Source organism: Narcine bancroftii, chromosome 8 (assembly GCF_036971445.1).
Source record: "Narcine bancroftii isolate sNarBan1 chromosome 8, sNarBan1.hap1, whole genome shotgun sequence".
NCBI classification, from domain to species: Eukaryota; Metazoa; Chordata; class Chondrichthyes; order Torpediniformes; family Narcinidae; genus Narcine; species Narcine bancroftii.
In genome coordinates this window covers 24,594,014-24,666,102 of record NC_091476.1, presented here as the reverse complement: position 1 = coordinate 24,666,102, position 72,089 = coordinate 24,594,014, and the positions used below count along the sequence as shown (strand labels likewise).

At 40.5% G+C, this 72,089-nt stretch overlaps 3 protein-coding genes across 3 annotated transcripts in view; 2 read left to right on the top strand and 1 right to left on the bottom strand.

Moving 5' to 3' along the window:
* Window positions 1–4,156, top strand: part of LOC138741684 (putative threonylcarbamoyl-AMP synthase) — a 9,769-nt gene extending 5,613 nt beyond the window's left edge. The window contains exon 7 of the mRNA XM_069896021.1: window positions 2,265–4,156. Coding sequence (XP_069752122.1) covers window positions 2,265–2,350 — 86 coding nt within the window. The 3' untranslated portion in view covers window positions 2,351–4,156. The remainder of the gene's footprint in view (window positions 1–2,264) is intronic.
* Window positions 4,157–43,309: 39,153 nt separating this feature from the next.
* LOC138741683 (glutamine amidotransferase-like class 1 domain-containing protein 3, mitochondrial) lies at window positions 43,310–48,840 on the bottom strand. Its single transcript, XM_069896020.1, has 4 exons — window positions 48,670–48,840; window positions 48,201–48,372; window positions 45,540–45,741; window positions 43,310–43,667 (listed from the first exon to the last, which is right to left on the bottom strand). Exons 1-4 carry the CDS (start codon window positions 48,778–48,780, stop codon window positions 43,475–43,477), a joined length of 678 nt encoding a protein of 225 aa, XP_069752121.1. The 5' UTR covers window positions 48,781–48,840; the 3' UTR covers window positions 43,310–43,474.
* A 4,802-nt stretch (window positions 48,841–53,642) lies between these two features.
* LOC138741973 (uncharacterized) lies at window positions 53,643–69,662 on the top strand. The gene is made up of 9 exons (XM_069896169.1): window positions 53,643–53,700; window positions 53,932–54,036; window positions 58,134–59,816; window positions 61,189–61,288; window positions 63,668–63,816; window positions 64,192–64,304; window positions 64,730–64,819; window positions 64,919–65,041; window positions 65,278–69,662. Exons 1-9 carry the CDS (start codon window positions 53,643–53,645, stop codon window positions 65,437–65,439), a joined length of 2,583 nt encoding a protein of 860 aa, XP_069752270.1. The 3' UTR covers window positions 65,440–69,662.
* The last annotated feature ends 2,427 nt before the right edge of the window (window positions 69,663–72,089 follow it).

The window sequence follows — 72,089 nt, the reverse complement described above, 5'->3', positions numbered from 1 at the left end:
AAAACTCTCCGTGCTCCCGCTATCAAGCAAGCAACTCATCATGTGGCTGTTAACCTTGATGTCTATCATAGACTTTGTGAGTTGGTGCGGACTGTCCTGGTCAAGGGTAATGGAGGCTAGAGTCGGGCCACTGCACATCATTGCTGCAGAAGATGGTGGCATCCTAGATGGTGGCCCCCAGGGCCCGCATGCAGTGTTGCCGGATTCAGAAGATGCTGACCTCCGCTGCCCGCTTGTAGCGTAGCCGGGTCCTGAAGATGGTGTCCAAGATAGTGGCCCCACAGATCACACATGGCGCTGCTGGCCCCGGATGATAGCAGTGTTGCGGAAGACGGCCCCCATGATCCATGTGCAGTGCTGCTAAGGAGGGGTTTGGGCTTACACATTTTGGAGTAGTGGCCCTTCTTTCTGCAGCTGGAGTAGACTGAAACCTTCACTGGGCAGCATTTCCTCTGATGCCCAGGCTGCAGAAGTAGCACTTTGGGGGTTCCCGGAACACAGCGGCTGTGGTCAGGTCATTACTGGTTGAGAGCATCAGGAGGCTTTTGCGGAACACTGCTGCTGTAGTCTGGTTGTTGGTGGGGTTGTGGCATGTCCCAGGATGGCTGTGACTGGGGTGACCACAAGGTGGCTGCATTGTTGGTCAAGTAGGCCTCCATGTTCTGGAGAGGCACATCCAGCATTCCTGTCAGCCCGACTGCTCTCTGCAGACTGAGTTCCCCTTGCTCCAAAAGTCTCTGTCGTATGTAATTCCACCTGATCCCCACGATGTAGGCATCCTAGATCAGGTCCTTTGTATACCCTGCGGCGGACACGGCTTTACATTTGCAGGCCTTGCCGAGTGCTCACAGTGCCTGAAAATATTCGGCATTTGACTCACCATGTTGTTGTTTTTGAGTCACTAGAAGGTGTCTAGCATAGACAACATTCATTTTACGCAGGTATTGCCCTTTGAGGAATTCCATGGCCTCCTAGTGCATTGTGGCATCCCTGATCATTGTGTACAGCAGGGTGCCGACCTGGGAGTGAAGTTCTTGCAGTTTGTTGGTCTTTGATCGCACAATGGTAGAGGAGGCCTGCAAGAACGCTTCAAAACAATGCAGCCAGAGCTCGAAGCTGGGAGATGCCTCAGGTGATTGAAGGTCGATTTCCAGCTTTTCTGGTTCGAGGATCTACTCCATTGTAGAAAATTTCAAATGAATTAAATTGATGCCCCATCAATCACTCAGGAGACTATTGCGGAGAAACCAATAGGCTTTAATTCACTTGAGAATATAACTTGTGGAACAGTCATCTTTAAACAGGCGCCTGTGGGGAGTGGGCCACAGGTACAACTGGCCAATAAGTATGCTCGAACAGATAATTGTATATTTCAGTGGTTTACCACAGTTCACTATGTTGATAAATTGTAGCTTAGTTTAAACCCTGATTTTTATGTACATATGTCTTAAACTTATCAATCAGATTTAATATTTTAATGTAGTAATCATTGAGTAAATAGACCAAATTTCCATCGGCTTGACTACAAAGGCAAACCCTTTATTTAATGCTGAGCTTTTTTCTGTCATTGGAATTTTTACATCAATTAATGTACCATTAATATTTTGTGCAAATCAGCCAGATATAAATCATGTTGGCCCCTGTGAGATCATGAGAAGTAGAGAAACTACAACTTGTCTTCAGCCCAGCAGCTGATAAAGGTGGTTATTTGCTTTCAGAGAGACTGGCTTTAATGTTAGTAACCTTTTTTAAACTGCTGCCCTCCTGGGACCCAGGTGCGATTGCTGGGGCAAAGGTGCTGGAAGCACCTTTTAAACTGCAGGGGAATCTACCCGTTAAATCACCAACCTGGCGATTTAAGGGAGATCCCAGCCTTCCCGTAATGATGCATCACCTGCTCCTGGGAAGTATTGCCGGATGTTCGGATGCTGGATGCCTGGTGATGCACGCATGCAAGCGCTGATGTTACCAGAAAAAGTGGGTCGGCCGTTTTCATTTTCAAATTGCTTGTGGACGCGACCTAGGTAAGTGTAACTAGGTTCCTTGACTACCTCTGAGGTAGGTCAGGGAGCCAGTTGGATTCCGACGGAGTTGACTGGGTCAGACCCTTTCTAACTTTCGTGTAACTGGGGCACTAACCAGGCAATTAGCGCAGTTAACTCCATTTTACACGGCAGATTGAAAGGGCCTACAAATGCTCTCTAAGGTTACCAGCAATGATGGGTTTCAGCTGTTCTCAACAGATATCTTCTTATGTTTTTCAGAAGGAATCACTATTTTAAGAGAAGGCTGTGTCCCAGTGGTGAGAGTCTTGGAGGTTTTCAAGCAAGTGAAGAGCAAATTTGTTTAGTGGCAAACTTTAGCTGACATAAATGATCAGGACAGACTCCAAATGAAGATATGCAAGCGGAGAGCTACGTTTCGTTACAGAATGCAAACACAGTCATAACATAGAAGATTAATTTTCCATTTCACTGTGTCAGAAAATGTAATGCAATAACCTGTTATGGTTTCCTTTCTGCACACAGTATATGGAAATTCATGATTTGTTGTATTTCATCAATTATTGGGTACCACATAAAAGAAGCATTTTCTTTTGCAGAGATAGAAATTTGAGCAGAAGCTTGCATTCAATAGCTGATAACTCTGAATACTGAACAAAATAACATTATTTCAATAATTCAACAATTATCAATAATACATCAGGCTTTAAGAGTGAAAACACTGAATTAATAAGATTTGAAACTGTGTTTTTAATTGGGATATATAGATATTGAAAAAAATGGAATATTTTCTGCATAACTCAATATGATCAGCTAAACATAAATATCAAAAGAAAACTTCAGATGCTCAAATTCTGATATAACAGCAGAAAATGGTTCTCTGTGTGCTTATCCCCTCACTTTTGACAAAAGCAGTCTACGAAAATCTCTTTTTTGTTTTTCCATTTATATGCCAGGTGATAAATGTACTTATAAATTAATCCCAATCAAGCATACAATCATGGTTTCAACTCCTTCAGTGATTACGCTGTCTTTTGCTTACTTACATAAATTTCAATAGAAAGGAAAAAAAATCTGTAATATAAATAGCAAAATTCACACTTCAGATCCCAGATGGGAAGTAATTCAAATTTATTTCTTTAATAGAGTTAAATTAAAATGATGTTTTACTGTAGCCAGGAATGCAGACAATTATCGTCTTTTACAATTTGTAATATTCAGATTATAATAATGTTTAACATGGAATAGCAAAGGTAGCTTTCTGTAATAAAAGCTCAGAAATTGCAATGCATTATTCTGAGTTACATTCGTGAAAGTATTTTGAAATTTTAACACTGGCTTCAGTTTGCATATTTCAAATGTGCTAAAATATATTTTAAAAGGACAGAAATTAAATGTTTTTGGAATGACATTGTGAAGCAGCGTGCAGTGGTCTGCTGCCTCACAGCACCAATGACCCGGTATCAATGCTGATCTCTGACGCTGTCAGGGTGGATGTTGCATGCTCCCTCTGTGAATGCATGGTTTTCCCCTGGGTGCTCTGGTTTCCCCATTCTGTACAAAGGTGAGCTAGTTGGCAAGTTCATTGGTACTGTAAATCACACAGAGTACAGGCCAGTGCCAGGAGAATTATTGGAGATTAGTGGGCATCTGCAAGAGAATATATTACAGGAAATGGGATTGGTGAATTGCTCTGTGAGTCAGCGTAAACTTAATACTCTCCTTCTTTGTCCTTACGATATATTTGAAAATAAAATTTTGGAAAAGGGAAATGCACGATACTAACATTTTGCAATAATTTCAAGAATATCATATTTTGCATCTGATTTGGCATCACAACTACCTTTTAATTATAATATTTGGTAATTGAGATTTAATGGTAATATTTGAAACAGAGCAAATTGAACAGTAGCTACTTGGAGGAAATTACAGATGTACTTGAAAAGGAGAAATCTACAGGTCAGGACTGGGAGTGAGACTAAGAGATGGCACCTCTTCCGTGCTGATGAGGGCATGGCCTGCTATGCACCAAGAATCAGTGATTCTGCATATAGAGAGATAATTATGAAAATTAAATTATTTAAATTATAACTATTTTACATATGATTAAAACTTTCTGTGTTTTGTTGTGAAATTGTTATTAAAAATGAATAACTGAGAATCAACTTTTGTTAGTTATTGTCTCACACCTATTATACTATTTGTTCGGATGTGCCTTTTTCTTTTTAAAATATTTTTATTGAGTTTAACATATAAGCATGAATGCAGAATTGAAAATTAAAAATAATTCATTTACACCAAAAAAGTCAATGGAAAAAAAAGTAGATAAAACTACGTCAATAATTGCTTATAAAACCTCAAAAAACATTCAATGGAAATTATCTATGAGACCATGTTAAACCTGTTTGTGGTATAAAATAAAAAAAACTGAAAACTAAAACTAATTCTAATATATCCCCACCCACTAATCAGTTACTTAATAAATTAATTTTAAAAAATCAATAATGTGGAATCACTGACGACCCCTGGAAAACAAACAATGAACCACCAGAACATACAATAATTGTTAATTCTTCCAATTATATAAAAAAACTAAGAACAGACCCCATAATTTCATAAATTGAAATTTTTTATCTTTAATATTATATCTAATTTTCTCTATACTTAAATAAGACATTACATCAAATAACCACTGTGTACGAGTAGAGATTGAATCATCGTTCCATTTCTATAAAATTGTTCGTCTGCTATCAACATAGTAAAAGCTAAAACTTTTTCCTGAGATGCCAATATAAGTTTATTTGAATCACGAGAAAAACCAATCAGCAATTAATGGGCAAAGTTCTAAATTAATCTTAAGAATCATTGATAAAGTTTGGAAAATGTCTTTCCAGAATCTCTAAATTTGGGCATTTTCTAAACATATAGATCAGTGAAGTTTCAAAAATTTTACACTTCTCACATAGTGAATGAATATCTGCATAAAAATGGGATAATTTAAGTTTGGACATATGGGTTCTATGTACCACCTTAAATTGTAATAAGCACAAAATGAAGAATCATTAATCAAGCTGTGAGTAACATACAAATCTTCACCTGAAAATGTTAAGTTAAAATCTTGTTCCAAATCACTCTTGACCCCAGCCATGGGAACTGAATTTAAATCCAATATATTATTATAAATGCATTATGTTAATGCACCATGTAAATAAAACTGTAAATTAAAAAAGGTTATTTTTAATGAAAGTAATTGCCTAAAAATTCATCCTGGACTACAAAATAATAATACTGAACTCAGATCTGTTTGTTTACTGAAATTTGGTTTCATTGACTTCACTGGAGGTGAAACTTTTAAATGGAGTGGGGTGTGATGCCATTACCCGTTGCTATTGATCAGAATGGATTTCTGGACAAATATTCCAATTTCTTCAACACCACTTGAATGCCAAATACTATAAACTTGACAAAAATGCTAACAGAGGTTGTTGAATCGAAGGATTTAATGCATAATATAGCATCCATAAAATCACCCAGGGTGTAAATGAAAACAATCTTGATAAGCAATGATTTAAGATGGAGAACAAATATTGACTTCCAATAAGCATCAAAAAAGCTGTTCTGCTCAGTAATCATATGTGACCAAAGATAAAGCACAACTGGATGAACCTCTGTAAAAAGCCTCCAACTCAAGCTCAAGGAGGTAAAGTGGATAAGATGGCAATGAGAACATTAAGATTGCTTACAATATAAAGAAAATAAGCCAACCAACCAGAAGATTAGGATATGAATTTAATATTTGCTTTAGGCCTCATAATAACTTGCTACTTATGTTCTGGCCATGTTATCAATTCACAGGATGCAAGCATGCTGGTGTCAGTACACTCCCATCACTTGTTACCTTTGAGAGGTGTTGATCAGCCATCTTCTTGAACTGCTTGCAGACCTTCTCCCGCTGCTTGCATAGTGCAGTTAAATCAAGATGTAAATGTAGCAGCATCTATATGGCGATATATTTCCAAAAGAGAATGCTGTGTGGCTTGGATAGAAACCCATATGTGGTGGGGTTCCAGTACACATCCTGCCCTAACCTCTTTCACGGGAGGAATGGCAGGGAAATGAAATAAATGCTTTATCAAAGGTGACATGAAAAAATCTCATGGAGATGCTCCGAGTTTAGCGCGAACAAGGAACTTAAGGGAATTAGCATTTTTGTTATAAAATACAATGATGGAAAAATAATGGTTTTGAAAGGAAATAAATCCTTAGGATTGAATGTCGTAATCTTGAATAAGTCATACTGTCTCGAGCTGTGGAGGCAAAAGTTCATGATTCAGCCATTCTAGACAATCTCAAAAGAATCTCTGTACACAAAATAAATCAAGGTTTTATATTCTTCAAGAAAAAGGATAACAGCAGGTGATTAACAACAGATTCATTAGGTACAATTATATAGTTTACTTAAACACTTTGGCTGCAGACCTGTGGCTCTTTAAAATTACAAAATAGGAGCACATCTCAATGGACAAGCCCATCACCATTAGTTGCCCAATATTCTTCTGAGGATAAAAGCTCCAGACACTCAAAATAAGTGTTGTAAGGGCTGATTCTCTGGGAACTTAAATATGCCTATGGCATATGACCCATGTTTGAAATGTGACAAAATAATGAGTCTGATCTCAAAACTTCTGAGATCTCTACCAGAATGGTGCAAAATAACTATTGAATATTTCTGATACCTGTTTTAATGTAGGCCAATTAACATGATCATGTAAGTATACAAGTCACATTATTGAGAAGCCTCTGTCCATGCGCCAATGGCCAGTTCTCTTCAGGCAGCAGTTTATTCATGCAGCTGTGCTTTTAATTTAAAAAATAACTTGTGGTTGTTGTTATATGTGAACATTTTGTTTGTTTGGTTCTCATTTGTAATATTCACTGCTTTCCACGTCACTCCTAATTAAAATTGCCATTCGTGGTGCCCACTGGTGCCAACTATAAAACTTTGTAGATTCCAGAACTGTTCTCAAAATTGTGGGTTAATAATTGAAAGTACACTAAGAAATGGGAGAACGAAAGCAAGAACTATGTACCAGTTAGCCTGACATTGATAGTTGTGAGTATCCATTAGAAAGTAACATATTTTGAAAAGAGTATTTACCTTTCTTAAAGTCTTTGTTCCAGTACCATGCAAGAAATTATTAAACCAAGTCAGAGTGTATTATGCTGGGGTAATATTGGCAGTCCACAGGTAATGTAAATGTTCCATTCTTGAGAATCCTCCATAAGATTATTTCTCCATCGGTCAGAAACAACTGTTTTCTATAACTACCCATGTAGCTATCCACTTCCCACAGGCATGAGACGACTGAATAATTGAGGAACAGGATGAGCCTACCATGGGGAACCTTGTCAAACTCCAAACTAAAATCCATATACACCACATCCACTGCTCTCCTTTCATCAGTTTGTTTTGTCACCCCTTTTAAAAACTCAATTAGTCTCATGAGACACAAGTTTCCCTTCACAATTCTATGCTGATTATCCTTTATAAAATACCACGCTTCTCCCAGTGCTTGTAAATCATGTCCCCAAGAATCGTCTTCATTAGTTTGCCCACCACAGACATAAAACTCACTAGTCTCTAATCACCAGGAAGATTAATTCCTATTATAGTTCTTGAACAAGAAAACAACATTTCATATCCTCCAATCCTCTAATACCAAAATTTATTGTCAATGCCCCAGCATTCTCTTCCCTTGCTCCCCATAGCAACCTGGGAAATACCCTGTTTAGAGGCAGTGCTAGAAGTTTTGAAAAACAAATATAATGTTTTTCATAAGCTCCAGCTCCGCCTCTTCTTTAACTTTGACAAGCTCCAGCACATTAGCCCGTTCTACCCTGTCCTTATGTTCGTCAAGGTCTCCCTCACTGGTGAGCACAGAAGCAAAGAATTTATTAAGGACCTCCTCCATCTCCAAGCGCATGGTTCCCCTTTATCCCTGAGCAGCCACACCTCACTCTAATCATTCCCCTTTACTCCACTTCCACGTAGAACACTTTGGGGTGTTCCTTCATTATACTTGCCAAGGCTTTCTCATTCCCGTTGTAGCTCCCCCAGAGCCCTGTCTGATTTTTGCTTCCTAAACCTTAAGTTTACTTGTCCCTTTACTTTACCATCAAACTGATCCAGAACCCCATGCAAATGATTGCTGAATATCCTTTGCATTTTGCTGTGCATTTTTCCTGAGAACATCTGCCCTCAGCGTTGCAGGTTAGTGTAATGGTTGGCATAATGCTCTTACAGTGCCAGTGGCCCGGGTTCGAATCCGGTACTAACCGTACGGAGTAAAAACACAATGGGTATTTTTACACAGGAACACACACACACACTCACACACACACACACACACACACACACACACACACACACACACACACACACACACACACACACACACACAAACACGCGCGCACACACACACATAAACACGCGCGCGCACACACACATGCACACATAATATACACACACAGACATACACACAATACACAGCACACAACAATTAGACATATACAAAAAATAAATAAAGTAAAAATGCAGAGCTACCAACTGCCTACCTGTCTACCATGAACTATTTCCATGCACCAACCCCCCGTCCCCAAAAGGTGGCCAGAAGGAAGTCAGCGCAGTGGAACAGCTTCCATCAGCGAGGAGACCGAGGCCAATTCGACAGGCCCTCAAGATCTCAAGCTGGACGCACAGACCCTTCCCACCCCATGCTTCTCACCCCGGCCCCCAGAGATTTCTCTTGCTTTGATTTGTCAACCTTGCCGTGACCCATTACGGGCAACATGCATGCACGTTTCCCTGGTGCTGGCACTGGCAGAGTGGTTCCAGCTGCGTGGGGGATTATGGGTAATGAAGACAGCCATTGATCCTGCTACGATGCTTGGCTGCAGGTCACAATACCTCATATAGGAGGACAATTTACCCTCGTTTTGAGGGGCAATGACTGCAAATGAAACCCCCCCCCTCCCCCCATCCTTGGCACCAACCCTGAGTGGTATTGCTTCATTTGAAAGGCCTCTTTCGGGCTGCAGTGAGGGAGGAAGTATGGTCACATGTGGCACCTCCTATGACCACAGGGGAAGATGCCTGGAATGGTGGGGGAGGGGGAGGTGGGGACACTTAGTGGACCCTGCTGTCACTGAGAATGAGGATATTGATGGAGCTCCCTCATACCATTGGACCTGTCAACTGTGTCTCCAGGTTGGTTGAAAACAGAATTAAAATAAAGTGAGCTAACCTGCAGAATTATTCATAGACATGTGCATTTTATGATCTACTTTGTCAATACTTCCTAGAATTTATTTAGTCTCCATAAGATTGATGCCTTTTTCTAAACTTATTTCCTCTTTAGATAATTTAATTAACCCAGTTTTCAATCCAATGACTCGATAGTGCATCAGCTTCAATAAAGTTGCTCTTTCCATGAGAACAAGAACAAAAACTCTACTGTTTTCCTGAGACTCCCCTGAATGCTCTGTGGCTGGCTCCGAGGCACCGATCCAAACCATTCTTGGGGAAGGATAATCGGCGGAGGGCTGTACTTTGCCTTCTGACCTGAATGTACATCTGCTGAAAGTGACTGGTTAGGGGCGGGCTGACACCATCAGCCCATGACCCATCTTCCCTCATATCCCTCTCCCTCCAAGGCAGGAGTGGTGGGGCAGCTGGAGCCCTCGGGACTGTTGGGGCAGCAGGGACTGGTGGGACAGCAGGGACAGTTGAGGCAGTGGGAGCCAACAGGGCAGCGGGGGCCCTCGGACCGTCGGGGCAGCAGAAGTCGGTGGGGCAGCAAGGACCTTCAGGGCAGTGGGGGCCATCGGGGACTATCGGAGCAGCAGGGTTGGTAGGGCAGCGGGGATCGGCGGGGCAGCAGGATCCACTGCATTTGGCGTGAGCCATCAGGGGGTGGCCAGTGCTGGCTGTGACAGCCACACTGGGCCGCTTCGACCTTTGGGGCCGCTCTCTGTGGCTCAAAACGCAGGTGAGCAATGGCCGTCTTCCCTACCCAAAATCCCCCATGCAGTTTGAACTGTTCTGGGAACCACAGGAATGTCCGTAAACTAACAGTAAATGTTTTCTCCTAAATTTAGCTGCCCAGTCACATTTTCATTAGATGCCTTCAGCAGATTCAAAATACTGATCTTCCCCATGTAAAGGGTTTAGTAACATGTTATTGTCATTATCACATAGCCTTTGATCTGATTGGCAACAGACACCTCCTTTTCTACTTATGATGCTCTTGGCAAAAGGGCTATTTTGGGTAGGTGCAACTATTTTGTTTTGTTACATAGGATGTCTGCAAAAGCTTCCTGTATTACTCCCTTGGAACACCATTATTGCTTAAAAGGTGGTAGAAAGAACTGAATTAATGAGCATATCTGGCAGAAATAACCCTCTGCTCATGAGTTAGCTTTTGCCTCATTTTCCCATTAGGAAACAATGAACTCACAGGTCTTGCCTCCTGTATACATGGATTTAACTGTATGATGTTTTAATGTAGTCATGAATGCAGATAATTATTATCTTTTACAGTTTGTGATATTCAGATTATTATAATGTTTAACATGGAATAGCAAAGATAACTTTCTGTAATAAAAGCTCAGAAGTTACTTTGTATTATTTTGAGTTACATTCATGAAAGTATTTTGAAATTTTAACACTGGCCGCCATTTGCATATTTCAAATGTACTACTGTGGTGGTGTGAGCAGTGGAAGAAACACAGCCACCACGTTGAGGGTTGTTAATGACAGTTTTTATTCAAATTCAGCGAGGCCCTTTAAGGGCAGCATGAGCTCAGTCACCTGGTAACATCATAATCGCTGCCCAGGGTGCGTACTGGAAGGGATGCTGGAGTCAGAGAGAAACCTCTGACAACGCCATTTCCCCATGGCTGCCCCACCACGTGCCAATACAAGCGGAGCTGGTTTGTCATGAAGATGTGCGCTGCCACAATACAATATTTTTGTAAAAGGACAGAAATTAAATGGTTTTGGAATGGCACTGTGAGGCAGTGTGCAGTGGTCTGCTGCCTCAATGCTGATCCCTGATGCTGTCAGGGTGGATTTTGCATCTTCCCTCTATAATTGCATGATTTTTCCCCTGGTGATCTTGTTTCCTCATTCTGTCGAAAGGTGAGCTAATTGGCAGGTTAATTGGTACTGTAAATCACAGAGTACAGGCCAGTGCCAGGAGAATTATAGTAGAATTGGTGGGGACGTGAGAGAGAATATGTTACAAGAAATAAGATTGTTGGGTTGCTCTGTGAGTCATCTTAAACTCAATAACCGATTTTGTCAATACTCTCTGTGGTGGAGGTGTGGGCGCAAGTGTGGCACCTCCTGCGGCCACAGGGGAAGGTGCCAGGGAGGGAGTGCGGGGATGATTGGTGGGCCCTGCTGTCACTGAGAATGAGGATATTGATGGAGTTCCCTCCTAGCAATGGACCTGTCAACAGCGTTTCCAGGTTGGTTGAAGGCAGAATTAACATAAAATGAGCTAACCTGCAGAATTATTCATAGACTCATGCATGCTATGATCTACTTTGTCAATACTTCCTAGAATTTATTTATTTAGTCTCGATAAGATTACAGCTTTTTTCTAAACTAATTTCCTCTTTAAATAATTTAATTAATCCATTTGACAATCCAATGAGTAATCAGTTTCAAGGTGAGTTGTTCTTTCCTGAGAACAGGAACAAAAATGCTACTGTTTTCCTGAGACTCCCCTGTACAATTGCAAAATAATATAAGGAAATGAAGTTATTCCAAAATCCCCTGTACAATCCCACTGAACTCAAAAACTTTTGTCATGAATATGATATGTAAAGAGTCATTACAGAAAATAATTTTCTTGATCGTCATAACTTTAATACATATCTAAGAGGGTCATTTCCAGAAGATATAACCTCCAACAGTACAATCTTTTATGGATGCTCAACTAACAACGCTAAACACTGTTGCTAAATGAGTAAGAATTTTGTAAACTTATTTATATTGATCTGCCTGGCTTTCAAGTTTGTGGGACTTGGTGACTTTTGCTCTAAGGGATCCTTTCCCATCTATGTTCCCAGTGCTTTTCTATTACCCACTGAATGTCTAACTCTCAGAACCAGCCTTTGTTACAATATGAAATCACTGTCACATTTTAGCACTTTGAACATGGTTTGCTGCCATGCCCACTCCAAGTCTTCAATATATTTGTGGCCTGCTTCCACAGGGAGAAGTCAGAGAAGGAAACAGGTGTTCATTATTAGGTCGTCCTGCAATGACATTTTCTGTAGACTGTCTCCCACTTAGTCTACCTTCCATCTCTGTTTTCCTAAGGTGCACATTTGCATTTCAAGTTCAGGTTTCTTTGCTTGGCTTCGCGGACGAAGATATATGGAGGGGTTAAGTCCACGTCAGCTGCAAGCTCGTTTGTGGCTGACAAGTCCAATGCGGGACAGGCAGACACGGTTGCAGCGGTTGCAGGGGAAAATTGGTGGGTTGGGGTTGGGTGTTGGGTTTTTCCTCCCTTGTCTTTTCACAGTGAGGTGGGCTCTGCGGTCTTCTTTTTTTTAATCACATTATTCCTGGCACAGAGAAAGTTCTTCTGGGAGGAGTCTAGCAAGTCAAAAGTAGAGGGTCAAAAGCACAATTAGTGACTGTAGAGTTACAATTAAAAAGATCCATAAGTACCAAGCAAGGGCAGCATCAAAATACTGTTCTTGGGTTCATTCTGGAGCCTGATGACTGCGGGGAAGAAATAGTTCCCCAATACACTATACAGAGCAGTTGGATCCCACATAATCACAATATCCAAATCTTCCTGGAGGGGCTAGGTCATCCCAACCAAATTTATCTGCTCCTGGCTATTCCTTATTTGTCCGATACTTACACTATGTACAAACCATGGTGAGTTTTCCAGATCAATCCCCAACAACTCTCACCTGCCCCCAATCACTGCCACATGTCCCCCTTAAAGTTGGGATTCCTCTTCTCATTTCTGACTCTCCCATTAGTCATTAGGTACCAACCCACACCAACTTGGCTATTCTGTCCCACTTATTTCTTAGGCATTTAGCTTTAACTAACGTGGGTATCTTTGGGGTTCATGTGAACATTTTTTTCTAACATGCTAAAAGTCTGCATGTTATTTGCCAGTCTAAGTGAGGGCAGCTCAGAGAGAATGAAGGGTTTAGGGATTGTGGTAAACAAGACTATGGCAGATGCCATCTCGCTGGCTTTCCACAAAGCCCTGGAGCACCTGGATAGCAAAGGTGCACACATCAGGATGCTCTTTATTGACTGCACTTCGGCATTCAACTGATATGTAGGAAAATTACAGTAGGCGAAACAACATAAAAATAGTGGGCCTGAAGGAGGGAGAGGAAGGCACAGACATGAAGGAATTTATAAAAGGATGGATCCCGAAGGTCCTGGGAATGATAGAAATGCAGGAAGAAATGGAAATAGAAAGGGCACATAGAGCACTAGCTCTGAAACCGCAGACACATCAAAAACCAAGATCCATCTCAGTAAAATTTTTGAGATATACAACAAGAGAAAATATACTGGAATGGGCAAGATATTGTGTGAAGATATTGTTTTATAGTTTTATTGTATTGTATATGTTGAATATTTATGGGTTTTGGAGGGGGTGGGGAGAGGGGAGGAAGGGAAAGGGGGAAAAAAGGGAGAAAATGCCACTGTGTATATTTAATGAGAAACGTTTGTACATATTTTGGTTGATATGGTTCACAGTGTGAAAAATAAAAAACTATAATTAAAAAAAAGATGTAGAGGGGGTGAGCAACTATCTCAAAGGACCTTTGGTGGGCCCATCATATCAATGACACCGTGAAGAAAGCATGTTAATGCCTCTACTTCTTCAGGAGTTTGTGGAGGTTCAGAATGTCATCAGAAACCTTGACATCCCACAGATATGTCGGGGAAAGTGTGCTAACTGACTACATCACAGCCTGGTATGGGGGCACCAATACCTCTCAGTGGAAAGCCCTGCAAAAGAAAGCTGTGTACATCACAGGCAAAACTCTCTCCACCATCAAGAACATCTACATGGAACATTGCCATCAGAGAGCAGCAGCAATCACCAAGGATTCACACCACCCAGAACATGTCCTGTTTCCACTGCTGCCATCTGGAAAGAGGTCCAGGTTTAGAATTTGCTGTTACCCTTCAACCATTAGACTCCTGAACAACAAGCTCATTCAGAGACTCATTTCAGAAATCTTACTTTGCACGTTATTTATTACTGAATATTTATTTTTCTTTATTTGCACAGTCAGTTTGTTTACATTTCTTTTATTTGTATACTTTCTTTTCTTCTTGAGTAAATTTTATAGTTATTAGTAATTTAGAAATTCTGCTCGGCCCACAGAAAAAGAATCTCAGGGTTGTAAGAGATATCGAATCTTGAACTTTGAACCATGAATGAGTGTCAAGGACTTAATGTGATCATCAGGATCCACTCCACCCAGGACACGCTCTGTTCTCGCTGCTACCATCAGGGAAGAGGTACAGGTACCACAAGATTCGCACTACCAGGTTCAGGAACAGCTGCTCCCCCTCCACCCTCAAATTCCTCAACAACAAACTCAATCAGGGACTCATTTAAGGACTCTTACTTTTGCACTTTGATTTTTTTTCTCTCTGTATTGCACAGTCAGTTTGTTTACATTTATTTATTTATTTACATGTGTACATTGAATACAATTTTAAGTGGTAATATTGCCTTGTCTGCAGTGTTGTATATGATGTAATGTATATACTCTGACAATAAATCTAAAATCTGACGATTCTGGGTCTGCAGTTGTCTGGTCTCTATAGGTATCCTCTCAACAGGCATGTCTGGGTATAATTGCTCCTGCTTTCTGGCACATTCCCACTTCTCTTGCCAATACATCCCATTCGACATCATCACTTTCTATTTTGACCATTCCCAGCAAGGACCCGCTTCTGGCCTCTACCCATTTATCTCTGAAATTGTCCAGCTGTTGGAGTATTGGCCCTTATGTTCTAATTTCTGATGCATATGAGAACGTCAACAGTTTGCCCGACACAGCTCTTCAGTGGTCCCTTCTTTGTGCCGATAGCCTATGCTCTTTAGAGAGTATTGTTTGTTACAAAGCTGCCTTTTTAATATCTAAAATTAATTACTCGTTGAAACATACATTGGAACAAATTTTATGAGGCCTGGTTCTTGTCTTTATTAATCCCTCGTGTATCCATTTAATTCTACATCCATAGCTCCTGAATAATCATTCACAGCAGATTTTTGCATTTAATTTATAAACCCCATCGAGATCTCATCTTTCTACACTCCAATGAACATATTCTGGCACAATAGTTCCCTGTGATGAGACAATCTCTTTCAAGAAAGTGGTCGAGTTAGTATATATCTATTGCACTGCATCCAAAATCAATATATTCTTTCTTAAGCCTCTCCAGTTTCCTGTACAATTATAACAATACTTCCTTATTTCCAAAGTGCAATTCTTTTGTAATAACAGACATTGTGTTATTAATCATATGAGCTATTTGCTGTACCTGCTTGCTAATATCTCATGATTCTTGCTCAGGAACACATGGATCTCTCTGTACTTACTCATTTTCAATCTTTCTTTATTTGGATAAGAGTCCAGAGTCCTCATTTTGAAGTGCATGGCCACATACGTTACTGCACTGAACTCCATTTTCCAGGTTTTCACCCATTTACTCGGCCTATCTGTAACCTACAGCAGAGTTCGCGTGTCATTATTGCAGAGATACCAAGAAATTATCACCAGTGGTGAATACTGCCAGAGAGGAATTCATTTCTATCGCTATCAGCAGATAAATCGAATTAGGCAAACTAATCAGGTTAAAAGCTAATGCTCACCCTGAGTCTGATGGTTTGTCTCATATGATTCTGAAAAGAGTGCATTCAGAGATAGTGGATGCATTGGTGTGACCTTCCGAAAATCATTAATTTCTGGAAAAGTACAAGAGGCTGCAAAACTGCCAATGTGAAATGCTTATACAAAAAAATGAGAAAGCTTAAAAGGTGTTTATAAAGAGGAAAGCATGCATGCAAAAAAAATTTTCATATAATTTTTTTATTTTTCCATATCAACCAAAATAGGCACAAACATATCTCATTAAATTTACACAGTGGTCTTTTCTCCCCTTCCCCCACCTCTTTCCCTCCCTCCCCTCTATCCACCCCCTCCAAAACCCACAAAACCCATAAATATTCAACATCTACAATACAATAAAACCATGAAACAATATTTTCACAGAAAGAAAAATAAACAAGAAAAATGCATCATCTATTTATTACACACTGCATCTCGTGGTTTTGTCTTCTTATCATTTTCATTCTCATTTTAGGGGATGGAGGTCGTAGGCAAGCTCTCTCTCTCAAAGTTCAAACATTGTGACTTTATTTTTTAAATTATATATTATGTTTCCAACGGAATACATTTATTCATTTCCATGTACCATTGCTGTATACTCATTCTCGCTTCCATTTTCCAAGTTGACATTATACATTTTTTTGCTATCGCTGAGGCTATCAAAAAAATTTTTTTTTGCACTTTATCCAATTTGAGGCCTAATTCTCTATTTTTTATGTTACTTAAAACAAATATCTCTGGTTTTTTTTGGTATGTTATTTTTTGTAATTTTATTTAGTATCTGATTTAATTCTTCCCAAAACATATTTACTTTCGTACATGCCCAAGTTGCATGTAATGTTGTTCCCATTTCCTTCTTACGGGGAAAAAAATCTATCCAATAATGTTGAATCCCATTTTTTTAATTTTTGAGGAGTAATATGTACCCTATGTAACCAATTATACTGTATCATGCGTAACCTTGTGTTTATTGTATTCTTCATAGTTCCAGAACATAACTTTTCCCATACTTCTTTTTTTTATCTTTATGTTTAGATCCTTTTCCCACTTCTGCTTAGGTTTATAGTTTATTTCATTTCCTTATCTTGCAGCTTAATGTACATGTTGGTTATAAATCTTTTGATTATCATTGTGTCTGTAATCACGTATTCAAAGCTGCTTCCTTCAGGTAATCTCGAGCTGTTTCCCAATTTATCCTTTAAATGAGATTTCAATTGATAATATACAAACATTGTACCATGAGTTATTCCATATTTGTACATCAACTGTTTAAATGTTAATAAATTATTTCCCAAAAGAATGTTTTCTATTCTTTTGATTCATTTTCTCTCCCATTCTCTAAAATAAAGATTGTCTATTGTAAAAGGGATTAGCAGATTTTGCATCATTTGTAATTTTGGTATTTGATCATTTGTTTTTTTCCTTTCTAAGTGGATCTTCTTCCATGTATTAAGTAAATGATGCAATACTGGTGAGTTTTTATATTGCACCAACTTTTCATCCCACTTATAAAGTATATGTTCTGGTACCTTCTCCCCTATTTTATCTAGTTCTATCTTAGTCCAGTCTGGTTTTTCCCTTGTCTGGTAAAAATCTGATAAATACCTCAATTGTGTGGCTGTATAATAATTTCTAAAATTTGGTAACTGTAAACCACCTTGATTATACCTCTCTGTTAATTTATCTAACGCTACCCTTGGGTTCCTCCCTTTCCACAAGAATTTCCTTATTATTCTCTTTAGTTCCTTAATGAATTTTTCTGTTAAGGGAATTGGTAACGATTGAAATAAGTATTGTATCCTTGGGAACACATTCATTTTAATGCAATTTACCCTCCCTATCAACGTTAGCGGTAATTCTTTCTTTCCAATGTTCTAAGTCTTCCTGCAATTTCTTTATTAGTGGCTGATAATTTAATCTGTACAAGTGGCTTAAGTTATTATCTAACCTGATCCCTAGGTATCGGATTGCCTGTGCTTGCCATTTAAATGGTGATTCTTTTTTAAATTCTGTATAGTCTGTGTTACTCATTGGCATCACTTCACTTTTATTTGCATTGATCTTGTACCCCGATACTTCTCCATATTCCTTCAATTTTTAATGTAATTCTTTTACTGATACCTCTGGTTCTGTTAGGTATACTATGATGTCATCTGTAAATAAGCTGATTTTATACTCCTTCTCCTTTATTTTTATCCCTTTTATTTTATTTTCTATTCTTATCAGTTCTGCCAGAGGTTCTATTGCTAAGGCAAACAATGAGGGGGATAGTGGGCATCCCTGTCTAGTTGACCTACTTAATTTAAAGTGATTCGATACATATCCATTTACTGTTACCTTCACCAATTGCCCAATAAACAATGCTTTAATAAATGTTTTATAAAATTCTATTGTAAATCCATCCTCTCCTGGTGTTTTATAGTTTGGCAGATTTTTAATATATCCTGTACTTCCTCTATTTCAAATGGTTTTATTAGTTTGTTTTGTTCCTCTTCTTGCAATTTCGGCAGTTCAATTATAGCTAAAAATTTCTCTATTTTATCATCTTTCCCCTTGTTCTCAATTTGGTATAATTGTTCATAATATTCCTTAAAGTTTTCATTAATCTCTATTGAGTTATATGTAATTTGTTTGTCCTTTTTCCTTGATGCCACTACAGTTCTTTTAGCTTGTTCTGTTTTAAGTTCCCAGGCTAATATTTTGTGTTTTTTCTCCCGATTTCTAATAGTTTTGCTTTGTTTTCATTATGTTCTTCTCCACCTTATACATTTGTAATGTTTCGTATTTTTTTTTGTCTGCCGATTCTCTATTTTTCGTTATTTTTACTAGTTCCTTTTCTGTACTTACTATCTCTCTTTCCCACTGCTCTATTTCCGATTGTAATCCTTTGTCATCTTAGTTACATAACTTATTATCTCTCCTCTAATGAAGGCTTTCATTGCGTCCCATAATATAAATTTGTCTTTCACTGATTCTGTGTTTATTTCAAAATATGTTTTAATTTGGCATTCAATAAACTCTCTAAATTCCTGCCTTTTAAGTAGCATGGAGTTTAACCTCCATCTATATGTTCTTGGTGGGATGTCCTCCAGTTCTATTGCTAATAACAGGGGAGAATGATCTGATAGTAGTCTAGCTTTATACTCAGTTTTCCTAACTCTCCCTTGAATATGCAAAACCTTGAATCCTGATTGCCAGATTAGCAGACAAAACAAAATTAGGTGAGAAGGTAAATTGCAATGAAGTTTTTTTTCTTTAGTTTTTAAGTTTGCTTTTCTTTTTTTCTTTGGTAGGAATATTTAAGTTGGCAAAACATTGAGGGCTGAAGGGCCTGTACTTTGTTGCAGTGTTCTATGGTACAAACAGCTTACATAAAGGTATTGGTACCTTTAAGGAGTGGGCAAATGGTTGGAAAGAAATAATAATGTGGAAAAAGGTGAAGTCGTTTGACACAGTTATGCTAATACAAATTCTTTGTTCATTAACCTATTCTTTTAAATAAATAATTAAATATGCAGACAAATTAGCACCTAAATCATCTATCCCTCGCAAGCAAGCAAGGGGACTGCATTGGTCACATCCATTGATAGGAGGGAATATGGCATGTTAACTTTGAACTATTTGCTCAGAACCAAGATTCCAATATCCTGCCACATCTTGGATTGGCTGAACATCAGTAATGGTTAAATATCATGAGTGCCTAGTTCTAGTTAAAACTAACTTCTACAAGTTGTGAGGTGCAGTGCAGGTGAAGTAAGAGAATTTAACCTAGAAAGACACAAAGTATGGCTTAATATGAAGGAGGGCATGCACCAGGCGTGATGCTTGAGGTTTTGGTTTGGAACTTAAAAAACTGGAGAGAGGGTAGTGGGTCTTTGGAATTCTCTGTAAGGGCAGTGCCCACTAGATCATTAGATTTATTTAAGATGAAGAGAAATAAATACTTGAAAGGAATCTTGCACGGAAAAGGAGTTCAGCCAAGCATAGATCAGCCATGATCATATCGAATGGCAAGCAAGCTTTCAGGGGTAGCCTACACCTACTCCTCGTGTTTTCACCAGACAGATGTTCATAAAGTAGTGGAAGCAAACATTCTAAGATCTCAACAACAGAATCAAGCATTTAAATGCAAAGTTGTGAGAAGTTCAATGGCCTTTGAAATTCTGTTATTTTTTTTCTTGTACTGTTCAAGTTCAGCACTTCAATTACAGTTGTCTCTACTAACACTATCTCCTAACTGCAAATTGGCTGTATATTTCCCAAAGTTTTTACTGATCTGATTCGACCATCCCAAAAAAAGAAAAGATATCTGTGGTGGTACACCACCAGCCTACTGCAGGGGGAAACCTCTGTACCTGCAGGAGAGTAAGGGGACAGGACAACACCTGCCGGCTGTCAATCAGTTGACCTAATGGATCAAGCCCCATCCGGTCGGGTGTCAATCACCATCCGGAATATAAGCCTGCGCCGGCCTCTGAAGTCTCTCTCAGAATTACTGCAGCTACAGCCAGCCTGGCTCTGTGGAAGTCTTTGTGGATTAAAGCCTTTACCTTGTGTATGTCTGATTCTGTCTAACAGTACACCACAATTTAATCCACAAAAGGACTTTTTTCCATGGCTGCCATGGAAAAATTCCTGAGTGCAGGGAGCCTCGAAGTCAACCCACGCCACCCAGAAGCCCAGACACGCTTCAAGATCGAAGCACGCGGTCGAAGCAATCATCGAGGCGCATGCAAACAGCATCCTGGACTCAGATCAGAAGAAGCTGGTCCTACTCTAGTCAAAGCTGGGTCCCCACGCTTTCCAGACAACTAAAGGCTGCTTTAAGTACAAGGAAGCAATGGACAGTCTTGAGACCTTGTACAAGCCCCCCATAAATGCAAGGTACCTCCTCAATACATGAGCCCAGCAACCCGGGGAGATGGTTGAGTCTTACCTGGGACACCTGTGCCCGACCAGGTGTCCCGGCTGAACCCAGGGTAGGGGCAGAGGAAGTCGAGAAGGTGATCCGGGACGTCTTCGTCCGAGGACTACACTTGAGGGCCATTCGGCAGAAGCTACTGGAAGATAGTATCTATGCCCTGACCAAGATTGTGGAAGTGGACTGAACCCTGGAAGCTGCAACCCTGCACACCGAAGCCTTCGATTCCAGGCTCCCCCCAGGATCCCTAATGGCCACTTTACAATGCAGCCCTAGACCGAGCTGGGGAGGAGAACATCACTGCGGCAGGTGCCCGGAACCCCTATAAGTACTGTGGGTCCTGGTGTGAGTCAGACCGACGATCACACCAAAACTGGCTGGCTAGGAACCAGTACTGTTCCCGATGTGTCAAGAAAAGCCACTTTGCTAAAGTGTGCCTCTCAAAACCAGCTCAGTGGCCCTCTATGACCTTCCCACCTCCCCCGCGGACCCCTCGATGTGCGCGTGCCAGGTGGCGCCATTGTCCCCGCTGCGACTTCCACCTTCCCCAACCCCAACAGTGCAGCATCCGGCTCCACCAGCAATAATCGCAGCGCATGCCCTGTGCATCTGGACCAGCCCCCGCTCTTGCCAGCATCGCTCGCCAACTTACAGCTTACTGAGTGACGTCACTTCTGGCTGATGCGATGACATAACTTCCGCCAGCCGCAACGAAGTCACTTCCCCTGGCGCAACGAACACGGCTGTGGAAGGAGGCCAGCCATGCTGAAGGCCCCCATGTGGTGCCGCCATCTTTGGCCGGGCAAAGGCCAAACAACAACGGGGATGACATGGGCGATGACCAGGCCGCCCTACTGATGCTCCCCATGTCACCGGATGCCGTAAATCACCACATACAGCCGTAGAGCAACAACTCTGACCCTGAGATGGTCCTGGCTGCCACCACTCTGACCAGGAACATCCCTCACAACCTCGGGCGCTCTATAATGGATGTGCAAGTCAATGGGCAGGTAAAAAAATGCCTGTTCGACAGTGGCAGCACTGAGAGTTTCATTCACCCGAGTGTGGCCTACTCTCTGAAATTAAAAGTCCACCCCACCACCTTCTCGATTGCCCTTGCCGCCAAGGATAAGACTGTTGGTACCCTCAGGCACTGCTCGGCTGATATAACTGTGGGAGGGGAGACATACCCAGGGTTTAGGCTCCTGGTCATGCCCAAACTCTGTGCCCCAGTCCTCCTGGGCCTGGATTTCCAGTGCCACCTGCAGAGTGTCACTCTTGCCTTTGGGGGGCCCCAACCTTCACTCACGTTACACAGTGCGCCGACCTTCCAGCCCCGGCCAACCTGCAGCCTCTCCGCACTCTGCATCCCCCCCCCCCCCGTCTCTTTGCACACCTTACGCTAGGCAGCAAGCTGATCGCCACCAGAAGTAGTCACTATTGCGCCACAGACAGAGACTTTATCAAGGTGGAGGTGCAGCGACTCCTGGCAAAAGGTGTCATAGAGCCCAGTAACAGCCCTTGGAGAGCCAAAGTCCTGGTGGTCAAAGGGGGAAGTAAGCCGAGGATGGTCATGGATTACACTCAGACCATAAACCGGTACACCCAACTGGACGACTACTCCTTGCCAAGGATAGTCAACATGGTCAACGAGATAGCTTGCTATCGGGTTTTCTCCATGATTGATCTGAAGTCGGCTTATCACTAAATCCCCATCCACTCGAAGGACAAGCCTTACACCGTCTTTGAGGCGGACGGGTGCCTGTACCAGTTCCGCTGAGTTCCCTTTGGGGTCACGAACGGGGTCTCTGTCTTCCAGCAGGAGATGAATCACATGGTAGACCGGCAAAAGCTGAAGACGATGTTCCCGTATCTGGATAACATCACTATCTGCAACCATGACCAGCAGAACCACGATGCCAACCTGGAGAAATTCCTCCAGATGGCCAGGGAGCTGAACCTCACTTACAACAAGGAGAAGTGTGTGTTCAGCACCACCCGCTTCACCATCCTGGGGTACATCGTGGCCCATGGGGTCATCGGCCCAGATCCAGAAAAGATGCACCCATTAACAGAGCTACCTCTTCCTCCCCCACCCCATGCTAAAGGCCCTCCGCAGGTGCCTTGGCCTATTCTCCTATAACTCGCAGTGGGTCCCTCGCTTCTTGGACAAGGTCCGCCCACTGACCCAAGCTATAACACTTCCCCTCCCACCCGAGACACAGGCAGCCTTCATGCGCATCAGACAGGACATCGCAGACCCCACGATGCAGGCTGTAGATGAGAACTCCCCCTTCCAGGTGGAGAGTGATGCCTCCGAGGTAGCCCTCACCGCTACCCTCAACCAAAGGGGGCGCCCCATTGCCTTCTTTTCAAGGACCCTCCATGGCTCCAAGCTAGGGAATTCTGCCATTGAAAAGGAGGCCCAGAAGATTGTGGAAGCCGTCTGCCACTGGCACCACTACCTGGCCGGCAGGAGATTCGCCCTCCTCACCGACTAGTGGGCTGTGGTGTTCATGTTCAACACCTCCCACAAGAGCAAGATCAAGAATGACAAGATCATTTTGAAACATTTATTAGAAATTTGGACTAAAAGCAATTTATTAATAGGATCAGTTTATCAGTTCAAACCCCAATATATCAAAATTAATTGATTCCTTTTTCATTGAATAATAGAGTTTTAGAAAATTGGTGGATTAAAGGAATAAAAAGATGGTAGGATTGTTTTAAAGAAGGTAAATTTTTATCATTTAATCATCTTAAAGAGAAATTTGGGATTTTAGAGAATTCTCTGTTTATTATCAGATTAGGGCATTAGTGAAAGATAATTTTGGAAGAGAAATGAAAATTTCTAAGTAAACTAAATTTTAATTTATGGTTTCATATTTTTCAGATAAATGTTTTATATACAAAATACACTAGTTATCAGAATGCATGCATTCTGATATAAATGGTTAATACAAGGGTTAAAAAAATTTAGATACATCTAGGATTAAATGGGAGCATGATTTAAGTTATGAGATTAGCCAGGTGGATTGGGAAAATAGGTGTTATGATGGGTTAACTAAATTAATTAATGAGAGAATGTATTAATGCATGGTTAATTATAATTTTTTGCATCCGTTATATTTAACCCCTGAAAAATTGAAAAAATATGGATTTAGTCATTCAGGTTTATGTTTTAGGTGTGGATTATGTGTTGGAACATTTATACATTCTGTTTGGTTTTGTGATAAAGTTCATCCTTTCTGGTTTAAAATTAGGAATTTTCATCAAAATTTGTTTAAAATTCAATTTCCTTTAGATCAAAAAATTTTTTTGTTGGGTTATTTTACTCTGTTAGTGGACTTGGGGTTGGATAAGTTTCAGACAGCGTTTATTTGTCTAACATTGACAATTGCTCGTAATGTATTGCCATGTCTTGGAAAGATGAAGCAGAGTTAGATGTAGTCCATTGGCATAATGAGTTGAAGTCGTGTATCGATATGGAAAAAATAGCATAATTTACATAATAATTATGATTTTTTTTAAATTAAGATGTGGACACCGTATATGAAGAATATGAATTTAGTAATATTGTAAATTACTGAATGTTTTTGTTTATTTTTAATGCTTCCCTTTAGGGATCTGTTGTGGGAGGGGGGAGGGGATGGCTTTGTTTTACTGTTTTATTATTAGACTACTTATTCTGTAAAAGTCTTTATTTTTATTGAAAAAATACTAAATAAAGTTTTTTAAAAATTTTTAAATAAAAAAAAGAACGACAAGATCTTGCACTGGAGAGTTGAGCTGGCAACCTACAGCTACGACATCTAGTACCGCTGGGAAGTTTAACGACTCCCCCGATGCCCTCTCTCAAACCTGCACATCTATGCACGACAACAGGCTGCAGGCACTGCATGAGTCCCTCTGTCATCTAGGTGTCACCAGGTAGTACCACTTCATTAAGTCCTGGAACCTGCCGTATACCATCAGGGAAGTCAAGAACATGACCGAGGCCTACTGGGACTGCACGGTGTGCAAACTCCACTTCTTCTGCCCGCCCCTGGCCCATGTCGTAAAGACCACTTGGCTCTTCGAGCATCTCAGCATGGATCTTATTTCCTCGCGGTAGTGGACGAGTACTCACGCTTCCCTTTCGCTATCCCTTGCCCGAACACCTCCATGGCCACCGTCATCAGGGCCCTGGAGCAGATCTTCACCATGTTTGGCTACCCCGCTTTCATCCACAGTGTCCGAGGGTCTAGTTTTATGAGTGACGAGCTGCACCAGGACCTGACGGCGAGGGGCATCGCGACTAGCCACATGTCGAGTTATAACCCGAGAAGCAATGGGCAAGTGGAATGTGAAAACAGGGAGGTCTGGAAGGCAGTTCCCCTGGCCCTCAAGTCAAGGGCTGTTGAATACTGACAGGATGCCCTGCCCGAGGCTCTCCATGCCATTAGGTCACTTCTGTGCACAGCTACCAATGGGACCCCTCATGAATGTCTGTTCTCATTCACCAGAAAGTCAGCGACTGGAATGTCCCTCCCAGCATGGCTCGCGTCCCTGGGACCAATGCTCCTGCATAAGCACATATGGGCACGCAAGGCTGAACCCCCTGGTCGAGCAGGTTTTCCTCTTACACGCAAAACACAACTACACCTACGTTAGGTTCGGCAGTGGCAGGGAGGACACCATCTCAACCAGGGACCTGGCACCAGCAGGAGCACCCACCATTGCACAGCATCCTTCAACCCAGGACAATACCCACCGGGCATACATCCCTGTCCCCGCAGGACCTCCTTGACCACCAGGGGCCCAATTCAGCCCTGGGGGACGAACCTGCCCCCCCCACCCATCCAATAAGACTTTCGCAAGTCAACCCTGGCCCCCTCGGACACCCCTCCATGTGGCACCACACCAGTCACTCAGACCCCTGCCATCAGCCCCCCTACTTCCCTTCTGACCAGTGACCAGGAGCCAGTCCTACGACGGTCACAGAGACTCCGGCGGCCACTGGATCATCTCAATCTGTAAATAGTGTATTTTGTATAGTGGGTACAATTCGTTGTTACTGCCACCCCCTCCCCCCCGGGACAATTTTAAAGAAGGGGGTGAATGTGGTGGTACAGGGGCCAACCTCTGTACCTGCAGGAGAGTAAGGGGGACAGGACTACACCTGGCCGGCTGTCAATCAGTCAAACTGAATGGATCAAGCCCCACCCGGTCGGGTGTCAATCCCTCCAGGATATAAGCCTCTGAAGTCTCTCTCAGAGTTACTGCAGCTACAGCCAGCCTGGCTCTGTGGAAGTCTTTGTGGGTTAAAGCCTGTTGTACAGTCTTTACCTTGTGTGTGTCTGATTCTGGCTAACAGCGGACCACACATCATCCAAAGCTATATTTTAATGTATGCTGTTGTGTAGATCTTTGTATCTGTTTATGTATCACCTTTAATCTGTGTATCACTGAATGTTTCAATTTATTCTATTTTACCAAATATTCTGCCCCTCTTTTACTTCATGACTTAGTCTTCATTCACTGTAAACGTAGAATAAATAATTGACTCATTCTTGAACTGTGGATCATATTGTTTGAATGGTCATACAGGAAGGTAATTGATATTTGTGTGATTAATTATTTTTAGCATCTGTGTAAATGGTTTGAGGCAAGTTGTCCAAAAGCAACAGTTCAGAAAGGAAAACAGTGAACCACATTGTCCTTAGATGCCACCTGTATAAATGTTTACAGAAATAAAACTGTGCAGTGCATTCTGGTAACATGTTTCCCTCAAAAATACCCAGCTAATTAACTTCACAAAAAAACAAAAAATATTCTTGTCTTGCCTCACCAGACCTATTCAGGTTTTTTGGATATAAATACACTATGGGAATTATATTGGTCTGTGTGTGTGTTATACTGAGCACAAAGGATGTAAACAGAGTATAAAAAGTGAGGGCAAACAGTTTATACATCCTGCTGAACCTGAGTTCCTTTTAGTTAATCTATTGAAATAAGAAGTTTTAAAAAATCAATTTGAGATCAGTCTTTCAGTTGAAATGTTAATCCATCACCCTGTTTGCCATCTGAGCGAAAAAAAATTCCATGATGCCATTTTGAAGAACTCTTTAAACCACTAGTTAAAAGTCAGCTCGGTCATGGGGAACTTGCACAGAAGAAGTTGCTAAGAGTGAAGACAACCTGACTCCTAAAACACAAGGCAAAGCAGTTAATAAAAATCAGTCATTCCATAATTCATTTGTATTTTGTTATGCTTGGCTTCTCCAGTTTTATCTCCACCAAATAAGTTGACGAGCACAAAATTAATTTCTTATGAACCAAAACAGTTTCTTTCAAGGATAGCTAATTAGATACAGTAGATTCAAAAGAACAAATGGTAATCAGAAGGTGTAATGTGAAAGAAAGGAAGAAAGCTTTCCCACTCAAAAATAACTCATCATAAGACAAAAACATGGTGATCATTAAGTACCTATCTGGCATTTACTGCCACTTGGTCCATATGCTTTGAGGATTCAAACCCTGGTCTAGAAACATCAGAAATACTGTATGAATATCTGCCTTCATCACCCACTCAGAAAGTGCATTTGAGATTCTGAACACTATCTGGGCAAAATATTTATTCCTCCGATCTGCTCTAAATCTTTTGTCCCTTACCTTAATCTCAATGCACATTAAGTTGGGGTTGGATTGTGGAATGGAGTGGAGTATGATGGGAACAGTTGCAAGCAGGGCCACTTAACTAAATAAAATAAACAATTATCTTAAAAATACTCTACATAATGTCCAAGAATTGTGCCTGTGCCCCTCCAAAAGGTTTCCTGCATCTGAGTAGAGTCAGAGAGTTGTATAGTTGAAACACGGCCTTCAGCCCACCGCCTCTATGCCATCCATCTATTCACTTACATTATTCCAATTCCCGTTTATGACCTACTCATTCAAGTATCTGTCCAGGTGCCTCTTAAAATTTGTTATGGTTCCTGCCTACACCACCTCTGGCAGCTCACTTCAAAAATCAACTACTCTTTGTATGAAAAATGTATCCCTTAGATCAGTGGTCCTCAACCTCTTTCCCCCACTCACCACCTTAAGTAATCGCTTACTAACCACAGTGCACCGATGGCATCCAATACCACAAGTGCTCTGTGGTTAGTAAGGGATTACTTAAGGTGGTATGTGAGTGAAAAGAAAAGTTGAGAACCACTGCCTTGGATCCTCTTTAAACCTCCTCTCTAAACTTATGGCTTCCAGCTTAAGACAACCCTAACCCTATGAGTGAAACATGCTAAGCTGCAAATTGTGTGATTGTAGTAAAACACAAATGTGTGAGTGGGAAATTGAAAGATTTTATATTTACCTTTGGTGGGGCCTCAGAGGGAATTTACAACATAAAAGTTGAATGCTTGATCAACGTCATAACCATAGGCAAATTAAGCCCAGCAAGTCCAAAATAGTGGGTGTATTATAAGGGGAGGTGTATCACTAGCTGGCCTTGAGAGGAGCCATTTCACAGAGGAGAGATTGCCATATTAGGATAAGGGCAAATATACATTATCTTTAGACAAAGTTCTGAGATCTGGGCATTTATTGCTCATTTCTAATTGTGCTTGAGAATGTAATAGTAAGTCACCTTCCTGATAAGCTGCTGTAGGGGATTTTAGATTTGAGATGTAATGATAATGAAGGAAAGGTGATATATTTCCTTCAGAATGGGACATGCATTGCAAAGGAACCTGCAAGTGGTGATTTTTCCATGCACTTGTTTAGTATGGTTGTTGGATTACCAATCAAATGGGCTGCTCTCTGGCCATCTTATTGAGAGTTGTAGGCAGTAGACTTACCCAGAAAAGTGATCTCATCACCCATACTCCTGATTTGTGCTTTGTTCTGGAAAGGATTTTGAGAGTTTGAAGTGAGTCACATGCCAGAGGATTTCAGTCACTGACCTGCTCACTCTTGTAATCATGCTATTTCTGTGCCTGGTCCTGTGAATAGTGACCCCCCCCCCCCCGAATTCTGATGATGGGAGACTCATTGATAACAATGGCATTGAATGTCAAGATAACTGTTTAGAATTGTTTTTGTTGGAGATGGTCACCATCTGTTTTGGAGGTCTGAGTGCTTCTTACCACTTCTCAGTCCATGATGTTGCCTAGGTTTTGCTGCACGCAAACATGCGCTTCATTTTTTTTTAGGGTTTGAAATCTTAATAAAACATTAAAACAAAAGAGATGGTTGTTGATTTCAGGAGGGGCCAGGGGGAACCATGCTCCAGAAACCATTGACAGCTTGACTGTTGAGGTCATCAGGAGTATGAAGTTCCTTGGAGTACACTTGGTGGAGAATCTCACCTGGTCCCTTAACACCAGCTTCATAGCCAAGAAAGCCCAGCAGCGTCTCTACTTCCTGCAAAAGCTGAGGAAAGTTAATCTTTCACCCTCCATCCTCACTACATTCTACAGAAGATGTATTGAGAGCATCCTGTGCAACTGCATCGCCACCTGGTTTGGAAGCTGTACAACCTCAGACCGCAAGACCCTGCAGAGGATAGTGAAGTCAGCGGAAAAGATCATTGGGGGCTCTCTTCTTACCATGAAGGGCATCAACAACATTCGATGCAGATGAAAGGCAATAAGCATTGTAAAGGACTCCACACTCCCCTCACGTAAACTGTTCCCCCTTCTGCCATCTGGTAAGAAGTACCATAGCACTCAGGCCCTTGTGTCCAGATTGGGCAACAATTTTTCCCCCCAAGACATCAGGCTCCCGAATTCACAGAACAGATGTGGATAGTGTACTGTGGACATTTACTATATATGTCTTGATATTTTAATATTTTAATGTATTTAACTTATATTTGTGTGCCTCTGTGGTCCTGGAGAAATGCTATCTCATCTTTACTGTGCACGCATGGTATCAACAATAGATAAAGGTGACTTGACTAGAATTGAACATTATGCAATCCTCAGCAAACATCCAAGTTTTGACCTTATGATGGAAGAGAAATCATTAATGAAGCAGCTGAAGTTGGTTGGATGGAGGACATTGTCCCAGTGGATGCCTACAGCAATGCATTGGGACTGGGTTGCTTGATCTTTGTCAACTGCAGCCACGTTCAAGATATAACATCAGCTATTGGAGTGTTTTCCCCTTTAATGCTCATTGAATTCAGTTTTACCAATATGCCTTGAAGCCACACTTAGCCAGATTCTTCCTTCTTAATGCTATGAAGGACAGTTACTCTCACCCCAACTCTGGAAGTCAGCTCTTAGTTCCACTTTTGTTCAGGCTTCTTGTGGTCCTGACAAAAGCCAGTCTAGATATTAACAACACAATGCTGGAGAAACTCAGCAGGTCAAACAGTGTATTTAGCAAATATAAAGATGTATTACCAACGTTTCAGGCTTAAGCCCTTCTTCATGTATGAACATAATATAGGCAGGCACCAAAACAAAATGGTGGGGGAGAGGGGAACAGTCCCACAGGTGGGAGGTAATATGTTGATAAGGGAGGGAGGGCACACCAGCAAAAAAGAGGAGGGTTGATGACGCTATGAATGGAGAGGGAAACAGATGGAAAACTGGAGGAAAGAAGACAGAGGGAAGGGGAAGAGGGAGAATAGGGAGTAGAGTAGCCTCCACCACCACCCCCCCCCCGCATTTTGTTCAGGCACCTGCCTACATTTTGTTCATACCTTGATGAAGGCCTCAAGCCCAAAATGTTGGATATGCATCTTTATCTTTTCTATATAAAATACACCGCGAGCTTCTCCAGCATTGTGTTTTGACTTTAAATCGTGCTTTATTCCAGACTAAATATTAGTAGGAAGGCTATTGGTAAGTGTCAACAATGAAGCTTCCATCAACGTGTTAATAATGGAGAGTAGGCTAAGTAAATGGTTATTAGCTCGATTAGTTTTGTGACTGACATATCTAGGTAATTTAACAAATTGTTAGATCAATGCCTGTGTTGTAAATGGAATGGAAAAGTTAAAATAGTGGCACAAATGGAGCATCAGCCTTCAGTATTACAGATGGGTGTAATCATACTCTGTAATCTTTGCTGCATTCAGTTCTCTCAAGTATTTCTTGAAATCATGAGGGGTAGAATCAAATTAGCTGGAGACACTTCTGTGATGGTGAAGTTCTTGGGAGGGAACTGAAATGGACCATCTATTTCACTTTTCTAGTTAAATATGTTTCCGCATTTTTATCACTAACATATTGAGCCCCTATTATCAATGAGGGTAGGGATGTGCTTATTTATAATTTGTGTACTCAAGATAACACACCTGAAATGGATAAATTTAGATTCATATACACATCACAACATGTCCAACAACCTGTTGGACTCTCAAACCAATCTGAGTTCTGGGAAAGGAAAAGAAAAAATATAGGACTGAGAAAAGACAAGAACGTTAGTATATGAGCTTTGACAATAATAATCTGTGAACTGTATCCACATGGTCAGAACAAACAGTCATTGTTAAACAGATTCCAGACACAAACACTTGCAGGTGTATAACTGCCGAAAATGTTATCATTGGAAATTTTATTTTCAAGAAATTCCTTGGAGGATGTTGACTATTTGACTTCGGGCATTCCTGTTCAGTCTGTCTAGATTCTATGGAATATTTTGAGGCGTCCTGGAGTTCTAAAAAGAATTACACATTTCATTGGTTGCCAGTTACTTCATAAAATAGGTTTCATGTGGACTGAAGCCCATTCAGAAAAACAGCAAAATTGTGCAAGACATCAAAGGGCAAAAACAACGGTTGATTTCCTGCACTGTTTTACAAAACATCCACTTGCTCAAAATCTTTCTGGATTTCCTTATTTTGCCACTAAACTTGGAAAAGTATCAAGCTCGTGGAGAAAGAAAATTGGGCAACATAAAATATCAAAAGCTGTCTTCTAATGCAATGAAACCAAGTATTGTCTTGTATCTGTGGGTTTTCTTTGTGCTTCTTGCAATACAATCAAGGCATCATTAACATCACTTAAAATAATGATACATTAAAACCAAACTTACACTTCCCATTTCTACCATGTAGCCAAGATCCACAAAAGCAATTGTCCCGCTAGATTGATCATTTTCACGTGCTCCTGCCCCACCGAACTGGTCTCCTCAATTCAGGGTCAATTCAGGGTCGGCGTCAAGGGGGGACATTCACAGGCATGCCCCAAATCTATGAGGTGCTGTTCCTCCCATACACTCGCGGTCATTGCTTGCTGTCAGACCCACCCCCGCGCACATCACTAGCATTCGTCAAGCATCAATAGAATCTAGCTTGACGCACACTAGTGACTCTCCACGCAGTGACTCTTCACACAATAAAAGCAGTGCTTTCGACTGCTACGTAAGAGGATGGAGAAGGTTTACGTCTATTCAGCAGGTAGGCCCATCTGCACTCCCCCCTACCACCCCCCTCCCCTGCTGAGAGAGTTTATGACTGTTGGGCTGTGCCCCACCTGGTTACCCTAATGACCCCACTCACACTCATTCTGGCATCAACACTGCCTCAAAACTGTTTTGTCCCCCTGATCCAGTCCCTCCCCACCTACATCCATGATACTTCACCTACATCTGCGATATTTCACATGCCCTCCATCACTTCAACACATCCAGATCCCTGAACTTGACTGTCTCATCTTCACCAAGGACATCTGAACTTCCATCTCTCATACAGAAGGCCTCAAGGCCCTTTATTTCTTTCTTGAAAATTGACTCAACCAGTCTCCCTCCACCATCTCCCTCCTCCAGCTGGCAGAAGTTGTCCCCACCCTCAATAATGACTCATCTCACTTTCTTTAAGTCATAGGGATAGCCATAGCAAGACCCCACAACTGTTCATCCACTACATTGATTGACTACTTTGGTGTTGCCTTATGCACCCATCATGAGCTCATTGACTTCCACCCTGACTTCATATTCACGGTCCAGTAACACTCCAGTAATATCCAGTAACACTCTCCCTTTTCTCGTTCTCTCCGTTTCCATATTGGGAGACAAACTCTCGACAGACATCTTCTGCAGTCCCACCAATTCCCAGAGTTACCTTGACTACACCTCTTCACAACTTGTCCCCTCTAAGGATTTCTCAATTCATCCGTCTCCATCACATCTACATTTAGGATGAGTACTTCCAAGCCAGATCATCAAAGATGCCATCCTTCTTCAAACACCATGGCTTTCCCTCTACCACTGTCAACTTAGCCCTCACCCACATATCCTCCTTTACCCACACATCTGCCCTGGCCCCCTCCACCCTAACCGTGCAGCAAGGATAGGATTCCCCTGGTCCTCACTTACCAACCCACTAGTCTCCGTGTCCAACATATCTTCCCCCACCATTTCTGCCACTACCACATGATCCCACACATTTCCCTCTCCTGCTCTCAGGGACTGCTCCTTCTGTGACTACCTCATCCACTCCTCCCTCCCCACCAATTGCCCTTTTGGCACCTGTCCCTGTGACCATAGGAGATACTACACTTGCACTCACACCTCCTCCCTCACAAATCTTCACTTGTGAATCTGCAGGAATCATCTACTGCTTCCGGTCCTACACATCAGAAAGATGGTGTGCAGACAGGGAGATAGTTTTGCTAGCACCTAAGCTCTGTCTGCCACAATAGCATTGATCTCCAATGGCCACTCACTGCAATTCTCCATCCCATTTCTTTGCTGACATGTCTGCCATATTGAGACCACCTGAAAATTGGAGAAAGAACACCTCATCTTCCATCTGTGCACCCTTCAATGGGATGGCATTACCATCAGCTTCTCCATTGTCAGTTAGACACTTCCCCACCCCACCCCCCATTTTCTTCATCTTTGTCTTCTTTCCTGTAGCTCTAGCTCTATCTGTCTCTGTTTGTCTGTCTCTCTCTTTCTCTTCCCTTTTCCCTCTGTCTCCTTTCACAGAGCCAAAGTCAATTCTCAGCTTTCCTCTTATCATATCCAACTAACAGCTTTTGACTGACCTTTGTACTTCTCCTTTCTCTCCCTGGTCTTTAATTCAGATGTCCACCTGTTTTTTGCTTATAACTTAGGCCCTAAAGGCCGGAAATATTTCTTTACCTTCTATAGAGACCAGCTAAATTCCTCCCACATTTCTGTGTTTTTACTACATTCATGTCATCTCTAGATGTTTGTGATTTTTCACCCCAGCAATTTTTGACTTGCTGCAATGCTATTCCTTGCACTTTGTTTGATTATCTATGTTTCTATGTTTATTGCATTTCTTATGAGTTCACCTCCCTGGAAAACACATAAAACAAAGCTTTTAGTACATGTGACAATAATCAAGTCAAATCCAAATGACCTTGTAATACTAACCATTTCTTGAAGTCATTTCATATATTATATACACACAAACACATTGCTTCCTTTTTAAAAAGAAAATAAATGTCATTGAACTATTTACTATATATGTATATGAAATTACATAGCTTGTTATTTACTATGATATACAGCTGTAAGTTCACTTGATTTCTTGACTAACCTCTTCATTAACATCTCTTCTGTGCCTCTAATTCTATTGATCACAGACTCACAATTGGCTAATATGCTCTAATACCATTTTTTAAATGTTTTTCCATCCCAGCTCCCTGAGAATAGTGTAGTAAAGAATGTGTTCAGTATTCTTGCTTTCAGAGTGTCGGTGCTGGGATGTTATGTTTCAGCTGTATGAAACATTGGTCAGGCTGGGGTTGAGGTTTCATGTATAACTGATGTTATTAATTTTACAACAGCATAGATAACGGGTAATATTAAAGAAGCATACTGCTTGCTTGCAAGAAAGAAGATTAAATATCAGGTGATTTTTCAAGCCCTAATTCTGAGAACTGGGCATATTCATTGTAGCCCTCAGAGGTAATTTTCAGTCCCTGATCATGGACATAAGTTTCCAGGAATTCCACATTTTTATTGTCAATTTTCATGTTTATGAAGCCTCCTCAGGAGAAGTTATTTGTTAATGGACTGTTAATTATTCAACTAGAGTGATAGTGGGTTTTATACCTTAATTTTGGATCCATGATTCTCATGAGTTTTCTAGAATTTATAAGTACAAATGTGTGAATACAATAATTGAAAAAGCTGACTACATTCTTCTTTTTTCTTCTTTGGCTTGGCTTCGCGGACAAAGATTTATGGAGGGGGTAAATGTCCACGTCAGCTGCAGGCTCGTTTGTGGCTGACAAGTCCAATGCGGGACAGGCAGACACGGTTGCAGCGGTTGCAGGGGAAAATTGGTTGGTTGGGGTTGGGTGTTGGGTTTTTCCTCCTTTGCCTTTTGTCAGTGAGGTTGTCTCTGCGGTCTTCTTCAAAGGAGGTTGCTGCCCGCCAAACTGTGAGGCGCCAAGATGCACGGTTTGAGGCAATATCAGCCCACTGGCGGTGGTCAATGCGGCAGGCACCAAGAGATTTCTTTAGGCAGTCCTTGAACCTTTTCTTTGGTGCACCTCTGTCACGGTGGCCAGTGGAGAGCTCGCCATATAACACGATCTTGGGAAGGCGATGGTCCTCCATTCTGGAGACGTGACCCACCCAGCGCAGCTGGATCTTCAGCAGCGTGGACTCAATGCTGTCGACCTCTGCCATCTCGAGTACTTCGACGTTAGGGATGAAAGCGCTCCAATGAATGTTGAGGATGGAGCGGAGACAATAAACCAGTCGTTTTTGTTTTAATTTGCTTCATTTGTGAAAGATTATTTTCTGCATCTTGGAAGTAACTTTTCACAGACATAAGGCTAATTTTGGAAGCCTAATAAATGATAATTATCTGCACTCTGGAACTGATCTATTCAAGCATGGGCACTATTTATGGTACTCTGTAGTAGAATGGATCTCAGATAACAATGAACCATGAAGATTTGCTTCTTGAACACCTTTGGGTTCAGGAAGCAAACACATTTTATGGTTTTGAGGGGCTGATCACAAACAAAATCACTTTAAAATGTTCCTACCACGTACTGATTTTTTTAGATATAACTTATTTTTGTGATGTCCTGCCCTATTTTAACTCGTGTACAAAACCACAAAATGCAACATCATTGAAAAATCATTTTCTGCATTCGCACTCGGAATTCTTCCCTGCTGAACTTGGTGCAGTCAGTGATGAACATGGTGAAAGGTTTCATCAGGACATGGCAACCATAGAAAAGCAGTATCAGGACGACTGGAATGCTGGCCAACTATTTTTGGACACTGACATGAGAGGCCTCAGATGCTGAGTATAAATAAAAAAACAGAAGCAAAACATTCTTAGGTTAGTTGAACTCACGCAATGTGTCAATATTGTTATGCCATTATATATGCACAATTCAATAAAAGTCCATGTAAAGTTTCTCAAACATCCTGCAGGATCTGAAATGATCTTTTTGTTCATCTTGAAGTTGTCTATCATAATCCCTGATTTTTTTTCAGGAAGAAAACCTTTTGAAAAAAATTGGTGTTCAGTGTAATGTGCAAGGTAACTAATAGTAGAGTAGCAGCGGTAATAACAGCAACAGCTGTGGCACCAGTAACACAAATGTCAACAGAATCAGAAATTTCTTTACATCTGGGATGGGGTTTAGCGTAAATAGAGGGCAATGAGCCACTTTTTTCCTGATTAAATTGGATCATTTTCTGATTTAGGTGCAGGTGTCTAGCAATGTATTCATATTCTTGATATCTTCTGGTACACAGGCTTTTACTTCCTGTCTATAGTATGTTTTTTACATTGAATTTAACATTTTTTTTCCATCCAATTTTTTTTTCCCTACCTTTCAGAGTGGCCGTTCACACACGAATGGCCAAATCTCAAAATCTCTGTTCCCTTAAGGGATTTTACACTGAATACCAAAAGTGTAGTTAAATAAAGAGGCGGAACTTGCAAATACATCCTATTCATTGTTGAATATTGTTGCAGACTGACTGCAGTTCAGTTTAGGGGTATCTCAAGACATTTATGTCTAGGGGTACCGCGGGATATATTTCGGAACAGGAATGAGTCACACATTTCCGTTCCAAACTTTTACGTTGCGGGAATTTTGCGAAAATTTACCGTAACACAGTGGCTGTGTAAAAACCAGTATCTTCTTTGAAACCATTACTAACCCAGCACTTCATCTGTGGGGCCCTCATATTCCACTGATTACCATAGAAGAGACCGGCCATCCAGGCATTTTGTATTCAGCTAGGAAACTCAGGGAGCTAATTTTAATAAATGGTTTTAGGTGCTAACCAGTATGGTGTATTTTTAACATCATTTTGGCTAATTAAATGTTTTTGTGAGGTCTCCTACTGAATGGGCAATACAAAACAAGTTTGGTACCACACAACACACAAGTTTATCATACGAAAAAGTTGTAAAATCCATTTTTAGGCTATTGACAATCTAATTAAAATCCAGTCAACTCTAGCTGTTTTTTCCTGAAGCATTAATCTTAGGTTTTAAAGAGCAACTATGAACTGGCATCAATTATTGAAGTTCATCCAGCATACCAGTGACTGGACATTTTAAATCTCCAACTCAACCAACATAATCATGAAGGAACAAGTACAGAGAGCTGGCCTCTAAGAGGGAACATTGAGACTGAATTATAGCTGTGCACTAAACTTGAACAGAATGTTCCCAAGTTTGAAGTAATTTTTAGACCCTATGAGTATCTGTGGAACACAGATTGTGTTCATAAAGATCACATGTCGTGTACTATAAACCAATATGTTACATAAGCCATGTTATAAATGCCATGTTATGATCAACAAATCATCATCAAGACTTTCTGAATGATTATGTTTTTATTGGACAGGTTGGCCAGAGGGAAGGTTCATTCAAACTTATGCCATGCTGTATGTCTATTTAAAGATTTAAATATTTTTGCATTTAATCACTTTGGGGTTTTTGCAACGTGCTTTGTCTTTTAAATGGAAATGATCTTATTTTAATTTTTTTTAATTTTTAAATGATCAAAGAAAATTTACAGATAGAGTACAGTGACAAGCTGTTTCACAGTCCATGACCCTGTGCCACACGGATACACAAATTAACCTACAAACCCATTATTCTTTCCATAGTATTTGCAATGCTAGTACTTACCTCAGACTATGGTTTAATTGCCCTGACTGTAGTGTATTAGATGATATGACCTGCAACAGCAATAGATTATTTTGGTTCTACACGAGGTATGTAGAGTATATTTGAATGAAAATAAGTAAATAACTCTTGTCTGCATGTGATGTAATGATGTCATCACTCATGTAATTATAGCATGCTGTTGTTTTTTTTTCAATACAGTTGGCACATTCTGAAACTTTTAATGTTATAATAGAATATTACAGCACAGTGCAGACCCTTTGGCCCACAATGTTGTGTTGACCTTATATTTTTAAACTTACTCAAACATCGAAAACTTCCTTATCTAACACCCATAATGTTCTTTTTCTTGCATCTATGTGCCTGTCGAAGTCTTGTAAATATCCCTATTGTAACAGCCTCCATCATCAACCCGACAATGCACTCCAGGCACCCAATACCCTCTGTGTAAAAATAACTTGTTCCTGACGTCTCCCCTGAACATTCCTCCCCTCAACTTAAATATATTCTCTGGTATTTGCTACTGTCACCACAGGAAAAAAAATGTTGGCTGTCCTCCCTATTTGTGCCTCTCATAATCTTGTAGACCTCTATTTAGTCATCTCTTATCCTCTTCTCTCCAGAGCCATTGCTCTGTTATCTTTGCTTTATAAGACATGTTCATCAATCCAGGCAACATGCTAGTAAATCTCCTCTGTATCCTCTTCAAAGCTTCTTCACCCTCCCTGTTAAGAGGCGACAAGAACTGAACAAAATATTCCAAGTGTGGTCTAATCAGAGTATTGTAGAGCTGCAACATTATCTAATGGCTCATGAACTCAATCCCCCGACTAATGAAGGCCAGCATACCATAAACCTTCTTAACGACCCTATCAACCTGCACGGCAGCCTTGAGAGATCTGTGGATTTGAAACCCAAGGCCCCTCTGTTCTTCCACACTGTTGAATCCTTGTTGAAAATTTATTTATTGCAGTATTTGGCATCTCCCAACATACTACAAAGTGGAAAAGATTTACCCACATTTCCTGCTCTTGATTACCATCAGCTGAAACATGTGCCTGCATCGGATGTGGCCAGAATAGGAATTGGCTGTGGACTCTCTACAATCAAATAGCCTGCCAATACTTACAAAGGGGAAAAAAAAGTTCTAACCTAGTACAAATATTTTTGACCTGGTTAGTTGGAATTTCCATGCAGCTAAAATAGAGAGAGCAGAACATTTTATTTGCAAAAATATTTACAACCTGGCCTTGATGACACAAAGGCAATGGAGACTCCATAAAATAACAAGCCATTTGAATGGAAGTAAACCTGGAAACATTAGGAAATAAAAATGAATATGATGAAGTGTAATGGAGAAACTCAGGAGGTCACACAGCAACTATAGGAAGTAAACAATGATTAACATTTGGGCATGAGTTCAGGAATCTGGAAAAACAAATTAGCACCTGAATAAAAGAGTGGGGGGAGGGGAGGAGAGAAGGGAGGGGAGCACAAGCTAACAAGTAAGAGGTAATAGGGTGGGGGGATAGAAAAGAAGTGGAAAAATGATTGGGGGAGAGGGCAGAGGGCTAAGAAGGATTATATAAAGTTACTCCAACTTTTTGTGAAATTGTGGTGTCTTTTATTACCTATTCTATCATTCGAATGGAACCCAAAATAACTGAGACCTGTTTTAATAAACTGCTGACCCAAAGCCAAATTTGTCAATCAAGGTCAAGAATACCTTGAATTGTAATTGGCCTTTTCAAAAGATCACACATGTTGCCATTGGCTCTGTTAATCACCCGGGCCGACCCGGGTAGAAAGCCCAAGACGTGGAGCAGCTGGGCCTCTTTTTCCCCAAGGAACAATCTCGAGCTCCAGTCCAGGAAATAAGCCAGAGACAACACAGGAGGATCGACATCAAGGTGAGTGCCAGTAGACATCAAGGTGAGTGCAGTAACCGGTGTGGGGCTTTGTGCTGCACACAGACTAATATCATTGTACTGTGCTTCTTTTCCTTATTTAGCTAGTTCGAGGGTGGTGGGTAATGTTGTTGCATCTTCCTCTACTTTATATCCATATCTAGTGTCATTCATAGTTATTGCTTGTTTAGTTGTTTAGTTGCATCTGATGCGCTTATTGTATGTACTCTGTGTGAGAGAGTGAGTGAGTGATTGTGATTCCCTGTGATGAATTTTCCTCGCGGACAAATGAGACCATTGTTACAATCGATCGGTGTCCAGACTCCATGCTTCTCGGACCTGTTGAACTTATTCCTCACACAATATTTGGTGCTGCAAGCAGGGTTCAAGGAGTTTCGACTGGACCCAAGCGGTCATGTTTTCACACAATACTAACCATCATATGTGTGGGTTTCATGTTTTGTCTGTGTGTGTGTGTGTGTGTGTGTGTGTGTGTGTGTGTGTGTGTGTGTGTGTGTGTGTGTGTGTGTTTGTGTGTGTGTGTGTGTGTGTGTGTCCTGTGGCCAACCTTCATAGTCCGGGGACCAGGAGATATGCAATGGGTAGCATAGCGTACCGAGGGAATGAAAATGACAACCATTTGCTGATGCTCTTGGTGGTTAGTCTCTTCATACCTTTCACAAGTCAACTTGCTTAGCTCATGTGATTTCAAAATCTCTTCACACTTTTAAAAGAGTCACATCAGAGAGAAATTATTAGGTTGACTTATTACTATAATTTAATTTAGAAATTAAAACATAAAACACAACAGAGCTGAACAGTCCCTTTGGTCCATGGTGTTGTGCCAACCTATACATCCTACTCAACAAACCTTCCCTACCTCACACCCATAATCCTCTACGTTTTCTTGCATTCATGTACCTGTATAAGAGTCTTTTAAATGTCTCTATTGTACCACAATCCACCACTACCCATGGCTATGCATTCCAGTCTCCTACTACTCACTGTGTAAAAAAAAAATCCCAGACATCTTGCCTAAACTTTCCTCCACTCACTTTGTGCAGATGTGCTCTGGTGTTTGCTAGTCTCACCCCAGGAACAAAAAAAAAGCTGGCTGTTCACCCTATCTATGCCCCTTATAATCTTGTAGATTTCTATTAAATCACACCCTCTACCCCCCCCCCACTATTCTTCTTCTTGAACTCAAACCCCCAACTAATAAGGGCCGCCAACACACTATAAATCTTAATTAACCTATCAACCTGTGTGATAGGTTGAACCCCAAGGGCCCCAAGGACTCTCTTTTCTTCCTCACTGTTAAAAATCCTGCCATTAACCATGTACTCTGCCTTGAGGTTTGACCTTCCAAAATTCATCACTTCATTTAACTCTATCTGCCACTTTTCTGCCCATCTTTGCATCTTGTCTATTCTGTATCTAATTGTAAACTATGACAACACTATCCCCACACCTCAAACCTTTGTATAATCTCCAAGTTTATTGAGCCACCCCTCTATTTATTTGTCCAGGTCATTTATAGAAATCGCAAAGATCATGGGTTGGATCCCTGTGGAACTCCACTAGTCACTAACAACCAGGAAGATTAGGATTCATCTACTTATACCCTCTGCAGACAAACCAATTCTTGAACTCACACAGCCAAGATTCCATTGATCGCATGCCTTCATGACTTTCTGAATGAGAAAACCATGGGCCTAACCTTCATAAATTTCTTTTGTAACTTCCTCAAAAACTCAAATAGGATTTTGAGGTACAATCTATGCCCCACAAAACCAAGCTATCTCTAAATGCTCATAAATTCTGTCACTAAGAATTCTCTCCAATATTTTGCCCATCACTGATGCAAGACTTAGTGGTCTATAATTTCCAGGTTTTTCCCTATTAATTTTTTTAAACAAGGGGACCACATTAGCAATACTCCAATCCTTTGGGACCTCCCCTGTGGCCAGGGAGTATGCAAAGATCATTGCCAATGCCCAAGCAATCTCTTCCTTTGCTTCCTGTAGTAACATGGGCTATAATGCATTTGGTCCCGGGGACTTACCAATCTTAATTTTTTTAAGAAGATCCAGTTCTTCCTCATTCTTATCTTCAACATGATCCAGCACATAGTCTGTAGTGACCTCACATTGATCAAGGTCACTCTCTCTGGTGAACACTGAATTAAAGTATTTATTTAGGACCTCCCCTACCTCCAGGTACTTGTTGCCTCCTATATCCTAAATGACCATATCTTCACTCTCACCATCATGTATGCATAGAACACCTTGTTTTCCTTAATCCTCCTTCTTGTGCCCCCTTCTAACTCCCCTAAGTCATTTCTTTAAGTTCCTTCCTGGATACCATCTAATTCTCATGAGCCCTTCCTGTCTTTTCCTTTCTAAACTTTGTGCATGCTTTCTTCTTTATCTTGACTAGCTCTCTCCCCTCCTTTGTCATTCATGGATCCCTTATCTTACCATCTTTTCCCTGTCTCAGTGGGATAAACTTATCCAGAATCCCACGCAAGTGGTCCCTAAATATCTTCCACATTTACTTCTGTGCTTTTCTCCGATACCACCTGTCCCTGATTTACTCTCCCCAATTCCTGCCTAATCCCATCATAATTCTCCCTTCCTCAATTTTATTGATTGATAACACTTTTATTGTTTTGCCTACTTCTATCCTTCTCCATAACTATGCTAAATATCAAGGAGTTGCAGGCACTACCGCTGAAATACTCTCTCACTGAGAGGTCTGCTACCTGACCAGGTTCATTACCCAATACTAGATCTAGTATGGTCCCCTTCTAGTCAGCTTGTCAACGTACTGTGTCATGAATTTGTGATACTAATCATTAGAACATTAAATTGAGCCTCATTTTATTTCAGTTACTCAGTCCATCCACTGAAAGGCTGGTGTAGGTGAGTGGCACAGACTGTAATGTTATGTGGATCTATGGTCATCTTCGCAGCCAGTTAAAAAAAAATCAGGATGACATAGTGGCTGGAAGGAGACCATGTTACAATGTGTTTATAGAGTTAGGCAGAAAAAAATTGACTCAAGGAATGTCAGGTATAATGTAAAAGAACAGATGTGGAATATATGACTAAACATGAGTGAATTAAATGGAACCCTTGAGGAAAAGGACCTGAGAAGCACGGTGTGCTGTCTTGTGCAATGGGAAAGTTCCATTCATTGAAGCTTCTTAAGCATTTGAACAACTCTTCAGCACGTGTTAATTTTGACTCGCCTTCCTGCTGGAATGTATCTCAACTTTTAAAGGCTGGCTAATGGATTACAGGGGAACATGAGATCTTATCTCTAGTGCAATAAATATTGGAAAAGCTTACACTTATTGAATAATATAATAAATAATTTTTGAAAACAAATTTTGTGCTTTGTATCCAGAAAATGAAGTACAAATCAATACTTAATATCACAGATATTCTTTTAATATGTGGCATGTTTTCAGTTTTATTTCACAACAGTGATATACTGTACATCTTAATCAGTTGATCCAATAAATATTTCTGACATGCATTATTTTTAAATGTAAGGAGAAACATTTTTTAATTATATCAATTTAGTTCCCACTTTATGCAAGTTTTAAGACTTCTTTCACCATTTCCCCAATTCCATCATAAATCTCATGGATGGGGGCATTGCACATGAAGGCACTGGTTGTCACCAATTTATTGTCCTTATCGATGTGTGTTTCCGTGACGTGCTTGTTGACGTGTTTGCAGCCAAGATCTTTCAATGTCTGTGCTGTTTTGGCGAAGGGCCACCTAGAAAAAAAAGGTGTCAAAACATCAACTGAGAAACAGTAAGAAAACCATTAGAGTGTCAGGAAAAAATAAATTCATGCAGCCACATACACATAGGACCTCCCCTACCTCCAGCTATATTTATGTGGTATCAGATTTCACCAATTCCACATGGAGCAGTTACTTTCATGTACTGCATTCTTAATTCTTAGATTGAAGAATTACTATATTTTTCTTTCCCACTGCCATTAATATATCAAATATTTGCAAATATGGATACATGTTAAAAGTAACATTATTCTTGTGGATATTAAACACAATGTTAGCCTGGTGATGAGCAAATGACCGATGTGAAGTTTAATATGCTTCATTTCACCCAATTTTGTAACCGAATCATGCACGTTCTTTGTAATTTTCCTTTGAAAAGAAAACATCATGGAATATGATGTCATCAAGACTAAATTTAATCAGAAAGATTTCAACAAGGAATGTAGCAATAATAATACCACTGTCTTGGAAAGAAAGGGGAGCATCAAAGTGCTTAAATTTACATAGTATTTGATAAGCATGGCGATGGGGAGCATCACCAATATCTAAGGGTTTGAATGAAACATCCAACTAAGAACATCAAAAGCCACAGAGTCATAGAACATGGAACAGGCCATTCAGTACAACTGGGCCATGTTAGCCAGTGGATACCCTTTCGTGTTAATACCCTCTCCCAGCACTTGGTCACTAGCCTTGTATGCTCTTCCATACACTTAAATACTGTAACAACTCAGTTTCGACTATTCTCCTCAGTGTATTCCAGATACTTGCCACCTCTGGATGAAGAAGGTCACCTCCTATCCCTTCTGAATCTATTCCCCCTTACCTGAAATCTTTATCTTTTGGCTTTATCTACTATTGATATGGGTATAGGTTCTGCGGTGCACCCTATCTATACCTTTTAATTTTATATACATCTCAATCATGTCCCCGTTTAACCTCATAAATACATCTCATAAATACATCTCCTCATAACTGATACATTCCACGCAACATCTTGGTCAATCTCCTCTGCACCCTCTCTAGCACTATCACATCCTTCCACTACCATGGTGACCAGAACTATGTGCAATACTCCACCCAAGATCTGACCAATGCTTTACAAAGTAAGTGGTAATACTCAAGTAATGTCTCAATTAATGAAGGCCAGTACCTCATATGCCTTCATAAGACCCTTATCTACCTGTATTCCAAGATTCCACTGATCCTCAATACTCTCTGACCCTTCCATTTATTGTGAATGTCCTAGCATCATTGGTACTCCCAAAATGCATCACCTTGCATTTGTCTGTATTAAATTCCATTTGCCTTTTTGCAGTCCAATTCCCCACACACCAATATGGTAGCTTAACACTGCCATACTTTCACCAATTTTTGAGTCATCTTACTAAACTTGCTGATGTCTCCCACATCTACATCCAAGTTGTTCACACAGTTATGTTTGAAGTAAAAGGCCATTTATTTATTTATTTTATTTACACATAGTAGAAGTTGATTCCAGTCATTGATTCCATGCTGCCCAATTACACCTACAGCCCCAGTGGTAAAACAAAGCAAGTAAAATAGTAAACCTACAACCCCATACATTTTTGTACCATAGAATCTATTCTAGCTGTGAACCACGTACTATCTGCCTCTACAAACTCTCACCTAGCTAATCTGACTCCATAGTTAGACCATACGTTGTAAGTAATCTTCAGAAAGTAAAATGTAGATCTGCACCCTAACTCACAAAGCATAATGAAGCAAATGCACAAGTTTTTAAAAATTATATTTTAGTCTAGACACCAATTCTTATAATTGGTCACATCAATATTATATCTAAATTAAATATTCTATACTTACTTTTCACATTCTATGTCAAAACCAACAGTTAATTCACATCCAGGGATGAGCTTAGCCGCCAACACTGGAGAGATGCAGCAGAGACCAATGGGCTTCTTTGTAGCATGGAATTTCTTTATTGCTGATTCCACTGATCCTTCCACACTACAGTCCTTTCCTTTAACTGCCCAACTGCTCAGATTCTTCGCAACCCCAAACCCACCTGTAAATAGTAAACACAAGGAGATTTGATTGAGATAGTGTTATGCCTGCAATAATCGAGAAAATCCATAGGGAAATCGGCTATTCATTTAATTGGTGAACATATTTTATAGTATTTGGAACCCTACAAGTAAATAAAGTAGACTGAAGAGTTCAGGTATTCGAAAAGTACATATTACCATGACTTAAGCTTGAAATAATGGAAGCAATACCTAATCTTTTCAAAATCCAATATTATATCTTCCGACCTGTGCCTGTTTGGTTGAAATAAAGTAATTACATTGTTTATGGATTGATGCTTAACATTTTTTAAGAGATTTAAGGTTTTTCTGGTCCTTCTTATTTTAATTCATACAACCTTGGTTAAAGGCAACTATAAGAAACCATGAGGAAAGCCATTTCTGCTAATTTTCCAAAACTGATATCAGTTTTCTTAAGTTTCAGTGGATTGGAACTCACAGAAAATATTTCCCTTTGTAGTGGCAGCCAAGGAATAGGATTCAAGGATATACCCTCCTTAATCAGTGATCCCATCTGAATTGAAACTTCAGCCTGAATTGTTAACTGTTACTCTCTCCTCAGCTACTGTCTAATCTGCTGAGCAGTTCTAACATTTCTTGTTCCTGCTTCCACCATCCCCAATACTTTGCCTTTGGATGCAATGCATCATGTTGCGGGTTCCCTGAAGCAAAGTCAAGAAACAAAGTAAAGCAGAAATCTGTTTCCTGTCATGGTGTAGTTGTGTTCTCCTATATTTATTGTCCCTAGAACATGGAAACTTAGTGATGTATTTAAAATTAATTGTAAACTTCATTTCTCATGACATTTTTGGCATGTGGTTTATTGCCAATATATTGCTATTAAACAAGACAGCAACATGGGAAATATTGTAACACTTAATCTAGAATGATTTGAACACTTGATTAATATTACCTATTCATTATTATTTTAACATTTCTCAGCATCTATGCCTTCAGTGGTGACTAATGTAGCAAGAATTCACCTTTCTATCATAGATTCCTTGAAATCAGCTTGCTATCTAGTGCCAGACAAGTCCTCAATGACAGTACCTTACCCTACTAAGTAAGCTCCTTAGTTCATTTTCTATCAATTTATTTTAGGATTTATTTTGAATAGTTTTTGAATATTTCCTACATTCCAATGCAAGAATATTAAACCAACAAAGATTTTAAAACATTATAAAATAACCAAAATCTAAGAAGAAAGCAATTAATTTTAATGAATTTTAAAATGTAGATGATCTATTTGACCTCATTGCGATTCTTTTCTTGATAGTAGGAGGCTTTACTAAAAGAATTCCTGGCATGCATTGGGAACATTAATTGAATTTTGTGCTTCATCCATCAGTGAACTAGACAGAGTATTAAACATCAGAGGGCAGTTAAGTGCAAACTGACAAAGGATGTCCAGCAAGTTTAGGATTTCCAAGTTTGAGTATCCCATGAGGGCAATGCTGGCATTTTATCTCCCCAAAACAAACACTATTTTACTCTCAAAGCGAAATTTATATTTATTGTCAATTATATTATCCAAGAGGATACATTTCTGGGCCTGACTTCACTGCTTCAGACATTCGTCTGTAAAGTTATGATTATTATTTGAAATGGCCCACGTGAAATGGTCTAAATGCAACTAATTTCTGCACCCATACACAATGACGTGACTTGCAGATGCCATCCAATAGGCAGATTTAAGAAGGAAAAGACGTAACATTTAACAGAATGTTCAACTTTAGTAACTTAGATGCAATATTTGAGTGCATGCACACATGCTTATGGAGGTAAACTTTTTTTCTCGAGGGTCACAGGTCTTCTATTTTTTTTCTTGTTGAGGGATAGGAGTATTTTACAGACAAAGGTAAATAGATTCTGGAGAAACACTAGGGGATGCTTAACATTTTTAAGAGATTTGAGGTTTTTCTGGCCCGGGTAGAAAGGAATGCATAGTTGAGATGACAGTCAAACCAACTTATTAAATGGCAGAGCAAAGAGAAGTGTGGCCCTCTCCTGTTCCTTATTCGTACCTTTTGGGCGATTTGACAACAAAATAAATGACTTGGAACTAGTGCCATCAAGTGGCTCTCGGCCTCACATCCCCAGTGCAGCATCTACCATGGTGCCATCCAAAAAGGTGAATTTCAGCCTGAAAGAACTACAATAACCAGGCGAGAGAGGAATTAACAGTCAGCAGTAAACGCCACTTGAGCATAAATAGAAAGGAAAGGCGCCTCTCACAGCCACAAGGAGGTTGCAGCAGAATGGGCTGTGGACCATTGACTCCCAACTTCTTCCACCAATGTGTCAGCCCTAGTTTTACAGATCCACATCAATGCACCATGTTTCAGCCGCATTTGTCTGAAAGTTGCTGGAACCTTTCCGAGTTTTAAGTCCGGGCTCCTCTAAAAAAGAGCCCTTTACCTGAAGGATCAGGCTCCTTTACCTGGGATGATCAGTGCATCCACGTCATTGATCTTGAGCTCGGCAAGGGTTCTGATGTTGCCCCTGGCAATCCGGCTGCTCTCCACCAGGACACTGCGCTCCTCCTCGGTGGGTTGGCCCGTCATGTGGTTCACGACATGCATCTGCTTCACGTTCGGGGCGTAGAGTTGCACCTGAAACCAAATGGGGCCGAGCGTTTGGGAGCAAGAGTTAAAATGTGGAAGCAGAAAGGGAAAGAAGACGGCGAGTGATGGGCGGGTGGAACTTAAATAGAGGAGGGAAAAAGACAAGGGCAATGAAATATTTCGTTTCAGACCCGAAAGGTGTGGGATCTGTCACCGACCCGGAGAAATATCGGGACTGCAGAGACTGCGCCAAAGGCGAGGAGGTGGAGGGACAAAGCGGGGGAGCCACGTCCCCAGCCGAAAGGGTCTCTCCCTGACCCGCTGCAGCGAGAGGGAAGGGTGTACCTCGGCCCCAGCTCTGCTCAGGTGCACCATCACTGCCGAGGATTCGTGCACCTCGGATCCGTCAAAGACTCCGCAGCCAGACAGGATGACAGCCACCCGCTTCTGTGCCATGATCGAACGGAGCGGATACTCCCGACACGGCGACAGCCCCGCGTTTTATAGTCTCGGCGAAGGCGGTACCGCCTGGCCATGGGGGTTGAAACGAGGACGTTCATTATTGACTTGGCTCCCAACTTTCTGATCAGCTCAAACAGGGAAATTCTTAGGAAGGAAGTTAAAATCTTTTTTTTTTCCGGGTTAACCTTATTGCACATTGCCTGTTTGTCCTTGCCTCAATTTTCTTTTTTTATAGAAAATCGCTTTGTCATGTTGAGGTTGATTTGTGTTGGTTGGCTACCATCCCCTGTTACCAGTGTTACAAACTAACAGCCTTTTGTTTGGGACTAAAGGGACTAACAAAGGAACCGCAAAGGAAAATTCACCGATGGTAAATTCAAAATATTATTTTTATTAAACTATTAATGACATAACATCTCTAAATTTAGCCCCACTATGCTCAAATGAGAACCTCACCTGGCCCTTTAACACCAGCTCCATAGCCAAGAAAGCTCAGCAGTGCCTCTAACTTCCTGCAAAGGCGGAGGAAAGTCCATCTCCCACCCTCCATCCTCACTACATTCTACAGAGGATGTATTGAGAGCATCCTGTGCAACTGCATCACCACCTGGTTTGGAAGCTGAACCACCTTGTGGAGCAAGGACGTGCAGAGGATAGGGAAGTCAGCGGAAAAGCCCATGGGGGAAACTTTTTCCTGGCAACCCGATGCAGGCGGAAAGCAACAAACATTGTAAAAGACTCCACACATCCCTTCTGGCAGGAGGTACCGAAGCCCTCAAGCCCGTACGTCCAGAGTGGGAAAGTTTTTTCCATCAGGCTCCTGAACTCCCAGTATAGATTTGGATAGTGCAGCATAGATTTTCAGTGTATACATCTCAATATCTTAATATTTTAATGTCATAACTGCCTTCCTAACTTATATGTATGTAAATATGCTGGAGAAACACTATCTCACCTTACCATGAAAGCATCATATGGACAATAAATAAAGTTGACTTGATTTGACTTGACTTGAAATATGTGTGTAAAGTCCTAAACTCTGAAAAGTCCATTTTAAAACTTCAGCATCATTTTAGTCTTGCTTGAAGGTCTTAAATTTTCAGTTCAGAAATAATTATAAAGCACCTTTAAACATCATACCTTCAGGCATCTTTAAACTCACAAAATTCTTTCATTAGGTTGTCCTTCAGAGATATTCTTCAAACAGAAGTGACCATCTTCTGGGCCCCGAATGTATCTCCTGTAAATAGGATAATATAAGTCCTGTCTTTCCAGGATGTTAATTTTTCTTGAATGAAGACTTTGGAATCTGTTTTCCCAAATAATGAAACTGCCCTCTTTATCTTAAAGAGAGAGTCAGAAGTAAGCTTCTCTTTTGAAATGTCCCCCTTTTATTATGAGTAAAACACAGGCAGTTTTTCCCCCTCTGCAGGAAATATTACTGCTGGTCAGTCATGTCTGAGCAGGATGATGAATTTCCTTAAACTGATCTCTTTGTCTTGGATTTCAATAATATATTTCTTGAAAAATCTCTCATGTCACATGGTATGTGACATAATTTCTCGCTTTGAAGTTTATAAGGTCTTTTCACACTAATGTTCTAAAAGCATTCAAGTCCACTTATGCCTGCATAAAGTCTGTCCTCATGAGGGCAAAATGGCTATGTGTTTAAAGATGCTTCTGAAATAACATCTATTTTCAGTATCTCAAAAACCATCATAAACCCTTTCATCATTTGGTTTCAACTGCAAACAACAGCTTCAGTCTTCCATCTCAAAAGGAGCAAATGTGTTTAAAATGCTAATGTGTTTCCCGGTGCTGAAGCCAGCTAACAGCTGCAAAGAATCGTGTGTCTGTAAAATGAAAATGTGCCCTGCCCACCCAAACTATCTTATTTAACCTTATCTAGATAAAATATAGTTTTCACATTAAACTTAGGATTAACTCAGATCTATAACACCAGTCAAAGAGCAAGCCCCAGAGACATCTGTCACTTCCTGTTAGTTCATGTAACAGGCTTGTTGTATCCATCAAACAAAAATCATTGCTGTTAGTAGCATGTTCGATTAAAAAGTTAATAGTTTTTATCTTTTTCCCCCAATCACTTTCTATTACCATTGAAAATCTCTCTTTAATTCTATTTTCCTGATCCTCTGGTTCTCACCAAAGTAACAGTTCTTTATATGTGTAAAAAGCACAGAGCGTCACCAAACCAGGTAGCGCACTTGGAGCTCTGTTTCATTCTCCTGTGCATTCTGTATAGGTGTTACATGTTTGACTAATACACAATTGCTCAGAAGCTCAAAAATACCCAAGATAAATATCATTACAGCTATTGCCAATATGTTCAGAAGAACCATGGTTCTTTTATTTGCTATCAAACCCAAGTTTCCTGAAATTTAATAAAGAGTTATGTTGTGTTGTGAGTATGTATAGTTGCTGCTCAGGCTCAACGCAGATATCTATTTACAAATGAATGGCACAACCACTCAAATATATGAGCATGAAGAAACTGATGGGGGAGGACAGGCTCTCTTGAGCTACCTCTCAATAGCAAGGTAGTCACGATCGCTCATTCCCACATGATGGCCATGTATTGTGGCCGCCATAAGAAGAGTGGGGAAATAATTTTTTGTGTGGCCACCACAAGAAGATACATACAGTAAATTTGGAACATAAGCTGGTTTCAGTTATTTGCATTTATTTATCTATATTTTATCTGTATTACTATTTTATGAACTTTCTTTAAAATATTAATATTTTGAGCTAAAGGATCCCTCCTTGACACTTTTTACAATATCGTTATTCAAAATCATAGGCCCAGGCCAACTCACCCTTCTGGCCTAGCACATTGGGAGAACTCAGACACGCTACACATGCAATGAAAGGAGCAAAACACTCACAAACTACCTACCCACCTGCCCCTTTCATAGATCTCAAGCCACTCACATTGATCCTATTTTTCATGTCATTGCTGCAGCTGGTCTCTTCGAAAATATTTCATTGGTCTTCAAGTGCCTTGATATGTTCTGATGGGGAAGTGACATCCTATGTAAATCCAAGCCTTCCTTTCTTGCACAATTGTTAGTGGCCCCTCACTTGAAGCACGAATTTTTGGGTGGAGGATAGCAATCAGGCTTTGTATTTCGTGGGCTGAGTTGGGAGGCCCCGAGGAACCAAAGCATACTGTATATTCATCGCCATTCTCTGTATAAAAACAATATGCCTCCAGCTAATGAGAGTCTAACCCCTTTAACCTTTAAGAAGGAAACTATAAATAATTGAAATGATTTTTGGTTCTTTGGCTGGAACGAAAGGAAAGTATTAGATTATAAGGTACAAGACTAAAAATAAATTATTTGAAGCGTGAACTTCAAATGAATCAAACCGTTTAGGGGTGGGTGATGTTCAGTATGGAGTTCTAGCTTTATACGTGACTCTTTCCCCGAGTCGTTGACGCCTTATCTGGGATGAATGTGAGACAGTTTAGGGAACGGTCCTCCAAACAAGATAATGCAACAGCTTGTAGGCAGGGTTAGTGTGGCGGTAATTTATCTTCATAATTAATACATTGTCAGGCGAAAATTTGGGGAGACGTTGATGTATTTTCTGAACTCATCTCAATTTTCGAACACGTACTTTTCCAGTTTTGTTCAAAATTTCTTTTTCGCAGTCGACCCGTGATGATATACTCGCTCTCACCCACCCCTCGAGGAAATTAATTCGTCCTTTCTGAAATAGTGCGAGCGATGCTTTCCAGACCTTGTTGGTGCGTCCTGCAAACATTTGATGCCACCTTCCACTCAATTATTGACGAGTGGAGCTACAGTCGGGAAGCGTAGAGGTGCGATTGATTGACCTCCAGAGAGCTGTCACTGTGTGTGAGCTTGTGGTGATCAGGCAATCTCTGGAAAGTATGGTTTTCACACGAAACCTATATAATGGGAATTCTGTGAGAGGTGGTTGGGTATCTAGTAAAAGAGTGTTCTTTCTCCACACTCAGGAGTGAACCTTCCTAACAGCACGGGTTCACTCTCTTTCTGTTTGCATTTCATTCGACTCTTCTCTCTAGAATGTATTAAATGTTAACCCCCCCCCCCCCCCCCACACACATGCCTCTCCGCAGATAAACTGCAGGTTTATCGCTCCAACAAGGGCAAATGTTGGAACGAAAATTTTCAATCCATCAAATGCAGAATCTCAAGAAACAAGGGCTGAGGTTCTCGCATTATGGTTTTAAATTTCAAAATAAACTCCCTTCACCACAAGGTATTTTAATGTTCAGAGTGTTGTGCTCGTATAAACTCGGAGAATAGGGGCAGGTGGTTCTGTATCCAGTTAAAAGAGTGGACTTTCTCCTCGGCCACGGTAACCCGGGACAGGGTCACATTCCTGGACACTTCAGCGTAAACCATTTCCAGCAAAATCGCCAGTGATGTGATTGACCCCCGTACTACTGTGGCATCTTCAACGGTGGCTTTGTGTCTTTACCTTGGCTACACGGTTTGTGTTTCTACCTAACGTGACCCACCCCGGGTGACTCCCCTTGTGTTCAAGGGACCACCTCGCCAATCTCAGCCCCTCGATTTCTTGCATTGGCAGCGCGTGTCTCCTATGGGAAGGGGGGGGGGGGGCATCATCTGTCGAGGTCAGACAGAGCGCGATCCCCCTTGGCGTTTGTTGCAATGGTCTTTTTGAACCATCGATGTCGCCGCGTTTAACCACGAGGCGAAAACCTCGGAAATACCCTGCGGATTTACATATGGAAGGGTGTGGAAAATTGATATAAGGGAGCAGCAGGTTTCATCGGGGGATCGAGGAGAAATTAGCGCACGTCGACTGGAACTCAGCTCGGCATGGAACGGGACCCCGAGTCTCTCCACTACTCCGTGGGGATCCTCAGTATAAGCGCAGGTAATCGCTGGACGTTATTTGATTCGGGGGGTTGGTGGGGGGGGGGGGTTGGTGGGGGGGGGGGGTTGGTGGGGGGGGGGGTTGGTGGGGGGGGGGGTTGGTGGGGGGGGGGCTTGGTGGGGGGGAGGCTTGGTGGGGGGGAGGCTTGGTGGGGGGGAGGCTTGGTGGGGGGGGGATTCCCCTCGTTGTTGACCTCTTTACAGACGGTCACCCTTCTTTCTGGTGTGCTAGGTGCCCTGCTGCTGGTTGTGAATGACTACTCCACTGTACCGCTGATCTCCAGTGCGGCTCTCGGCATTTTGCTCCTCATCGCGGCGGCTCTCTTGGGCTACACTGGTAAGTAACACACGGACTCAACGAGAGGCTTTTTTCTACCAACTCTCTCTCTCTCTCGCACACACACACACACACACACACACACACACACACACTGCGGGTCGAAGTTGCATTTCCATCAGTCCTCTCAAAGGAGAACTCCGGGAAAATCAAACGAATCTCTCACCAAAAAAACACATGCAGCTCTGTTCACCATTATTTAACAGGGCGCGTGTTGTTTTCGTCCTGATCAACCTCGGGGTTTAATTTAGTGCCCCAGTTTGATGTATTGGAGATCAGGATTAGAGCCGACCCTCCTCTTGATCTGTGATAGCCACTCCGAGGGTGAAGCAATTTCGAAACGAGTTTGCAATTCGTGGGCATTTGTGAAATGAGTGATGTTCCTGCAAATGACATGCTTAAAACAAAATGAGGCCACCAAACTACCAAAACCAACTTCCCCTGTGAGAATACTTACAGTACCTGCAGGGTTTCAGAATCGCTTGAACATTTTCACCACCGCATTTGTGATTTTAAAAAAATGCTCATATTCCATGAATGATGTTAAAACAAACGTATTTTCACTGTCCTGATACAGAAGTTATTAGTAGAATTTCAGAATCATTGCCAAAAGCTCTCTTGATAACCAGAGTTGAGATTTATTGTCAGAGTACATCCATGGCATCATATAAAACTCTGAGATTCTTTCTCCTGAGGGCATAGGTGTATCTAAGGTATGGCAGCCAGGGCACTTGGCATGGGCGTCACTTGGAGGGGGGGGGGGGGTCTCATTGTCTTTGCCTCGCCCGTCCAACATCTAACACCCGAACTCACTCCTAGCCCGGTCCGTCGCAAACCCATCTAACTCCCGAGCCCAACCGTGACCACCTCACTCCTGAGCCCAACGACCTCACTCAATTCTTGTTCATCGCTCCCCCATCTAACTCTTGAATCCGACCGCCTCGCTCCTGGCCCTATCCACCCCTATTCAACTCTCAAGCCCAACTTCCTCACTCTTAACCCCATCCATTACCCCCCACCCCCATGTAACCTCAGAGCCTGACCGCCTCGACCTCACTATCGCTGATTCCTACCTAGCCCATATTTAGCAGATCAGTAAAAGATCAAACCTACTGATAATATTTAAATTACAACGCAATGTGTGAAAGGATATGTTGGGTGGCAAGGTTGGCATAGTGGTTAACCAGTGATCGGGACCTGGATTCCAATCCCCCACTGTCTGTAAGGAGTTCGTACATCGTCAAAATTAGGGAGTAGTGGCAAGGATTTTACAGTGAACTTCACCAAATAAAGCATATTTATTCATATAATGATGTTCGGAGTCCAATAACGTGGGCTGCGAAGGTATGTCGGCTGTAACAACCGAGAAAATAAATGCTCCTCACAGGAAATCACCGATATTCTTAATTGGTACCAGGACTAATGATAGGAAATACTTATAAAACAAATTGGGTTGATTAACGCCAGGAGAAATAGAAGATGACACAGGGAACACTTTTAAGCAGCTTTTTCTGCATTGTTGATCAGACTGCAAGCAATAAGAGCAGAGGCCTAGACATGTACAAGTCCCCATGAATGGCCTGCAAGCTGGTCCAGCTCACGTAATCCCCCAATTAAGGCACTCTCTTTAACAAGACAAGTGCATTACAAAACCCAGAAGTGTATGCTCCTGTAAAAGGACATTCTATCCCTTTTATCAGTTTTGGCTGACATAGGAAATAAATTATCCCCAATACAACGCAGATGATCTTTAAAACTAGTCCAATGATATGTGGAAATTGCCCAAATGCAACTTTATTTGCATTTTTTTAACGGGGGGGGGGGCACCCAATTTCAGTGCTTTTGTGGCCTAGGCAAAATTTCTACTTAGCGATAATCCAAAAAACAGTAAGGACATATATACAAAAAAAAAGAAATGTAAACAAACTGACGGTGCAATAGATTTTTAAAAAGTCAGTAATAAATAATGTGCAAAGTAAGACCTCCTTAAATGAGTGTCTGATTGAGTTTGCTGTTGAGGGGTCTGATGGCACCTACCATATATGTAATAGTCGATTCCATGTAATCGTCAATCCCACCATTTTTGGGCAAGAAATTGCATGTTTTATGTATGATCCATGAAAAAGTCGACCCACCCCCTCAGTTTTGGCCTCGGCTGCCTGCCCATCTGAGCTCTCGACACTCTGATCTTGCCCCACCCTAACCATAGATCCTCACCCCAGTCACCCACCCATCCAAGCTCCCAATGCCCCAGCCACTTGCTCACCAGACACTCAGCACCCTAGCCACAGACTCTCTCCTAGGCTGTGGCCACCCATCCACCAGAGTTTCTGATGCCTCAAATGCAGACTTGCCATCCAGTCCTGGCCATCTGAGCTCCTGATGACTTGAATGACGCAGGTACATTTAAAAATATGACCCATGTAAAATTCAACCCTCTCCCCAAATTTCACCCAAAAATTGGTCCAATAAACTCAACTATTACATGAGTATACATGATATACTTCTTTCCTGATGTCAGCAGCCAAAACAGAACATGTAACTGGGTGGTGTTGATCCTTGATGATTGCTGCTGCTCTCTGACAGCATCATTCCATGCATATTTTCTTGATGGTTGGGAGAGTTTTGTCTGTGATGTACTGGACTGTGCCCACTAATTTTTGCAGTGCTTTCTGCTCAGAGGTATTGGTGACCCCATACTAGGGTGTAATGCAGTTGGTCAGCACACTTTTCACTACACATCTGTAGAAGTTTGCCCAGGTTTTTGATGTCATACCAAACATCCGTAAACTCTGAGAAAGTAGAGGCGTTGACGTGCTTTCTTTACAATGATATTAGTATGTTGCAGGGGTGGACAACCTTTTAATTTTTAATTTAGACATACAGCACGGTTACATGCCATTTTGGCCCATGAGTCCATGCTGTCCAATTTACCTAAACCCATGGTACATACTCGTGGGCCAGATGGCCTGTGTGCAGTATGTCAAAATTAAAAATTAAAAGGTTAGCCATCCCTGGTACATTTGGTCCAGGAAAGGTCCTCTGAGATAGTGACTCCCAGGAATTTAAATTTGCTCACCCTCTCCACCTCTGATTCCTCAATGATCACTGGATCATGCACATCTGGTTTTCCATTCCTAAAGCCTATAATCAGCTCCTTGGTTTTGGTGACTTTGAGTCCGAGGTTGTTGCTTTGATACAACCCACTACCATGGTATTATCAGCAAATTTTATAGATGATAGATGTAACGTGATTAGAGCTGGGGGGCTAAATATGCTGCCCTGTAGTTCTCTGGTATTGATGGAGATTGTGGAGGAGATGCTCTTACCAATCCTCACTGATTGTGATCTGGAGGTGATAGTTATCCATGGTGGCAGTTTCAAGCAATTACATCTCTGTATTCCCAGATCTCTCTGATTGACCACACTCTGCAGCACCCTATCATTTACTGTGTAAATCATACCCTGGTTTGTGCAACATTCCACACTTGTCTGCACTTGATACTAACTTCCATTGTGCAAAGCATCTTTCCAGTATTTCCAGCTATTTCTTTTTGAGCCATTGAAGTAAAACTGGTTCATAATGTTGATTTTAGATGCAGTTATTGGGAAAGGATGAACTTGCAAAACATTTTTTTCTAGTTGAATGGTGATAGTGTTAACATGGAGAAAATATTTCTACTCGAGTTTAGAGTTAGATTTCATAACTATGTTACTGAAAGTTTCATAGGCTATCTGGAAAAAGACTTTTATTAATGTTAAGTCCATGAAACTTATTATCATAAGGAAGAGTAGAGGTAAATGGCACAAATATATTCAAGAGCAAAGCAGAATGCACAAAAGGGCGAAAGGAAAAGGAAGCTATACCCGACAGGCTGAGAGAAGATCAATTTCAGTGGGCATCCAAAATTAGCCTTAATGTTCTGTGGATGATCAACAATTTTCAATATTAATTTCATTTCCCCATCTGACATTGTCTGGAATTTTTAGGTCGGAGAATTATCATTTGAAGAAGAGAAGTTTATGGACACAGTGTAATGCGATGAATGTGTGTAAAGCCAATGTCTTCTTTATTTAATCTTGGTTTTCTTTTGCAGGTATAAGGAAGTGTTCAAGTCAAGCTGCTCTATTTGCAAACCTGTGCCTGACACTGTCTGCACTGTGGTGTGGATCAGGCCTTGTCCACATCTTAATTGGAGAGAAGGTAGTTCAGGGAAGTGAAATCAGGAATGCTCTGATCCCTGGCTACGCAGCATTTGTTTTAGCACTCTTCTTCATTGCGGTGGTGGGGATAATCCAAAAGGAAGTGATCCTGAGTGTGATTGCTTTTGCTACTTCACTTGCTACTGCCCATGAGATTGCTGCATTATATAATCAATATTTTGGTCACTCTTCAGTAGCTACAAATTATTTGATTGTATCCTTTACAGGCATTTACTTTGGATTGGGTCGTGCATCGGTCTTCCTGAGTAAAGGAAAAATAACTCTCCCAGGGACTGGTCTGTCCAAGAGCAATTCCCATCTGAAATCTACATCTCAGAGTCGATTTAAAAACAACACAATAATTCTGGGGTACATTACTAATATGCTATCTGCCAGTGTGTTAGGATGCCACATTTTGGGTGTAACTTCTGTTCTGTTTGTTGGTCAGGTTCCCTGGCTGTGGACAGCAGGTATCTACCAAATTATTGTTTGTATCTTATCTTACAGGACTTTTGACACACTGCATGCCACGTTCTTTGGTTTTACCTCCATATTACAATTTGCAGAGGGCTATGCATTGCTTTATGGCCTCTGGCAAAATGGCCAACCCTTCTTCCCAGTTCCAGTACCTATTGTTCTTGCTGTCCTGTTTTTCACTTTGGCTCTGTTTATGACTAGTAAAAGTCTTCTTGAAGGAATGTATTTGTTGTTTTATGTTGCCTATTGCCTAGCAGTGGCAGCTCATCCCACTGGCTTTTTCCATGGTGGGGCACAAGGGGTCAGTGTGGCAATATTTATAGCATCTGCTTGCTTAACTTTAATTTCCCTTTCCAATAACATGGGACATCTTACAATTCTCACTGGAGAAGGGATTGTAAAGGGTTTATTTAGTAGGATGAATACTCTATCTCTGAAGGGTGATAATGACTCACACAGACCTTATTTGGGATACTCCAGGTATTCAGATGCTGAGATTCTAGCCCATGCCTGTAATGTTGTGGCTTCTTTTGCCACCACTGTTTCAATCAATCCATCTGCACCTTTAGCCACAGTAGTGGTGCCTTGGATTGTTATTCCTGGGGGTGTTCTACAGATTATATGTGGCTCAATCTCTTTTTCACGGGGTAAAACGCTAGAAAGCAGTGCTTTCATTCTATATGGTTTGGCATGGATAATCTGGGGTTTGGCCAGATATGGTGGCCTCTATGGTTCAACTAGGGGATTTGGCATTGCTGTAGGAATCATTTGTTTCATGCTCTTTAACAGCTTTGTGGTGCTTGGTACTTTCTTTCTTAATGCAGCATGGTTCGCCTTCTCACTCAGCTTTCAGTTGATCCTAATCAGCTTTCTTTTGGATGCCATTAACTCAATTCCTTTTGGATATGATATTGGAGTCACCATCATTTTTGGTTTGGTTAGTTTTTACTGCTTTCTAGCCACACTTTTTAATCAAAGTTTTGAGAGCCCCCAGTTACCATTGGGACAGGCCTGGGCAAGCCTGTGTGGATTTGGGAAGCACAAGTCCATATGCCCTCATTTGCCTTCAAGAAAAACCACTTCAGTCAGAAAAATTGCAGGTAAAGTTCAGCAAAAATCATCGAACTCAACATTGTCATTTCCTTGTTGTGAGCATACCTTTAAGCATGTTTCAAGAGTAAGAGGTAATACAAATGCTACACCAGGCTCTTATTGATCTGAAGGGTTTAATGATCTATATGCTCTAATTTGTGTATTTGTATATAACGTCTAAGATAAGTGTAACATTCACATGCATTTAGTTTCAAACTTGTTTTACAATTTATTTATTTCCTAATACTTTTGTAATAATCATGAAATGTCAAAACAGAATAAAAACCTTTGGAGAGACCAAGTAAATCATATACATGAGTTAACAATTTCAATAATGCTCCCTGATAATTTTATTCTACAACACTAAAATAAAACTTTTTTTATAATTTGCCTGCAAACTTGGGGTGTGAAATTTATGTTTGCAAATTATGCAAAAATAAACCCTTACTAATCTATAAAAGAAATTAGCAAGAAACGAGGGAGGTGAGCTCGGTGAAAGGGTAATGTGCAGTGAAAGTGAGACTGTAAATTTTGAAAAAGAAAGATGACAGAAAATATCCTAAAGAGTAGACTGATTAAAAATGAAGGAAAGTTATCTACTCATGCTTGTGCATAGATTTGAAATAGAAGGGTGAGGGTAGAAAATCCATACAATGGTCATTGAAAAGTTGGATTTTTTTAAATGAAATACCTAGGAGGTGATCATGGATTTGATGAGGCCATCTTTGAAATAATCCATCCTATTCTATCCAAACTATCATAGAAAGATAAGATGTCATTGATTCAACAAAAAAGCTTGAAACCGAAGGAATTTTTAAACAGGAAAAGAAAGAGCTTAGAAAGAATTTAGAAGGCGAAAAAGATTTTAAATGTGATATGTGATTTTGAGACTTGACATTATGGACAAATTCATTATTGGGGTGCATCAAGCTTAAGGTTTGTTATCAGAAGCACAAAGGGAGGTTGGATTTTTATTTTAACCATGAAGGTTTTAAATGAATTTTTGTTTCATACTTTGGCCATTGAGTTTAAAGGGGAATTAAATATATATTTTAGAAGAAAAGATTTGAAAAGCACCAATGAAAGGATAAGTAAGTGGAATTAGAGAAACAATTCACAGTTGCTTGCAACTTCTGATCCTTCCCTTCGATATTTTAGCTTAATACATTCTTTCCTGCTTCTTAACATTTCACCTGTGGCATGTAGTCGATTCAGCAAAGTGGTGTTTATCAGGCTTAAACCTGCCAGTTCCCTCATAGCCTTTGATCAAAAGTCCTCAATGTCTTCCTTTTTTTTAATCATTGCCTACACCATAACAGTGAACAGATTTGGACCTTGGTATTTTCATTTCATCTTTATTCCATAAATTACTTTCTGCAGAAATTATGAAAAATGGAGGGATATGTGGCATTCCTACAGACACTGTGTATGTGCTGGTGGCTGCCTGCAATCGTCCTGATGCCGTCGAGAAGGCTTACAAGTAGGAACTGTTTTTAATTGTGCTATTGATTTGGGGGAAAGATAGATTTTTGATTATTGAGTGGAGAATAATCTAACTAATACATCTATCAAAACATGCTACACCTGAACACAGACAATAGCAGTAAAATATCAGAAATTATTGGCAAATTATTATTTACTATATTTGCAAGCATGAAAGCAAAAATGTGCCTACTTCCACTGGAAACACTCAGCAGGTCAGAGAGACTAAGAAGGATCTTCAACTAGAAGAGTTAGCTCTGCTGCTCTCTCTACAAATGCTGCCTGTCCTGCTGAGTGTTTCCAGTGTTTTCTATTTTATTTCACATTTCTAACATCTGCAATTTAAAAAAAAAATTATGGTGCTGTTCTGTTGATAACTTACTATAGTGCCCTCAAAAGTGTTTGGGCAAAGACACTTTTTTTCCTTTATTTGCTCCTCTGCTCCACAGATTTAAATTTGTAATCAAACAATTCACATGTAATTAAAGTGCTCATTCCAGATTTATTCAAGGTTATTTGTACACATTTTGCATTGACCAAGTAGAAATTACAGCACTTTTTAATACATAATTCCCCCCATTTCGGGCTGCCATCATGCATAGATTTCAGGGATATTTGGCTTCACAGGTGTTTGTGAGTACTCCAGTATGTTTAATTGATTCATTGGTGCAGCTAGAAGAGAGCTAGACTTGCTTCTAATCACCTTTGGAGTCTGGGTGCCATTTTTCAAGATGAGGACCAGAGTTATGTCAAAGAATAAAACAGTAAGAGACTTTGCCCAATCCTTAGGATTACCAAAATCAACTGTTTAGAACATCAGTAAAAAGACAATACTGGAGAAATTCAGCAAGACAGAGAGTACTTTATATAGCAAAAGTAAAGATATATGACCATTTCTGGCTTGAGCCCTTCATTAAAGTATGGAAAAATGATGGCAGGCATTCAAACAAAAAGGAAGGGGACTGTTTGGAACATCATTAAGAAGAAAGAACTTACTCGTGAGCTCAATAATTGCAAAGGGACCAGTAGATCAAGGAACATCTACCTCTGATGACAGTGGAATTCTCACCATAATGAAAAAAATCCCCAAACACCTGTACAACAGATCAGAAACACTCTTCAGGAGGCAGGCATGGATTTGTCAATGACTACTGTCCACAGAAGACTTCACGAACAGAAATTCAGAGGCTAAACTGAAAAGATGCAAACTACTAGTTAAGCCACAGAAACAGGATGTGAATATTACAGTTTGCCAAGAAGTATTAATTTTTTAAAAATTTAGACATACAGCACAATAACAGCCCATTTCGGCCGCCCAATTTACATCAAATTAACCTACACCTCCAGAACGTTTTGAACAGTGGGAGGAAACCGGACGGAGCCCCTGGAGTAAACCCACAAAGACAAGAGGAGAACGTACAAACTCCTTACAGACCCTGGACCCAATCGCTGGCACTGTAAAGACGTTGCACTAACCGCTATGCCAAGAGCCTGTAGAATTCTGGAAAAAAAGTCTTCTGGACAGATGAGATCAAAATTAACCTGCATTAGGATGATGGAAAGACCAAAGTGTGAATGTGTAAAGGAACTGCCCAAGGAAGATCCAAAGCATACCACCTTATCTTTGAAACATAATGATGGGGATGGGGGTGTTATGGCCTGGGCATTCATGGCTGCCACAGGTACTGCCGCACTTATCTTCAGAGATGAAGTAACTGCTCATGGCAGTAGCAAAATGAATTCTGAGGTGTTTTGAGCTAATGCCTCCAAACACTTTGGATTGTGCTTCATCCTACAGCAAATGATCCTAAACATTCTGCTAAAAATTTTCAACGCTAAAAACTGTAAAATTCTTGAATGGCCAAGTCAATCATCCAAACTAAATCCAAATGAGTATGGCTTCCATTTGCTGAAGAGTAAACTTAAGGTGACAAGGCCCCTAAACAAACAGGGGTGGAAGATGGCTTCACCAGAGAAGATACTCAGCACCTGGTGATGTCTATGAATCTCAGATGTCAAGCAGTCATTGTATACAAGAGATATGCAACAAAGTACTAAACATAACTACTTTAATATACATACCATTGCTATGTCCAAAATATATTTGCCATGGGATATATGCGTAAAATGACAACATCCATTGAATTTATGAAAAAAAACCTTTCTGTACAGTGTTTCATTCATTCTCTTATTTTCATTGAAGAACTATCCAGTGTTCATGTTGAGCTAAAGATGATTTACTCAGTTCCTTAATTTCTTCCATGACAAGAACCTACCCATACAAATATCAGCAGTATTTTGATGTCTTATAATTTATAAGCAACGAATAGATGTAAATAACATGGGCAAAAATCTATTTTTCTTTCTTTTTTTTCAGCACAAAGAAACAGGCCAAAGAGAGGCCCATGTCCCTGTGGATCTCTAGCTTAGCACAACTCGAACCAGTTAAACATCTGTTAAACCCTTTATTGTGGGACTTCATGCAGATAATTTGGCCATCGTCTGTCAGTCTTGTCATCCCCAGGGGTAATATGCCTTTACTACACTCCACATTCTTCACTTTCCTCACCATCTCTTTCCCCACCAACCAAATTATTTTTCTCTTCCTTACATTGTCCTATTTCCCAGCTCCAATCACAGATTGCAATCTGTTCTTGAATCTCATTATTCAAGGGAGTTAGGAAAAAGTAATTGGATATATTCTGTCTGGTAAAGTATCTGATCAATGTAGAAAATAGTCTCTTTTCCAAAAAACACCAGAGACTTTCCATGCATATATGCCATCCTCAAATCATGTAATTGAAATTATATGCCTGCTATGTTAGTCAAAATTCATGTGTCAAATCTAATTTAATTACATGTGGAAGAATAATGATAAACAAGTGTTGTTTTAATTGAAAGGTGAATGGCTGAAAACATTTGGATTGAGACATGCAGAGAAATATATTGGAACTCCACAAAGCATTGCCATTAGGATTCCAGACTGTGCTGTTACAACACACCTCATCGAGCTGGTGAGATATTCCCAAGGAGTTTTCACAATATTATTTGTTTTTCATGAACCGGTGAATTTCCTTAATATTTTTATTGCATTTATTTACTACCCCAATTCACTGAGGGCGTCAACAGAGTATCTGAAATAAAGCACTAAGTACCAAAAGATTCCACTCAAGATGGTTTAGAAAAAAAATCAATTACTTTTAAAAGTTAATTGCTGTTGTGCTTGGAAGAGCATGTGTTGATCTTGATCTGATGCAGTCATCTCTATCTTCCAAGCTGAAAAAGTTACTGTCTAATGATCACAAGCAAACACAAAAAAAAACTAACTTCCCTTCATGAGCCAGATTGCTCTGGTTTATTATGAAACTCTTACTTCCTAGTCAGCAGGAATTCAAACAGAAAAGTGTGTGGATACACTTATGGCCCTATGTTTGTGCAGGTGGGTCCTATAGTAGTGACATCAGCAAATCCAACAGGAGAAGCAGACACAACCCACCACAATCAGATCTATGCAAGACTTGGCGATAAGGTAATGTTTGTTGCAACTTATTCTTTAACTTTCAAATATAATATCTGCCATTTAACATCACAGGTAATTCTGCTCATGAAATAAGTGTTTCTGGTGCAGGTTAATGGTGTTCTGTGTGATGGGCCTTCTCCTGAGAATACTGCCTCTACTGTTGTAGATTGTAGCAAGATAGAGACGGGCACACTTAGCTTCTTTAGAGTTGGGATTGTGCCCAAATCAGAGGTAAGACTAACTTGATGCACACCTTTAACGTTATATAGACATTCTGAAATCAGTACTTGCCTTCCAGCTTGGGCTGATCTTAAAAATTAAAATCCAGAGGCTTGGAAAAATCAAAGACAAGGAAAGCCACTTGAATTAATTGATGTTCCAATGGATGAATATAACTGCAGTCCTAATACCCTAAAATTAGTTTTTATTATTTGCTTGCTAATTAATTATTTGCATTATGACTGAAGATTCTGCAGATGTTTGAAGAAGTGCAGAAGAAATATTTAAAAGCCCATTCCAATGATGGATTTATGGAGGATGGTTCAGAACTCAGCACAGTCCAGCAGCTACAAGGCCCAACTATCAACATGACCTTCACAAACGAGCTGGAAGAGGACAAGAATTTGTAATGTACAAGTATTACTGAGGGAATAGGCAAAATTTCATGCATCCCTTTGTAAAGATAACTTGAAGCACAGAAATAATATTGTAAATGATACCGAGAGTCCTGCTGATTGCCTTCAACATCTTCTCAGTCTACGTCAAGTTTCCATGATCTGTTTGATTTTGTAGTATTTTGATATTTCTTTTCTTTGGCTTGGCTTCGCGGACGAAGATTTATGGAGGGGGTAAAAAGTCCACGTCAGCTGCAGGCTCGTTTGTGGCTGACAAGTCCGATGCGGGACAGGCAGACACGATTGCAGCGGTTGCAAGGGAAAATTGGTTGGTTGGGGTTGGGTGTTGGGTTTTTCCTCCTTTGCCTTTTGTCAGTGAGGTGGGCCTCACATTTTGATATTTAACCAGTCTTTAAAGGAAGAGGCAGTTGCTTTGTAAGGCCATTTTGTAGCCTTCACATGTAAAAAAGAATAATCAAGCTTCTATCTATGCATATCATAATGATTAATTAGAGCAACATGGTTAACGTAGAGGTTAGTACAATGCTGTTGCATAGCGTCAGTGATCAGGAACTAGGTTCGAATCCTGCACTGTCAGTAAGGAGTTTGTACTTTCTCCCTATGTCTGCATGGGCTTTCCCTGGGGGATCTGGTTTTCTCCCACTGTATAAATCGTATCAGGGGTTGAAGGTCAATTAGGTGAAATTGGGTGGCACGGACTCATGGGCCAAAAGGGCCATAAATTTATGTCTAAATTTAACAAAATGACTAGTGTTTTAACTTTTCAAATAGGATGTGAGCTGAAAGAAATCAGTGGAATCACAGAGGGATTATAGCAAAGAAAAGGGGTATTTATCCCCGTTTCAAAACTGTCGCTCTATCACCCATCTTCTTCGTAGACTTGCCAATTTTTCCTCATCAAATATTTACCTAATTCTGGTTTGAAGTCATAATGGAAATAACCTCCACCACATCTATAGGCAGTCAATTTCAGGTTCTAATTATGTCAAAAACTTTTGTCATTATTAATTCCCCTCTTAATTTATACCTGCATCCTTTAATACTTCACCTCTCCAATTTCAGGAGTAGTTTCCACTCTGTCCTGACCTCCCCATTAGGTTTCCCTTGGCCTTCTTTTAGAAACAAAACTGTCCTAATCTTTCTAATCTATCCTTCAAACTGGTTCCTCATCCGAGGAGACTTTTGCCCATTAATCTTTTCTGCACCTTCTCTAATGTCTTTACATCTTTTGTAATAATAAATTGATTAGAACTACACTGAATACATTGCACTACAGTGCTGGCATCAATTCTTTGTCAATGTTCAGTATAACTTCCATTCTTATACTTGTTCTTCTATTGATAAAGCCTTAAATTATGGATTTCTTTTTCACTATTTTCTCAATCACTCTCAATGAGTTGTGCACATACGGCCGTTAGCTATTCTGTTCCTACATGACTTTGAGAGCAATATACTTTTTTCTATATTGCCTTTCTTGAATCTCCACCAAAACATATCACTTACTATGGTAAATTACTATGGTAATTTTTCACTGCTATGTCTGCCCATTCTACCAACATGTTTGTATCTTGCTGCAGTTTATCACTATTGTTTTGGAATAACTCTGCCAAGTTGTGTTGCACACAGATTGAGAAATTGGAGATTGCCCCCAAAATGTAGATCGGTACCCCCTCCCCCCACCCCCCAAGGTTGCAGAGAGACTTGGATAGATTAGGAGAATGGGGAAAGGGGTGGCAGATGAAATACAATGTTAGAAAGTATATGGTCATGCACTTTGGTAGAAGAAATAGACAGGGAGACTACTATTTAGATGGGGTGAACATTCAAAATTCCAAGATGCAAAGGGACTTGGGAGTCCTCGTGCAGGATACCCTAAAGCTTGACCTCCAGTTTGAGTCAGTAGTGAAGAAGGCGAATGCAATACATTTCTAGAGGGATACAAGAGCAGTGACGTAATGTTGAGACTCTATAATGCACTAGTGAGACTAATAAGCACTGTATACAGTTTTGAGTACCGTATTTGAGAAAAGACATGTTGGCGTTGGAGAGGGTTCAGAAAAGATTTACTAGGAATGAAAGGGTTAGTATATGACAAATGTTTATTGGCTCTTACATTGCACTTCTTGAAGCACAGAAGGATGGGAGGTTTGGTACCTCAACAAGGCATTTTGAATGCTAAAAGGCCTGGACAGAGTAGATGTGGCAAGGATGTTTCCCATGGTAGAGGATTCTAGGACAAGAGGACATAATTTCAGGATAAAAGGGCATCATTTTAAAATAGAGATACAGAAAAATTTCTTTAGTCAGAGGGTCATGAGTCTGTGGAACATTGCCATAGGCAGTTGTGGAAGTGAGGTCGTTGGGTTGAGGCAGAGATTGATAGGTATTTGATTAGTCAGGGCAGCAAGGGTTATGGGGAGAAAGCCAGGGGATGGGGCTGAGTGGGTGGATGGATCTGCTCATGATTAGAATGGCGGAGCAGATGATGGGCCAGTGGGCCTCCCTGCTCCTATATCTTGTGATCTTATGATGTAGCTCTTACAATATTGTAGATTTTTAAAAAGCAAGGGTTCAAAAACTGATCCTTGGAGGATATCAGCATTAGCCTTTCTCCAATTTAAAAAAAACCCAGACAACATAACTCTATCTGTAACTTACCCAACGTCATATCAGGTTTTGGTTCAAACTTTGCATATATGCCTGTTATGTGTTATTAAAAGGCTTCAGGCAATCCTTGCCCAGCACCTCGACTGCATTCCCTCCATCAACTCTATCATTATCTCAAAATCTAAAACATTCCACTAATTTGATTAAAAATGATGGATCAATATTTATAGTTTTCCAGTTGAACTGACTGGCCTAAATAGCTTGTTCTGTATTGCTTCTTCTTTTAAACAAGGTAGAACTACTTGCCACTCTCCAGCCTTCTAGTACCATTCCAAAACCAAGGAGTATTGAAAGGTTGTGATCAGTGCTCCTGTGATTAATGTAAGGTTCACTGTTTCCTAGATGTTCTTGTACCAAAACCTGATACATTTGACCCACCTCATTCACTCAAAATATTCCTAGCAATGCCTCTTTTTTTCGATGGATTGAAAACATGCTGCTCATAACACTTAATAGACATTTCACTTTCTTTTCCCTTAACCCTATTACTATTGCATTAAGGATAAACACTCCGTTTATAATGACCAAATGATTTTTGCACTTCATTGGAAACTCCCTTCATATTTAATTTTTAATGTTCCTCCTAGTAGGTGGAATTTTTCAATCACAAATGGGAATGAGAGCAAACTAGAACACATGGGTAAAGGGTGAAAAGGAGAAAGTTTAAGGCAGGGGCAGACAACCTTTTTTTTTAAACTCTCATTCCACCTTAAGTATTCCCTATACCATCAGTGCTCTGTTATTGGTAAGGGATTACCTAAGGCGCCACCAATACTTAAGGTGGAATGTGATTTTTTTTTAAAAAAGGTTGCCCACCCCTAGTTTATGGGGAACATTAGGAGGGGGGGGGGAAACTTCTTCATACAGAGACCAGTGGGGGCATGAAATGAGCTGAGCCTGCATTCACTACTTCAGCTAGCAATGTTAACATTAATTTAAATTTGGACAGATTTTGGGAGGGATATGGACTGGGTACAGATTAGTGGGACTGGACAGAATAATAGTTTGGTCCAAACTGGAAGGGCCTGTTTCTATGTTGTAATATTTTGTGGTCCTCATTAGACAAGAATAATGTTTGTTGGAATTTACCATGTTTTCTTCTCTGAACTCCATTGTCTTGTCAACAAGAATTACAAATTACAGAAAAGAAACATCTATGGTTCTACCAAATGAAATTATCCTTAAAGGCTTTAAGAAATATTCATATCATTGTCCTGAGTGTGAATATTGAATTATGAAAAGTTATGTCAATATTTTCTGATCTGCAAGGTAACTACAAGCAGAATTAAACACCTGCATGCTTGGGAACTGACACACCAACTGATCACCAGATCTAAATCATTGCAAATTATTTCATAAAATTAGAATTGATGGTCACTGTTTTTAATATGAAGAAGAGCCTCTCAAACTGTGTGATTTGTCAGTGGAATCATGCATTCAATTTCAACTGGAAGCAAATAAGCTGAATGAATAATCCATTATTCTTCTGAATTAATTGAAAATTTTCAAAAAGCACATTAAAATTTGAAGAATAAAGTGATATAATTGCACTTTATATTGTATGAACATTTTGTCATAAAATCTTACATTCTAACTACAAATTATTAGATATTTTCTTATCAAAAAGTGTAACTGAAGAACAATTTTTGCTCCTTAGTTATAGGCTTTGCTGATTATACTAAATCTTTATCCTGATGTCCTCAAAGCATGACAGTAACAGTTTGGTGACTACAACCATTGATGCCCTCCATTCTTAGTAGGACAATTCCTTTGAGCCTCATAAGTTGTTCCATCCTGTATAATGTGGAAAGTGGTGTGTTACATCTGGCAAAGACATTTGTAGGGACCTGCTTGATCCTTCTGCATATAGATATCCAACAGATCTAGAAAATGTCACAGATGGCACCAAATGTGTTCATAACAATACCAACTTTTGGCAAGAGCAGGATATCCCCATGTGCAACCACATTCTTTTGTTGATAGGAGGAATGCAGGTCAAAGGAAATATCAACATTTTAAATAATTTAGAAACCGGTTGTGTTATTTCTATCAGCCTGTGAGGAAATGATTTCACACCGTTAGTTCAGCACCAAAGGAATCCCATAATTCTGTAATGTTCACTATTGGCAATGGGGAACCTGATAGGAGGACATCAAGAAGGAACATAAAGGAATAGAAGAGACCATAACAAAATTATTTGGCCTGGAGTAAGGTTTCTAAAGGTTTGCTCTGTCCTCTATGTGTACTAAAAGGACTTTGTGGATAACTGTCATGTTTCTTTATATGTCTAGCAGTAAGCAGAGTGGACGAGGAAAATCTATAAGCAATGGAGGTCCTGGCAAGATTTGAGTAGAGCATGTTAGAATGCTGACAACATTTACGCCAACAATGTAAATGGGAGGATAAAAGGCCAGTGTGGGAAAAGCAAGGTCCTGGCATTGGTTCAAGACCAGAGAGCTTGAAGTTTGGCGTAGGAGAAATGGGTTTCCATTCATGGGGCATTTGTATCAGTACTGGGGAAAGAGGGAGCTGTTCTGTAGGGTGGGCAAAAAGGTGCTGGAGGAACTCACCTGGTCATGCTGCTTCCATGGGAATTTGATGTTTCAGGCATGAGCGCTTCATCAAGAATGCGAAATATAAGGTGAAGAAGGAGCACAGGTCTACAGATCATAGTGTAAATGACAGTGGGAAGGGGAAGAAAGGAAAGGAGCTCAGAGGTGGAGCAGAGAACAGAGAAAGATTCTCTCTGATAGGAGAAAGGAAGGGTTGGGGTGGGGAGCTGGAGGAAGGAAAGTTTGGGTGATGGGTGGGGAAAAGGAATGAAAGGGATCAGAGTGATGGGAAATCAAGGGGGAAAGGGGTGTCCAGGTTTTCCTGATGGAGGGATCAGAGCTTCATTACTTTTGGAGGAAGTTTTTGGTATCTAATGTGACCAACAGGAATGTATCTCTAGTCTTTCCTAAGATTTTAACATGCTTCCAAAATCTTTAGGGTCTTTGTTACTGTTATATAATTAAATTGCTAAACAAAAAGTTCAATGTGAATGCCTATGGCTACTGTGGCTAAATTATTAAATATTAGGACTTAAATTATCACTACTAAAACTTTACGATAACTTTTAAAATACATGACAGAGAACTGAAAATTACTTTTGTAGTTACCTTTTCTGAAAAAGGAAGTGAATCTGGATAAACATTTTCAATTGAGGAATTTAAGGAAAATGTAAGACACATGAGCTTTAGAAAAGCTTTGGACAAGGTACCACCTGAAAGGTTTTTATAGAATAAAAGGACAAATTAAAATTTGGTCTAAAAAATTTGAGAGTAGAAGTCAAGGATGATTTTCAAAGACACTGAAAATGCCCATCAATATTGTTCTTCGCAATGATTTGAATATGGACCTGGTAAAATGTGCTGGATGGCACAATCCTTTTACAGTACCAGCAATTGGGGCCGAGGTTTGAATCCTGCGCTGTCTATAAGGAGTTTATACATTCTCCTCGTGTCTGCTTGAGTTCCCCCCAAGGGCTCTGGTTTCCTCCCACCGTTCAAAACGTACCAGGGTTGTAGGTTAATTGGATATAGATTGTGGGCCTGTTACTGTGCTATTTTAAAAATTTTTATTTAATTTTTAATTTTAAATTAAAAAAATAAATTAAAATGGGACCAATATTATTGGATAACACTACAAAAGACCAAAGGAAACCGGAAAGAGATGGAAATAAAAACAACACCTGATGCAACTTAATGATAATAAGTATCACAGGTGCATTTTGGTTACTGCAACAATATAAAAATCCATTACGGTTCTGAGGCCCATTGAAGTTTTACCAAACATTTCAAATTTTTGAGTGTCATCCTTGATGATGCAACAAACTGCCTTAACATGGTTAACAAGTTCGACTTTGAGTTGAAAATCTGGGAAATGTAAAACTGGTTATATGAATGTTTGCACTGTGATACTGCTATAAAATACTG

What these genes read in the sequence shown, in the direction of transcription:
- LOC138741973 (XM_069896169.1), top strand. Translation starts at nt 53,643, where the DNA reads ATGGAACGGGACCCCGAGTCTCTCCACTACTCCGTGGGGATCCTCAGT. An exon ending in GGCTCTCTTGGGCTACACTG is followed by an intron (nt 54,037 to 58,133) that starts GTAAGTAACACA and finishes TTTCTTTTGCAG; the next exon opens with GTATAAGGAAGTGTTCAAGT. An exon ending in ATGCAAGACTTGGCGATAAG is followed by an intron (nt 64,820 to 64,918) that starts GTAATGTTTGTT and finishes TTTCTGGTGCAG; the next exon opens with GTTAATGGTGTTCTGTGTGA.
- LOC138741683 (XM_069896020.1), bottom strand. Translation starts at nt 48,780, where the DNA reads ATGGCACAGAAGCGGGTGGCTGTCATCCTGTCTGGCTGCGGAGTCTTT. An exon ending in TGAGCAGAGCTGGGGCCGAG is followed by an intron (nt 48,373 to 48,669) that starts GTACACCCTTCC and finishes ATTTGGTTTCAG; the next exon opens with GTGCAACTCTACGCCCCGAA. An exon ending in TTTGACATAGAATGTGAAAA is followed by an intron (nt 43,668 to 45,539) that starts GTAAGTATAGAA and finishes TTTTTTTTCTAG; the next exon opens with GTGGCCCTTCGCCAAAACAG.